The sequence below is a fragment of the Arvicola amphibius genome, chromosome 14, assembly GCF_903992535.2.
Source record: "Arvicola amphibius chromosome 14, mArvAmp1.2, whole genome shotgun sequence".
Taxonomy (NCBI): Eukaryota; Metazoa; Chordata; class Mammalia; order Rodentia; family Cricetidae; genus Arvicola; species Arvicola amphibius.
In genome coordinates this window covers 27,586,943-27,647,890 of record NC_052060.1, presented here as the reverse complement: position 1 = coordinate 27,647,890, position 60,948 = coordinate 27,586,943, and the positions used below count along the sequence as shown (strand labels likewise).

The 60,948-nt window shown below is 38.0% G+C and overlaps 1 long non-coding RNA gene across 2 annotated transcripts; it reads left to right on the top strand.

Moving 5' to 3' along the window:
- The first annotated feature begins 202 nt into the window (after positions 1 to 202).
- LOC119800943 lies at positions 203 to 50,495 on the top strand. Of its 2 annotated transcripts, XR_005283112.1 has the most exons (4): positions 203 to 1,781; positions 3,300 to 3,391; positions 25,184 to 25,242; positions 49,839 to 50,495. It is a non-coding gene; the product is annotated as an uncharacterized LOC119800943 (long non-coding RNA). The 2 variants fall into 2 exon arrangements; XR_005283111.1 differs by lacking the exon at positions 25,184 to 25,242.
- The last annotated feature ends 10,453 nt before the right edge of the window (positions 50,496 to 60,948 follow it).

Here is a 60,948-nt window from a genome sequence, read left to right as displayed (position 1 = left end):
TGAGCCTAGCTGGTCTGTATGCTTTAGTTTTAGTGAGAGATCCTGCCTTTAAATATAGTAAGGAATAATAAAAGAGATACTTGGCATATTCTCTGGCCTCCATAAGCAGTAGCCTACACAGAGACACAGACACAGATAGACAGACAGACAGACAGACAGACACACACACACACACACACACAGAGAGAGAGAGAGAGAGAGAGAGAGAGAGAGAGAGACTCTTATATTCGAGTCTTTGATACTGTTTACTTATATCAGCTTCCCAACTGTTTTCCTCTTTGTAGTTATGATCTGCATGAAAACAGTAGCCACACCAAAGACTGGATGCCTTTGTTCTTGTGGTACATAAATTGGACTCAATTCTTTTTTTGGGGGGGGTGTTGTTTGTTTTGTTTTGTTTTTTTTCAAGACAGGGTTTCTGTGGCTTTGGAATCTGTCTTGGAACTAGCTCTTGTAGACCAGGCTGACTTCGAACTCACAGAGATCCGCCTGCCTCTGCCTCCTGAGTGCTGGTGTGCACCACCACTGCTTGGCATTAGTTCTTAACTCTATAACTTACACTATTAGAAATTTGTTACTTGAGAATAAAAGTTTACTAAAGATGTTCATCTCTGACTCCTGATTGCTAGCCAAATGAAGTTAAAGTCGTCATATACTAGTGACTAGTGCTCAAAGACTGTTTCCTCTGCATATGGTACCCTTGTTAAAGAAGGGATAATATCTCAAGTTAATAAGAAATAAACTGACCGTTTTTCCATGGTAAGAAGTGAGTATCAGTACTATTTGTAAATGTATCCAATAAAGAAATGATACTTTATTTGTTTAATGTATCTCAAGGAGCCATACATCAAGGGGAGCCCTAAACCTTTAAAGATGGCTGCTTCAGAGAGGACATAACCCTAAGGATACACTTCTACTGTAACACTGACAAGACTCTACTCCCACAGACAAAACACTTCCAAAGCAGATGACAAAAGCTCCTGTCTCTGCTTCTGTAGCTCAAACATATTCCATCCTCTCTCAGGTATCCTTTCAAAGTTCACAGTTTTTTTCCCCAGCAGAGAACACTTTTATTTTCCACTTCAGCTATTAATTAGTATTATCTTCCCATGATGTTGCTAGCTAACTCTCCTATCTGCTCCAAGAAATGATATAATTATATACATTTAGCTGTTGAAATATGATGGCTTTGATGACTAGAAAGAGATTCACTTTGCTTTGAAGGGTGGCCATTGGCAAGTTTCTCAAAAGCCATTGGATGGCTCTACAGCATCTGCTTTTGGGCAGAACTAATGCAGATTATGAAGAAAAACAAAAATGATTTTAATCAAGAGAGAAGATGAGAGTAGAGGGTGGGGCAGGGACTATGATGCATCATGTACATCTATGAACGTTTCAAAGGCTAAAAAGTATCTCCATTTTAGAGGGGATAAATTAGAGATACAGGGAACCTAAAGAATTTTGATGAGGCATCTCCTACACCTGTGGCACTTCCCTGGAGTAAGTTCACTGGTCAGCCACAAATCCTGGGCCCCCAGGGTTCTTCCAATGCTGTATAAAAGATGTCTGGAGAAGCTGACTTGAACTCCTAGGCTAGAAAAACAAGCAAAGTTTTATTTACAAAATGGCTACTGTGTTTGCTCCTTTCACTTTCGCCAGTCTGAAGCAAGAGTGATTTATGAGGCTGCAGATAAAAGCGAAGCACTTTCAGGTATTATTTGGAGACTTGTAAAATGTGAGATCATGAAAATATGGATTATGTGGGACTGAAGAGGTGCTTGGTGAGTAAACTCCTCTTACTGTATTTATGGTGAACCTTTCTCTTTCCTGAGATTTTTTTTTATAAGAAAAGGAAGCTCTCTTGTGATTGCTACTGCCAGAGACAGATTGTAACTCTATTCGGCTTTTCTTTAGAGGCAGCTTTGCTCAAGTACTCACTACCCAAGCAGTGGACCAACCAAAATTTTATAAATATAAATATATTTCCTTAGTAGAAACATGAAATGTAATTTGGAGGTTAAGAAACTCAGTTCCTTCTAACAGGGTGATTTCTACTAAAATAATTGTATTGCAAATGTCTTAGTAAATGGATCTGGGTGGTAGGGGCATCATGCTGAAATAGAAAAAATAAAGACACATATAATTAGAAAATGATTAATTTATGCCTTTCCAGTAGGCATTAAGTCAAAGTAATGGTTACAAAGTATAAGTTTGAAACTTCAAATTAAGAAAAATTACCAAATGAACATATCAAAATGGATGGAGAAAAGTACGCAATGCCTCAATCCTACACAAAGAACTATAGGTAAATAAGGAAAGCTGGGTATGGAAGAGGTGCTCTTCCCCAGAAAAGAGTACACAAATTTGTCGTCCAGTGCCAACAAGTCAGTTCTGAGACAAATATACAAATAATATTATGGGGACTGAACAATTATATTTTAGAATGCTTTTGCGTGTATATATGTGTATGCAATAGTAATTAGTGAAAAAGAGGCCATGAATTTGGAAGAGAGTGGGGAGAGGAAAATGTAGTTAAATTATAAATTAAAAACTAAGAAAAAAATCAATACATTTGCAGAATAGATAAAAAATTTAAATAGGAGACTTACAAAAAACCAAAAATCCATCCAGGTGATAACATTATTTAGCATTAAAAATTGCAAATAGAAACTAGTTCTTAAGTATTATATTGTCTAAATTAAACACACAGATACACACCCTTGACAATGCTGAATCTTGGTAGAAATAGAAGGCAATACATGTACTTTGGAGGGTAGCATGGTAGCATCATAATTTCTTACAAAGCTACAATATGATCCATCAATTATATCTCTATATATTTACTGATTTGAAGGCTTAAACCCATAACAAACACATGTATTAATATGAATAGTTTTTTATGTTTACTAAAGTGGAAAGTCATCACCAATATATTCTTTAATAGGAATAATAATAATAATGATAGGTAGGCTTGGAAAAGAAATGCGACATCAAGCAAAGAGAACATAAAAATGAACCTTAGATACATTCTGCTTAACAACAAATTATCAGCCGAAAAAGGCTACACACTGTGTGGTTTCTGCTGTGTCGCTTTCTAGGAAGACAAAGCTGTAGCCTATAAATTGCTTGAGGTTTTCAGGAGTTTAAGAGGAAGAGATTAGAAAGGCGAATCGCAGATGGATTTTAAGGGAGGTGATCCTCTTTTAGGTGTTGTGTTGGAGAATATAGGGTATGGTTAATTTTCAAAACCCAAGATTTTATAGCATAAAGAACAGGAAGAAAAGCAGTCTTGTTTTTAGTCTTAAATGCAGGTGCTGGACAGCTGAATCATGAACAAGGAAAGCAAAGTCAGCTGCCTTTAATGGATGTGCTGTTGTTTTCCTGATGTTGGGTAAGTGCAGAAATACATACTTGATAGTGGAAGTGTACAGTCCACCCTAAAGCCCTACAATAGTCATTCTTGTATAAAAATCCATTGAGATTTTTGGACTTTGGGTTTTAGATTGTTTTAACAACAAAATGGACATAGCCTATATATCAAGGGGAATCAAATCTGATTGGTTTGCATGATTTACTGGAATGAGAACAGCCTTTTTCCCTTTAGCTGTGTGGTTTCCAAGCATGCCAAATGTGAAGATCTTCACAACTTTTCTGAGATGAACATACTGCAGACTATGCATGTTGGTTTAAAGTAAAAATTTTTCTCATGAAGGTGTTCTTTTCTCCTGTCTAGTTTGAAAATTTCTAATTATAGTTTATTTCATTGACATTGGGCATAATTATCAATACAAATTTTGCATTTCATTTTATTTATAGTATTGGCTTTTAGGCAGTTATTTTTTTTTTCTAAGAATTACAGCACATGTACTTAACTTGTCACAGTATGTCCAAAGCACAATGTTGAGTTAATCAAAAACAGAAACATCTTACGAAGTTTACTTTTGTTCTTATCTATTGGGTTGCAGTTATTATATATTTTATTTCTACTGTGCATCACAGCAGTACAAAATCAAACATTATTTTTCTAAAGAATAACTTTCCTCTTCCCGAATTTAGGATTAAATACTTTGAAGTCTTTAAAATTTTAATCCACATGATTATCACGTTTTTACACTTCTAACTTTTCTTGTAGACATAGATTTCTAAATTGTGTATTTTCTCTTCCATCTAAAGCACTTTTAAAAAGCAATTTATGGACTGGATATGCGGAGAGACTGTCTCTTGGCTTTTTTTTTGTAAACTTCTCTCACACATATTTTTAGATTATTTTCACAGGATATAGAGATATGATTTACTTGCAAGAATTTAAAAATACTGGGACTATCTTCTAGGATTTATTATCTGGCGAGAAGCACCTATTAGATGTTATTATCCTCATACACAATGTTTGTCTTTAGTGACTGCTTCTGAGATTTCTCTTCAGCTGTGCTTTTCATCTGTAGACAATGATGCATCATCTCGACAGTTTCCTTTGAAATTCTCGAGTTTGGGTTCACTGGTTTTCTCACATTTATACATGTGTATCTTTCACCATATTTGGGAGTACTTTGGTAATAATGTCTTAAAATGTGTTTTCTGTTGCCTTTTTGCTTTGCTTTTTCCCCTCTCCTTCTTAACTCCAATTACAAGTATTTGTACCAATCATCGTCTTCCTACTGGTTTCTGAAGTTCAGTTCACCACTACTTTTTAAAATCTTTCCTACCAGGTGTTCCAGACCCAGTATTTGTAATAATTTGCATTAATTTGCTTTTAAAAAATTGGTGATTATTTCTATGATGTCCGCTCAAATGTTTCATCTGTTCAGTGATAGTTTTAGATAATCCTATTTGCAATTTAAAAACTTTTGTAATTTTAAATTGTGTGTGTGTGTGTGTGTGTGTGTGTGCGTGTGTCTAAGTGTATGTGCCTAGAATGCCAAAACGGGCCTGAGTTTTGGCTCTCCTGGAGCTAGTGTCACAGGAGGCTGTGAGAAGCCTGATATTGGTGCCCCAAACCATACATAGGTCCTCAGCATGAACATTACATGCTCTTGACCTCTGAGCCATCTCTCCAATACCTCTACTTTCAAGTTTCATTTGATTCCTTCTCTCAGTTTTTGTTTTTTTAATACTTATTTTTTCTTTTAAGAACCTATACATATTTCTGATATTTGCTTGTTATTGTTTATGAGTTTCAATATTTCAGAAATTACTTGGATATTCTTATTCAGTGTATTTCTCTCCATCTCTTGGTATTAGGGACTTCCTGCGCACTTGTATATTTAGTGAGATTTAGACATATGGTGGCCGTTGTGAATGAGGTATTGAGAGGGCTCTTTAAATTACACTATTTTCCTGTAGATTGTGTATAGTTTTGAGCAGCAGGTAGTTGTGCTTCTTTCTGGTATTTTGATCTTGCCAAGCTGAATTTGCTGCTCTGTTATGATGACTGTTTCTTTGGCTTAGTCATGCTAATGTCTTTATGTTGGGCTCTAATTTTGATCCCAAGGCCACAGGCTTATACAGAATGTCTGAGCTCAGTGAGATGTTCTTACCCTGGCTTGGCCTAAAATATATATTTTCTAAGTGCTGCATAATTTCCAAATCTCAATTTATATATTAACCTCATGGCATCCATTTTGCTAGGATTTGTATTTCCTGTATAAAACCTCAGCGAAGGGCTCATCTGGTCCTTAGTTACTAATGAAAAACCTCAATCAGACTTCTGATGGCAACCATAACTCTCACCTGTGTAGATTTCATTTTTATAATGTTCCTCCCTGAAAATTCCAGTGATTTCAGTAGCCCTTAAGTATAATGTCTGATGGCTTCAGCATGACCAATCTCTACACACTCCTGCAATGGTTTTAATTTCATTACAGTACAGTAGTAGTCACGGTATTATTGGTGATTTTTCCATTGGCTGCTTTGATAATATGGAACAGAAGATTCCACGAGGCGCAACACTTCAAAACAAAACTGACATTGTTCAAATAAAACTTTTGTTTTGATTTCTTGCTTTTGTTTAACAAAATGTTTCTCTCTCTCTCTCTTTCTATTTGTGTGTGTGTGTGTGTGTATGTGTGTGTGATGTGCATTCATGTGCATGTGAGTATGCACCAAAGCCACAAAATTACACAGAATTCTCTGGTTCTAGAGTTACCGGTGGCTAAGAGTGACCGTATCTGGATATTGAGAATAAAAGAAGTCCTCCTCAAAAGCACCAAACATCCTCAACGTTATTGCCTGCCAGTCCCTGCTTTCTAGATTTATTATCTAGCAATGGTCTTGTTAATTCTAATGCTGTATACCCTTCCTTTGTTGAGACTACCCTGGGTCAGAAGACTGTGTGGAGACATGACTTATAAATGTCCCTCCAACCACATTTAACTCTTAAATACTTTATGTAATTTAGTTATTCCTTAGGCCTCTATTCCTACCTCTGAAGCCAACAGTGGAAATTAATTATTGATGATAATGTGTTGTTTAATGGCGACCAGTGTCTAGTCTCAACTAACAATGTCAGACCTCAAGATCGAACATTGACCTTGTCAGTGCCAACTGGCTGTAACAGTTCATGCTGTTTGACAGTTAGCAATGAAATACTTTTAAAATCTTTTAGGTTTATGCAACTATAAATTCATACATATAGGAAAGTCTATTCTATGGAACCAAACTCAGGTTTTAACCTTTTGTTTCTCATCAATTAAAGGGCAACAAAATGGGATGAGCAAATAAACACTGTGCTAAATCTTCACAGGAAATTTAGATGTCAAAGACGGTAGATGAAAAAAGTCTTTAAAGTAAACTATTGTCACAAATGTCTAATATCACAGAAAAATGTTTTTCATTATCTTTCCCCCCTTTAAATGATGGGAAACATCGCAATGACAGAGCGTGCATTCATTAGAATTTAAAAATATAGGAAGTTGCCAACACTAATGCTTCTTTTATTTCTTCTTCTTTCTGGATATTCTTTTCAATAGTTAGTCCCTGCAAAGTACATCAAATGAAAAAGCCCAGGAAGAGCATGCAAGTATTCATTAGATACCTGGAGGAGTAAATACAAAGGAACATTTTCAATGAATACAGATTAGGAAATGTTACTTTTGTTTTCTTTGCTTCGCTATGAGAAACCCACACCACTGAACAAATTTTAAATGTTATTTATCTTTGTGCATCAGCTCCAAACCAAAAATTAAAAAGCCACATATATCCAATATGATTGACGGATATTAACAGTAATGATGGGTTTACTTCAATTTTCAACTTCGCTCTAAAGGATACATCCTTTTCTTTATGCCTTCTGGGACATAGCACTCCATTTTAAACAGCAACTGTGCAAATAATTTCAGTGGAGAAAGATAGATTCTGTGCTTTTATTGTACGTGGTGTGGTTCCTTTATTCATAAGCAAAACCTCTGTTAGCATTTTCATGCATAGCATCAGCTGACATTCTCTATCTTCTTCCTTCCCTATCCCTCATGTTTTGTTGAACTTTCTAATTATTTCAGAAGAAAGCAATCCCCAACTATGTTTTCAATTGGAAAGTGTAAGGATATAACTTTAAAAAAAAATCTCTCTCTCTCTCTTCTGCTCTCATTTGTGTGTGTGTGTGTGTGTGTGTGTGTTATGTGAATGTTGGTGAGTGTGGGCAAACATTTGTCATTATGAATACATGAGGTCAGAGGGTAACCTCATGTGTTGGTTCTCATTTTCATTTTCTACTCTTTTTGAGACAGAATCCCTGGTTGTTTGCTCTACCTTAAGCTAGGCTAGCAGACTCAAGAAGATTTGAGAGCTTTTGTGAATTCTCCTGTCTATGATTGTCACCTTGTGGTAGAAGTAGAATAATAGCTAATGTACTACCATGCCCAGTTTTACATGGGTGCTGGGAATCCCAGCTAAGGTTCTCATTCTTATACATCATGCACTTTACCTACTGAGCAGCTCAAAATTTGCAGTCAAAATCCATAAACTTAGCTGGCCCTAGGTCGTTTGTATAGTTTTGAATTTCAGTTTTCTATCTCTGAGGGTGGTGTAAGGAGTCAGGTAGATGAGGGACACATACATATCATCCATCAGAGACTGTGACGCAGGATGACATCGTCAGAGGTGGTGGGGTTTTCTCATGAACACCTACAGCCTTTCTGAATCTCTTCACCATCACGATGCTGTACTTTTAGTGAGAACATAGGTAATTTGATTTATGTGATGCATGTCTCTTAAAGTTTTTAGGTCTGATCTTGTTTGTGTTATATGACAGCCGTTTGTTATGTGATATAAAAAGTAGTCATTAATATATGAAAAGCTGTCTTTTCAATTTTGATACAGAAGCAGTATTTGACATCCCAATTTTGAGTCACTAATATTTTTTTTTAAAAATATGTTTACTATAGCAAAGTTGACATCTATTCTACTGTATTTAATAACACTGTGTTGAATAAAAAACTGAGGATATTGAAATTTTTACAAGCCAAAGAAACCAAGTCATAATTTCCAAATAGAAAATTTTACAGTCATTGATTTACATGGTTATAAACAAGAAAGCAAAAAAATCATGTGTTTGACTCATCAAAGTAAACTAAAATTCTGATAGTATCTTCTATACTATTGTTGCCTGCATATTACAATGAATTCCTCTAATGTCAAAAAAGGGAAAGGTAACAAGAGTTCACATGCTACCTTTCCTAAGTAGCTTCCACTCGCCCTTTGGGTTTGCAAGGCAACTAAAAGCAGGATGAAGTTCTGACACCTCTGCCTTCATTCAGTGGCTTCTTCCCGTGACTCAGACTCCTGCTTGACTTGAACAAAGGCCTGGGATTCACTCAAGGAGTTCCGTGTAAAGCCAGGGGTATCCAATTTGACCATCCCAATTTATGCTAAGGGTACAGATGTAAGAGTTGTTTTCCTAAATCGTCAGTCACTTTACATTCCAGGACCAGGGCAGGCTGGCAGGACAGGTTACTCACAAATGAAGGTAATAATCTATTATTATTATTATTATTATTATTATTATTATTATTTTATTATTATTATATCTTGGAGTGGAAGAAATTATCTTGTGTAACCCATATCTTCTCATTACATAATAAGGACTGCACTGAGTCATCTTGCAGAACCAGAATTAAGACCGTGGCCAGCTAGACCACCCCTTGACCCAAATATCTCAGAAACTGTTGCTTCCTTGCCTGTTTTCTCATGAACATAAAACCAAAACTCCTATCAATACCCTGAAGATGAAACTGGCATTGTTGGTCCCCTTTTGTGGTCACTTTCCCAACATGCTACATTGATGAAATATCCTATCCTTTTTTTCACTATTATCATATCCTTAATTAGAATTCTATGTTTGGCTAAGCTTTAACTGTTGACTGTTCCAGAAATCAGGGCTTTGATAGTAAAAGCTTTTTAACAATATTGCTAATAAAACTGATCTCTGGGATTATTATAAGCAACCATTTAAAAGACATAATCACTGTGTTTCTTTTATTTTTGAGATTATAATAAAATTGTGTCATTTCTTCATTTCAGTTTTTCCCTCCAAACCCTCCCATATTCTTCTACTTTTTAAATTGTTTTAACATGCATATTTGTACATGTACACACATATTTCCAAATATAACCTGCTCAGTATATATAATGCTACTTGTATGTATTTTTTAGAGAAGACCATTTAGTATTGGATAATCAATTGGTGTGCTCTTCCCTGTAGAAGACAATTTCTCCCTGTCTCTGCATCTTTGTAGTTCCTTGTATTTCTTTGTGCAGGGTTTAAGCTTTGTGGGCTTTTCCCCATAGACTTTGTCATGTCTATCAAAATGCAGGGTTGTGGATACCAGTAGATTCATCTACAAAGCACTCCCACACTTAAAGTTCAGAGAACATTGTCAAAAAGGAAACAGAAGGATTGTAAAAACTAGAGAATCAGGGACCTCACTGTGGAAGTTTGTCTCCTAGTGATGTCAGAAAATATACCCATAAAATTTTACCCACATGAGTTCCCAAACATGAGCTGAAGAAGAACAATAACATTAAACTACCAAGGCATGTCATTCATATCTCATATGAGACTTGACTTCATACAGGAGTGAAGAAGTCTACATGCAGATCCACAGATATCAACTTCCATATGTAAAAAAGCAAGCAAGTAATGGTTACACTCAGCAACATGTAGTCATGTATGGAAAAACTGGGTGTTGTAACTCCAAGACTGGTTAATCTTTATCCTGCCCAATAGGTAATATCCCAGTTATTGAGGTCATCTTATAAAACACAATGCATCACTCTTCTTTGTTCTTTATTCTCATCTATAACTCTATCCTTCATATATAGTTAAATAGTTGATGTTGTTTCAATATAAGGAATCTATTGAAAACACGAGAGTTAGAATCCATCTACCTATCATACCACCTGTATAAACACGGACTTTTGGACTTTGACTGCTGTCTCATTTCTCTGCTGGCACAAGAGACGCATATTTTAGAACACAAGATTTCTTTTTTTCAGAAAGAGTTCATACTTAAAAACAAGCTTTAACAAAGCATAATGACCCAGCTCTGAAATACGATATTTCTTTGGCAGGAAAAACTTTATTTCTTAATGATCAAATCCCAAACAGCCTGTGATGATATAAAATTCAGTGAAAGGAAATCAGTAGAACTTAGAGCTTGAAACAAAGATAATTGTGTGCCTTATTGTGTATTGCATTTGAAATACTAATGCAGGTATGCTGGACTGTAAAGATTCCTCCCTTAAAGAACAAGAATTTTGCAGCCTTCATCTCCCATTTTCCCATCCCCGTAGACTTCTTGCCATAGCTTGATTAGGTGCAATAAATTCTACAGCTGTGTTCCATGGCTTTAACTGCAAATGATTAATTTAAGCTGGGGACTCCAATTTCCTTTCAAAGGGTTCTTTCATTTAGAACAACTGTTTAGAACTCGCTTCTTTGATTGTTCTCCAAATTTCATCAAAAAAGGCATTTTTGAAAACACATAAACATTTTTAAACTTTTCACCTGGTATCTTACACCAAACAGGGCATTTTTTTTTATATGTGGAACCTACAATGGTTATACATCCATATGAATACACACATCCATCTCTGTGTGCATGTAAATAGCAAAGATCAGTGATCAGTCCACAATATAGAACAGAATATGATCAAAACTTCACAGAAAAAAGAAAAAAAAACATTATTCCTGGAAATGTAAACAAATACATAAATAAATATAACTATAAAGATGGCATTTCATTTTTCTTCTACCTTGAGTCAAATATGATATTTATGCCATGACCTTTATCATTATTTTACCTTTTAAAAATATCAGAACAGCACAGCTCAGCCTGTTTGGGCTCTGGGGACCTGGAATTGAGTGCACCCAGGCCGGTGGGAGGTCCCCTCCTTCATTTGACTGCCCGGGGCAAGGTAGGCCTTTGTCTGAGAGCTGCTTGGCCTGCAAGGGGACCTGACAGTCTGCAGGAGGATCCATCATTCTTTGGGGTGAGTGAGGAGTGAGTGCCCGAACCGCGGCAGCTGCCCGGAGAGGGACCACCGACTCTCCACAACTCCCCCTGCCACCAGCACACTTCCTGCTCTTCCTGCAGGGGTTATTCTCCCCGGATACCGCCTCTCTCTCCCTGTCCCTTCCCAGCTTGCACCCAGAATCCCCCACCCCTCCCCCTGCCTCATCCTCCCGTCTTTGGGGCCACAAAATCCCACAGCTCAGCCTGTTTGGGCTCTGGGGACCTGGAATTGAGTGCACCCAGGCCGGTGGGAGGTCCCCTCCTTCATTTGACTGCCCGGAGCAAGGTAGGCCTTTGTGTGAGAGCTGCTTGGCCTGCAAGGGGACCTGACAGTCTGCCAGAGGATCCATCATTCTTTGGGGTGTCCTGCTCCAGTTCTAAGGCCATCCACCCAAAGGGGTCAGACTCTGGCCTCCAGGCAGGTCTGAGGATTCCTGTGGAGGGGTGCGGGCTCCTTCAGATTGTGCTGCCAGGTTCGCTGTGTGGTATTCCATCCCGCCCTGCCCCCACCTTGGCCCTTTTGTCTGGGCTGCGACCCTGGGCTGCCTGGAATCCCTGATCCTGTGCCCTGACATTCCATCTGAACTGGTGAGTGAATGCGGACCCTGGGGCAACCTGCCCTGGAAGAGAGCACAGACCCCCTACCCCCACTTCCCTCTGCAGGCTTGTGTCGGTTTCTCCCTTCCCTGTGTGTCTCCCAAGCTTTCCCTAGTGTTCTCAGGTGTCCTGCTCCTGTTCTAAGGCCATCCACCCAGAGGAGTCAGACCCTGGCCTCCAGGCAGGTCTGAGGATTCCTGCAAGGGAGTGTGGGCTTCTTCAGATTGTGACGCAAAGAATAGGTCCTCCTCTGGCACTGGGGAGATCCAACCAGTTTCAGTCACAGCAATTATTGGTCTAGGACACCAAATACCTCCACGCTCCTTTTGAAAGAAGAGATGGGCAGGCGCCAATGCAGGAGCTCCTCCAACAACATGAAAGGCAACATGACATCACCACAAGCAAGACATCTAGAAACAACAAGAATTGAACACCCTACCCCAGAAGATATAGAAGAAACCGACATTAAACAGTACTTTATGAAAATAATAGAGGACCTTAAACAGGAGGTAAAAAACTGCCATAAAGAAATGGAGATGACAAACAAAAAGGTAGACGAAATAAATAAATCTCTCAAAGATACCCAAGAAAAACAAGAAAAACAAGAAAAAGCAATCAAACAGGTAAGGGAAACAGTACAAGACCTGATAAATGAAATGGAGGTATTGAAGAAAACACAATCTGAGGGACGACTGGAAATGGAAACTCTGAGTAAATGAACAGAAACTTCAGAGACAAGTATTTCCAACCGAATACAAGAGATGGAAGAAAGAATCTCGGACTCTGAAGATACTATAGAGGAAATAAACTCACAGATTAAAGAACTAAACAAATCTAACAAATTCTTAACACAAAACATTCAGGAAATCTGGGACACCATGAAAAGACCAAACCTAAGAATAATTGGGGTAGAAGAAGGAGAAGAATTACAACTCAAAGGCCCAGAAAACATATTCAACAAAATTATAGAAGAAAACTTCCCCAACCTAAAGAAGGATGTTCCTATGAAGGTACAAGAAGCCTACAGAACACCAAATAGACTGGATCAAAAGAAAGCATCCCCACGCCATATAATAATCAAAACACAAAACATACAGAATAAAGAACAGATATTAAGAGCTGCAAAGGAAAAAGGTCAAGTAACATATAAAGGGAAACCTATCAGAATTACACCTGATTTCTCAATGGAAACCATGAAAGCCAGAAGAGCTTGGATAGATGTGCTACAGACACTTAGGGAACATGGATGCAAGCCTAGACTATTATACCCAGCAAAGCTTGCATTCACCATTGATGGAGAAAACAAGATATTCCAGGACAAAAACAGATTTAAACAATACGCAGCCACAAATCCAGCCTTGCAGAAAGTAATAGAAGGAAAATCACAAACCAAGGAGTCCAACAACGCCGACAATAACTCAGGCATCTAGCGACCCTTCACCAGCACAACTAGAAGAAGGGAAACACACAAACTCTACTACTAAAAATGACTGAAGTTAACAACCACTGGTCATTAATATCACTTAATATCAATGGACTCAATTCACCTATAAAAAGGCACAGGCTAAGAGACTGGATACGAAAAAAAAATCCAACATTTTGCTGTTTACAAGAAACACACCTCAACCACAAAGACAGACATCTACTCAGAGTAAAGGGTTGGGAAAAGGTTTATCAAGCAAATGGCCCTAAGAAACAAGCGGGTGTGGCCATACTAATTTCCAACAAAGTTGACTTCAAACTAAAATCAATCAGAAGAGATGGAAAGGGACACTTTATACTCATAACAGGAAAAATCCATCAGAATGAAGTCTCAATCCTGAATATCTATGCCCCTAATATAAAAGCTCCCACTTATGTAAAAGAAACACTTCTAGAACTCAAAGCAGCCATCAAACCACACACACTAATAGTTGGAGACTTCAACACTCCTCTCTCACCAATGGACAGGTCAATCAGACAGAAACCTAACAGAGAATTGAAAGACTTAATGGAGGTAATGAACCAAATGGACTTAACAGACATCTATAGAACATTCCACCCAAATAGGAAAGAATATACCTTCTTCTCTGCGGCTCATGGAACCTTTTCGAAAATTGACCATATACTTGGTAACAAAGCAAACTTCCACAGTTACAAAAAAATATTAGTAACCACCTGTGTCTTATCGGATCACCATGGATTAAAATTAGAATTCAACAACAATGCTACCCCCAGAAAACCCACAAACTCATGGAAACTGAACAGTCAACTACTGACCCACACCTGGGTCAAGGAAGAAATAAAGAAAGAAATTAAAGTCTTTCTTGAATTTAATGAAAACAAAGACACAACATACTCAAACCTATGGGACACAATGAAAGCAGTGATAAGAGGAAAGTTCATAGCACTAGGTGCCCACTTAAAGAAAACTCATTGGTGACTTAACAGCACACCTGAAAGCTCTGGAAAAAAAAGAAGCAGACTCACCTAGGAGAAGTAGAAGACTGGAAATAATCAAATTGAGGGCAGAAATCAACAAAATAGAAACACAGAAAACAATCCAAAGAATCAATGAAACAAGAAGCTGGTTCTTGGAGAAAATCAACAAGATTGACAAACCCTTAGCCAAACTAATCAAACGGCAGAGGGAGAACACGCAAATTAACAAGATCAGAAATGAAAAGGGGGACATAACCACAGACACAGAGGAAATTCAGAAAATCATTAGATCTTACTACAAAAGCCTGTATGCCACAAAATTGGAAAATGTAAAAGAAATGGACAGTTTTTTAGATAAATACCATATACCAAAGTTAAACCAGGACCAGGTAAATGCTCTAAATCGTCCTGTTAGTCGCGAAGAATTAGAAACTGTTATCAGAAACCTCCCTACCAAAAAGAGCCCAGGACCAGATGGTTTCAATGCGGAATTCTACCAGAACTTCCAAGAAGACCTAATACCTATACTCCTTAAGGTATTTCATAATATAGAAACACAAGAGTCACTGCCAAATTCCTTCTATGAAGCTACAGTTACCCTGATACCTAAACCACACAAAGACTCAACCAAGAAAGAGAATTACAGGCCAATCTCACTCATGAACATTGACGCAAAAATTCTCAATAAAATACTGGCAAACCGAATCCAAGAACACATTAGAAAAATTATCCATTACGATCAAGTAGGCTTCATCCCAGAGATGCAGGGCTGGTTCAACATACGAAAATCTATTAATGTAATCCATCATATAAACAAACTGAAGGAAAAAAACCATATGGTCATCTCATTAGATGCTGAAAAAGCATTTGACAAAATTCAGCACCCTTTTATGATAAAGGTCTTGGAGAGATTAGGGATACAAGGGTCATTCCTAAATATAATAAACGCTATTTACAGCAAGCCGACAGCTAACATCAAATTAAACGGAGAGAAACTCAAGGCTATCCCACTAAATTCAGGAACACGACAAGGCTGTCCACTCTCTCCTTATCTCTTCAATATAGTGCTTGAAGTTCTAGCAATAGCAATAAGACAACATAAGGGAATCAAGGGGATTCAATTTGGAAAGGAAGAAGTTAAACTTTCATTATTTGCAGATGATATGATAGTATACATAAGCGACCCCAAAAACTCCACCAAAGAACTCCTACAGCTGATAAACTCCTTCAGTAACGTGGCAGGATACAAGATCAACTCCAAAAAATCAGTCGCCCTCCTATACACAAAGGATAAGGAAGCAGAGAGGGAAATCAGAGAAGTATCACCTTTCACAATAGCCACAAATAGCATAAGATATCTGGGAGTATCGCTAACCAAGGAAGTGAAGGATTTATTTGACAAGAACTTTAAGTCTTTGAAGAAAGAAATTGAAGAGGATACCAGAAAATGGAAGGATCTCCCCTGCTCGTGGATTGGGAGGATCAACATAGTAAAAATGGCAATTCTACCAAAAGCAATCTATAGATTCAATGCAATCCCAATCAAGGTCCCATTAAAATTCTTCACAGAGATTGAGAGGACAATAATCAACTTTATATGGAAAAACAAGAAACCCAGGATAGCCAAAAAAATCTTATACAATAAAGGTACTTCTGGAGGCATTACCATCCCTGACTTCAAACTCTATTACAAAGCTACAGTATTGAAAACGGCTTGGTATTGGCATAAAAACAGAGAAGTTGACCAATGGAATCGTATAGAAGACCCGGATCTTAAACCAAACCTATGAACACCTGATTTTTGATAAAGGAGCCAAAAGTACACAATGGAAGAAAGAGGGCATCTTCAACAAATGGTGCTGGCATAACTGGATGTCAACCTGTAGAAGAATGAAAGTAGATCCATATCTATCACCATGCACAAAACTCAAGTCCAAATGGATTAAAGACCTCAATATTAATTTGAACACATTGAGCTTGATAGAGGAGAAAGTAGGAAGTACTCTACAACAAATGGGCACAGGGAACCGTTTCCTATGCATAACCCCAGCTGCACAGACTTTAAGGGCAACATTGAATAAATGGGACCTCCTGAAGTTGAGCAGCTTCTGTAAAGCAAAGGACATTGTCACTAAGACACAAAGGCAGCCTACTGACTGGGAAAAGATCTTCACCAACCCTGCAACTGACAAAGGTCTGATCTCTAAAATATATAAGGAACTCAAGAGACTAGACGGTAAAATGCCAATTAACCCAATTAAAAAATGGGGCGCTGAACTGAACAGAGAATTCTCAACAGAAGAAGTTCGAATGGCCAAAAGACACTTAAGGTCATGCTCAACCTCCCTAGCTATCAGGGAAATGCAAATCAAAACAACTTTGAGATATCATCTTACACCTGTCAGATTGGCTAGAATCCAAAACACCAATAATAACCTTTGCTGGAGAGGTTGTGGGGTAAGGGGCACACTCATCCATTGCTGGTGGGAATGCAAACTTGTGCAACCACTTTGGAAAGCAGTGTGGCGGTTTCTCAGGAAATTCGGGATCAACCTACCCCAGGACCCAGCAATTCCACTATTGGGAATCTACCCAAGAGATGCCCAATCATACAACAAAAGCATATGCTCATCTATGTTCATAGCAGCATTATTTGTAATAGCCAAATCCTGGAGACAGCCTAGATGCCCTTCAGTGGAAGAATGGATGAAGAAACTGTGGAATATATACATACTAGAATACTACTCAGCGGTAAAAAACAATGACATCTTGAATTTTGCAGGCAAATGGATGGAAATAGAAAACACTATTCTGAGTGAGGTAACCCAGACCCATAAAGATGAACATGGGATGTACTCACTCATATTCGGTTTCTAGCCATAATTAAAGGACATCGAGCCTATAAGTTTGGGATCCTTGAGAAGATAATAAGAAGGTGAACTCCCAAAAAAGATATAGTAATCCTCCTGGATATTGGAAGTAGACACGATCACCAGGCAAAATTGGGAACTTGAGGGTTGGGCAAGACTGGGCCAAGGGAAGATGGGGAGAGAAAAGTGTGAAGGGGAGAGCGGGGGGAGCTCGGAGGAATGGGGTGCTTGGGATATAGGAAGGGTGGATATGAGAGCAGGGAAGCATATATCTTAATTTAAGGAGCTACCTGAGGGTTGTCAAGAGACTTGACCCTAGAGGGGTTCCCAGGTTTCCAGGGAGACGCCCCCAGTTAGTTCCTTGGGCAGCTGAGGAGAGGGAGCCTGAAAAGGCCAGTTCCTATAGCCATACTGATGAATTTCTTGCATATCACCATAGAACCTCCACCTGACGATAGATGAAGAAAATGACAGAGCCCCACATTGGAGCACCGGACTGAGCTCCCAAGGTCCTGATGAGGAGCAGAAGGAGAGAGAACATGAGAAAGAAAGTCAGGACCGTGAGGGAACCTCCAGCTGGCGACAGATGGGGAAGGTGACTGAGCCCCACATTGGAGCACTGGACTGAGCTCCCAAGGTCCCGATGAGGAGCAGAAGGAGCGAGAACATGAGGGAGAAAGTCAGGAACGAGAGGGGTGCGTTCACTCATGGAAACGGTGGGACAGAACTAATGGGAGATCACCAACTCCAGTTGGAATGGGACTGATGGATCATGCGACCAAACCCGTCTCTCTGAGTGTGGCCAACAGTGGGGGCTGACTGAGAAGCAAAGGACAATGGCTCTGGGCTCTGATTGTTCTTCATGGACGGGCTCTGTGGGAGCCTTCTCAGCTTGGTCGATCACCTTCCTGGACCTGGGGGGAGTTGGGAGGACCTTGGTCTTAGCATAGAGTGGGGAACCCTGATGGCTCCTTGGCCTTGAGAGGGAGGGAGGGGAGGTATGGGTGGAGGGGAGGGGAGGGAAGGGGGAGAAGGAGGGGAGGGAGGGGGGAGGAGGAGGGAAGGAGATGGAAATTTTTAAATATAAAAAAAATAAACCATGAGAAAAAAAAATATCAGAACAGTAAAGCATCATTTGAGTTTGCTTTTTTGGTGTTGCTCTGCCAAATTGTTCACCCAAATTAAAACAGTAGTGGAAAGTGGTAGAAAAGAAGGGTCTTGAATTCCCCCCAGAATCTACACAGTAAGAGAAAGCAACTGCAAGTTGTCCCCTGACCTCCTGCACACACTTCAGTATCTGGAAACACATATCCATGCACACACACACACACACACACACACACACACACACACACACATGCACATACACACATGCACACACACAATTAAATGCAACAAAACCTTTTAAAAAAGCAAAAACAAAAACTAGCACATAACTTGATAGCCTCACAGAGCAGGCTGGCGCCCAAGGATGTGGAGGTAAGCAGCCATTTGATTTGATCATGCAGAGAAAGATTGACTGTGTCACACAGATCTACACTTGCCATCACTAAAAGCCCAATTTTAATTAGGGAGTCACACATTGCTGTTCCCGACTATGTGCAAGCATCATAAAGGTAAATACCAGTGAAATGAAAGCTGGGCATAGCCAATCTCTTTCTGCAAGTATTTTACATATCTATAAAATTTTCAGTCTGTTGGAATTCCCTGAGGGTAATGGAGTATCCGCAAGCATACACTTCACAGCTGTGTACAGCCTGTGGGGAGCACATTACATGCACACGTCTGAAGCTGGATCACTTGAGCTTCTGTGCTTGTTCTGTCTCTTGCTACTTGGTATTCTTCCTCTGCACCTATAAAATGACACGAGGGTCCTTGCAACATGCACCTATCTTGAAATATTTTCTGATGACAATCTCACCATGGCCCACAGTGAAAAGGGATTAGGATAATATCAGTTAGGCTTTCTGGTCATGAGGCCTGGGACACATTTTAAAAGAATGTACCCAGAATAGGAAGTTCTCACTCAAAAAGAAATTTTTTCTTTGTCATTAGAAAAGAGGAGAGGGAAATGAAACTTCTTTGTCTAAAAATTATCTTAGAAATGCAGTCTTTTCTTATACTCTCAGTAGAAATAAAACAAACAAACAAACAAACAAAAAGGTGGCCTGGTGTGACATTCTGTCACTGAAATTACAGAGAACAGAAAGCTTGATCCACAGTATAAATTTAAAGACACTGAGCTGACACCCATCATGTATGTTAGTTTACGAGATTGCTCTAAAAGAGTTGCTTTGCAAATGATGCCCTTTGACATCATTGTCTAAAGTACTTGTTAAAATTGTACACTTCAGACTTGTAAGATGGCTAGAAAGGGAATAGCTCTTGCCACCAAGTTTGATGATGGAAAGAGAGAAGCAACTCATCAGGAGATGCCCTCTGCCCTCAATATAAGCTCCATAGTATGCTTGCCTCCCCCACCCCCAGTAAAGAAATAGATGCAAAACAAAAATAATACACAGTCACCCTAAACCTCTAGAATCAAAACTCTAATGTGGATTAGAGAGCACTATATTCTATACACATTCTGCTGAGAAATAATGCATTTCTGTGAGGGAATAACCCCAAGGCCAACTTTAAGAACCTCTGTTTGGTTTCTGTTTTTATTTGATTGATTTTTTTCACTCGTGTGTAGTACGCCTCTGTGTGTGCATTTTTTTTTTTTTTTTTGCACAGGTGTGGCTGCACTTATCCACCCACACATGGAGGCCCATGACTGCTGGCAGAAATCATCCTCAATAGCTCATCCACATTATTCATTGAAGCCAGGTCTCTCTTTCTAATCTAGGGTTGTCTAATAAAGCTTTACTCAGTAGCCAGATTAGTTCAAGGATCTCCTGTCTCTTCCTTCCAAGGCTGGGGTCCTAGGTGAGATGCCACACCTACCTGGCATTTACTAGCATTGCTGCAGACCCCATGTCTTATCTCCATGCATTTTTGGCAAGTGCTTTAACTTCTGAACCATCTTCGTAGGACCAATTTTCCAAAAACAATTTGGAAATAAATTAGTAAGACCAATGACTCCCAATATGTAGATGTTATTATGTCTTACTTATATACAGATTGTGGACATTGCCCAGCATACCTAGAACTTTAAAAATCTATTTAAATAAATAAATAAATTTTACTATAAATCAAATAATTTCTTTCCTTCATCGCTGTTATCAACTCCTGGTATCTAAGAATTCTGCATTATATCTACAACACAAAAGATATTTTTATTTCAACCATGGGATATCAATCAACAGAAATGGTTTAGACCACTCCATTTCTATATGTTATTCATTTACTTGGAAAGTACTTATTGTAAAATATAACACATCCTATTTGACTTAACAAAACTCAACATCTTGCCAACTTTACTTCAGATGTCTTTAGTAACAAAATATCCCAGAAAATCCCACTCTGAATCGTCTATACAACCCCGTCTCCCTTTTAATCCCAGAGCAATAATATATGTGCAGCCCTTATTGGTGATGTCTACTGTCACCTTGTGGGAATTTCCACAACACTCTGCGTTCCCCTCTCTGTGTCCAAAAGAATTGTTTGGGGTGGTATAGTCTTTCAGTTGCTTATTTTTCTTGCTGTCATAGTCTTCAGGATTTACCTATATTAGGAGACATAATGTTAGTTGACCCATTTTAACCTCAGTAATGTTTTATTGTATGAGTACATGTATTCATGAATGTGTGAGAAAGTTTTTTTTTTCTTACACACAATCTTTGGAATTCTTGGCTCGCACATTTAGTCGAACTGCAATTTTGATTTTCAGATGTCTTGTGTCAGTTATAAAGGTGTTAAGATGCAGCTCCCTCTAAATTTTGTTTAACTCGTGATTGGTGGGGTAGCACTTATTTCCGTGCGCAGCGGCCTTGTTTCCATTCCCCCGTGAACTCTCACTTATTCCCTTCATGCCTTCTCCTCCCTTGTGCTATGGGATGTCTCGGTGTTGACCTGTCCCTGTGAATGTCATTTGGATGCAAAGCTTTTGTTTGTTTCTAGGATTCGCACAAACTTTGTCTTACTGTGGAGCATGTCCTTTAACTTCTTCAAAACACAGTTTTAAAGCCGGGCGGTGGTGGCGCACGCCTTTAATCCCAGCACTCGGGAGGCAGAGGCAGGCGGATCTCTGTGAGTTCGAGACCAGCCTGGTCTACAAGAGCTAGTTCCAGGACAGGCTCCAAAGTCACAGAGAAACCCTGTCTCGAAAAACCAAAAAAAAAAAAAAAAGAAACAGTTTTAATTTAGTCTTTTACAACTTCATACATGTATATGAAGTATCCTGTTCATATTCGCCCTTTATTAACCTCTTCTTCACTCCTACTCCCTCTGAGCTCCACTTTCTTCCCAACAAATCCTCTCCTGCATTCATATATATATTTTTTTGTTTTTAATGATACCTTCCTTGAGTTTAATTAGGGATAGTTATACGCATGGGCTTGAGTGTAAAGTTATTTACTAAAACACGTGCAAATTACTAGAAGAAAAATGACTATCCATTCCCCTGCATTTATCTTTCTGAGCCTGAATTGTATCAGTGTATTTTCCATCCATTTTTATGCAAGTCACACTATTTTTTTTTACAGTGGAATAAAAGTCCATAATGATATTCTTCTATACTCTCTTGTTTTAGCTTTCAACTTAATAACACTAGACTATTTCATACTTTTTTTTTTTTTTGCTCAAAAAGCCTAAGCCATTCTGGACAAACTGTGAGCTTAAATACTTTAAAGTAAAACAAAACAAGAAAACTGTAACAATGACTAAGAAATGGGATTCAGCCGAAATGTCTGCCAACTGACAAATGAATAGTGAAAATATGGTACTTATACATAATGGAAGTTTATTCAGCTATAAAGAAACTCAAAATCATCTTGTCTTCTCCTTTCCCGTACAGGGGTGCATAAGCACTTTACAACCAAATCCAGATAATGTGTTTTGGAGACCAATACCACAAAAATGATCTTGACCTTGTGTGTTTCTCTGGATTTTACATCAGGAGATATGTGCCATCGATGCCCCATTATTATAATGTCCTATTTCTAAATATCTACTTTCTTGATCAGTCATTGATAGTACTACAATTAAAATATCACTATTAAAATAGCCTTCCCAGTTTCTTTCTGTCATTCTATCAGTTGTTGGCGTTAACATTTTCAGGCTATATTCTTACAAAGTGATAATTACAACTTCTGAGCGGACTACTTTTTCAGCTGTATTATGTCATTTGTTGCTATGGATTTTTCCCCTTTTGCTTTAAATTCTATTTTCCTCTTGTAAATATGCCAATTATAGTTAACATTTAATTTCTCTACATTCACTTCTTTTTAAAACTTCTATGCAGATTTTTTCTTCAATTTGTGTTTTGCTATTTTAATCTTTCGATATAAAATATATCCACGCTTATTGCAAATATTAATATATTTGGATAATTCTTTCATCTTTGCTTGATTTCCTTTGTTATTTATAAATGATAAAATTTATTTTTCCTGCTCTTTCATAGGATTTGTGTTCAGTTTCCATTTTTTAACAAGAAGGTACATCCTTGTTTTAATGTGCATAATTACATGAAAATATTTCAACAAATTCTTTATGTATGCATTATTTCTCTCTTCTTTTCATGTACACTATAAAGATCACAGCAAAATTTCATATACCTCAGAATTTCATATCTGATTTCACATACACACATATGTATATAGATTATGACTGCTCTGAGCAATGGTTTTGTTAAAAACAAATAATTCCTTTTTTTTTTTTTGGTTTTTCGAGACAGGGTTTCTCTGTAGCTTTGGAGCCTGTCCTGGAACTAGCTCTTGTAGACCAGGCTGGTAATAATTCCATTTTATCATCAATAGTTAATTATTATTGAAACATGATTTAATTCATCTGTTTACATTTTTTTCTTCTACTATCTGAGGACACAGTTTTCTTTGGTTATGTACAGCCCTTAACAGTTGCAACTTGATGTGATTCAACCAACTGAGGGGTTGAATATTGATTTCATTCTAATGTTGCCTTGGTGGGTCTGGGGTGAGCCACCCCTTCCATCTAAGCACAACCTTGATTTTTGTACCCTCTTATATCATGTTGACTTCCTAAGAAAGCTACAGTAGGAAAAACCTTGGGAAATGTCACCACAGCAGCCTTTGTATATGAAATTGTAACATCCATTCTTTTCTCTGAATTCTGAAAAGCCTTTCTTCTACCTGTTTTAAAAACTTGCAGCTAGGAGTTGTTGATGAGTCAATACTCTGATAATAATGCTACTTTTCAAACTATTGCTTCTGTCAAAGCACAATCGTCTGATTAGTCCTCATTTTGTTTATAACCCTCCTGTGATAACTTTTGAGAGCATTTCTATATCCCTAATCTTCTCATAGCTCATATTATAGCATTCACATATGTTGTTTTAATTTTTCCTGCTGGAATCCTGTGAATTTGAAAACTGTTTCTTATCTATTTTAAATTTGGGAAAAATATCTCACTTAATCGTTAAAAACATGAGTTCCTTCAAAAATTATTTATTACACTTTAAGGATTTATTTTTTGTTTTTATTTTCATTTTCTCATCAGCTGAGAGTTTCATGTTTATATACAGTATTTTTGAATTGTTAAAATATATTTGTTTTGTGTATATAGGTGTTTTGCCTGCATGGTCTGTGGACCATGTACCTGCAGTGTCTACAATAGCCAGAAGAGGGCATGAGATCCCTCTAGGCCTGGAAATACACAGATGGTTGTGAGTCACCATGAAGGTGCTGGGAATTGAACCTCAGTCCTTGAGAGAACAGCCAGTATGCTTAACTATGGAGACTTTTCTCCAACCCCTATGTAATGTGCTTTCATTAAGTCCACCCCCATTTCCTTCCTACCAGTCCCTCCTGTATTACGACAAGTGATATCCCCTTCCACTTTCTTGTGTTTTCCCTATTTTGCTTTTCTTTTTTTTTCTTTAACGCACACAGTCCACTTAGTTCTGCTAGTACTTGTATGGATGAAGGGCTACCTACTGAAACATAGATACCAACCTTTAAAAAAACTATTTCCCTTCTCCCTAAAGCAATAAACAGCCAATAGAACTCCAAATAGTGTTGAGACATCCTGACTACCCTGTTCTGAGATTTTATTCAGTTTGTTCTTCTGTTAGTCTTGTAGTTACAGATGCTGTCAATTTATGTGTCCAACTGCTCTTTTATGTCAAAAATGCACTGCTTTTCTGTAGTCATCTACTGCCTTTGGCTTTCACAATCTTGGTGCCCACTATTTTTCAATGATATATTGAGCCTTGAAAGGAGGACATGAGATATAGATATCTCACTCGAAACTAAGCATTTCACAATCTTTTATTCTCATAACATGGGCCATTTGTGAACATCTATGTTAATAACTGTCTACTATAAGAAGTTTCTTCCCTAATGAAGGCTTAAAGATGCATTTATCTATGGGTATAACAAAACTTGCGAGCAATCATCTGAATATCATCCCCATTTGGCAGACTAATAGTAGTCGCTTTTACCCTAGAGCCTCCCTGTGATCTCTCTAGTCATATGTTTTTGGTCTCATTAACGGTGTCAGCCATAGGTTCTATCTTGTGGAATGGATCTGAAAACCAATCAGAAAGTGATTGGTTCCTCTTATAACATTTGTGCGTCATGACAAGCTGGTCATATTGCACCTCAAAGAATTAACAGTTGATTAAGACTGATGAACCCTTTTCCTCCCCAGGAGAATACATAGCATGTTCCAATATGATGAAATCCAGCCAGTAGAGATGAAGTTACCATGTAAGTATCAGCTTGCAAGTGTTCTCAGAAGAGGATCTTATCACCAAACGGGAGAATCTTCTTTCTTCCATGGTTCTTAATTTATCCTTTTGTTTTATTTAGTAGTATACTTTATCTTACTGAGTCTTCATCTTGTGTTCAGGCTAGCTTTTCTCCTTTGGTCCTGTTCTAAATGGTAATGCTTTATATCTCAAAGTTCATTTTGCCTATAGCTGTCATCTATTATTTATGGTTTCAATTTTTATGGTTACTGTTATCTGTGGTCAAGTAAGGTCCAAGAATACTAGCTGAGAAATTCTAAAAGAACAAAATTCATTCACTTGAAATAAATGTCCTTCTGAGTAACAAGGTATGATCTCATGATGCCCTGCGTGGTACTTCCTTTGCTACAACTAAAGTGTTTCCCTGGAAGTCGCGGCATATGTGCTGACTTCTCACCAGTAGCTGTCCCAGTTATCAAACTGACTGTTGCAGGGCTTCAGTGCTTAAGCCCAGGCATCACTCATTTCACTTAATAAGGACACCAGGGTGATAGAATGGTACCCTGACCACTTCACTATATGCACTGTTAAGAACACTTTTTTTTAAACAACACTGTTTGGTTTATTAGCTCAGGATTCTTATTAAGTAATGCTTACATCTTAAATGATAATAGTCCTGTTGCGGAACTACAAGTCTGAGATTGGTACAGGGAAGGACCTGTCTTCCTCCTTTCAAGACCTTAGTATGCATCACTCCATTAGAGGGATGCAGCTTTGGGTATGATGTGCATCAGGGAAGGAAAGATAGGTGGCTCTGGTGTTTGATCACCTCACTTAACTCAGGATCAAACTATCAAAACCAGGGTGGTCCTCAGACACTGAGATCAATTCTTGTTTCCAAGGGCAGACTATTTCTCCCTACGTACATTGCAGGCTAAGATAGTCTCTTATTGCCTATACCTTCACCTTATAGTTTAGCACTCCTGTTTGCCACAACTGTTTCTCTATGCTTTTCCTCTCTTGGGGGGTATAGAAGGTCAAATTCAGGCAAGAACACTTTGTTTTATTATTAGTTATTATTAGTGATTTTACTGGCCAGATTTGGAAATTCAACTTTTTCATAGGTGTGAGTACAGGAGAGGACACAGGAAAATCAGGACTTATTACTGCCTGTGGTTTCGAATATTTGCTAGGTTCTTGGAAGAAATATTCTTTGAATGAAGTGAAGAAGACTAATATATTCATTTTTGTGTGATAATTCAATTCTAAGTTGTCCACCAATGACCCAGTACTGTAGAAGGAATGGTGGGCTGCGTTCCTGCCCGGCTCCTGCACGGCTAGCTTAGCCCCAGAATAATTACACGGGAACTGTATTCTTTTAAACACTGCCTGGCCCATTAGTTTCAGCCTCTTATTGGCTAATTCTCATATCTTGCTTTAACCCATATTTAGTAATCTGTGTAGCACCACGAGGTGGTGTCTTACCGGGAAGGATCTTAGCCTGCGTCCATCTCGGAGAGGAGAGCTATGGCGTCTGCCTGAGGCTTCTGCCTGACTCTGTTTTCTTTCTCCCACAATTCTGTTCTGTCTACTCCACCCACCTATGTTCTGACCTATCAGGCCAAGCAGTTTTCTTTATTAATTAACCAGTGAGAGTAACACATAGACAGATGACCCTCCTCCATCACAGTACTTTATACAAATATATTTTTCTGACTTGAGGGAGGACTTTTAACTGTCTTTAAATCTACAAATGACAAAGTTGATGGACTATTATCCCCACAATTACAGCTCCTTACAAGGCAATGGTGAAGAGACTGAAGAAATAATCACAGCCCAGAACTCCTTGACTTGTGGGTAATCCAAGGGGAATTAGTCTTGACTATTCTAGCTAGCCAAACCATGAAAATTTGGACTCAATGAGAGTGAGACAACAGTGAGATATGTGCTCTGATTTTGCAGAGAAAAATAGTCATGGTTTCTACAGACAAAGCAAAATGATTTTTGCTACTAGCTAGTAAAGCTTTGGAACATCAGATGATATCACAACCTGCCCAAGACTATGATTGCAACCTAGGGAATTCTTAGCAGGGGACACATATTAAAAAGTCAGTGTCTTTTTGGGCACCAACATTTTAAGAAACAAAATGTATGTTGTGTTTAGCCAGTAAGTTCGGGCAAACATAACTTGAAAATTAATAATGCAATTATTAATTCTTATTCTACCATTTCCCTTTTAAATTTTATAGTTTCTTATTCCTTTTACCAAAATTGTGCTTGCATTTATTTCCTTAATTATTTTGTTTCTATTAATTTAAAAAAACTTATAAATTCATATTTTTATTTCATTTTTTCTACATTAGATTTTTATCTTATTTTGATAACTAATTAGCCCCTCTCTAGGAACTCCATTTAATTTTTACTTATATAAGTTTGGAGTATAGGCTTACTTAAATAGAAAACTGTCCTTTTAAATTTTTTGAAATTATAATTACATCATTTCTCCTCTATTCTGCTCTCTAAATCCTCCCTTGTATCTTTCCTTTCTCTTCAAATCTATAGCCTCCTCCTCTTTAATTGCTCTCTCTCTCTCTCTCTCTCTCTCTCTCTCTCTCTCTCTCTCTCACACACACACACACACACACACACACACTCCTAAGTATATGAACACAACTGTTCAGACCATTTAATGTCTACCCACTTTTATTTCAGATCTCATTCCAACAATCCTGCCTTGACCAGCCTCCCCATGGGGCTGCCATGTGACAAGGAAATCTTTTGTCACCTATACTGTGGTGTTCAACATTGACACCAGCTGATGCATTTGCTTCAGGTCTGTCCTGAGAATATTTCTGTCTCTCACTTCCTTAGAGAACTCATACATCAAATATCTAACCCAAGAAATAGACCTTCTTTTATTGTTTCTTTTATAATAAGGAATCTTTGTACTATCTAGCTATAGATTTCAACCAGACACCACTTCTTAGTTTCATTTTTTAAAGCAGGTAGCTCTTGGTTCTTTCTCTTGAAGTTTTCCAGGTTGAGTTAATTGATTATCTCTCCTATACTTAAGAGGTTCTTAGCTTCTAACTAATAGAACCAGTGTTTCCAATTTTAAGTATTAAGTCACCAAAAATTCGATCTCACCATCCATTCTGTAGCTTGACACAACACACGAGCTGCTCTCTGTTTGCTCCATGAATCAGTAGAGTGGTGTAAAAAATGCAATCAGAGATCCAGACAGCTTGGAATCAAACACACATTCATCTAAACAGCTGTGAGACTTTGGTGAGTGACTGGAGTTATTTGCCTAGCTTCTCAGTTTGAAGAATGTTAGGTAATAATACTCACTCACGGGACAGTAAGAGGTTAAAGACGTCAATATTTGTATGGATTTGTGTCTGCTTTAGAAAGCACCCAATAGCTGTGGCCTGTTAGTCCCTAAAGATTTTAGTTCCTAGATCATCCTCTGGCTCTCTCTATAGGACAATTGTACTCTCAGTAACCTCTTCTTCAATGTAATTGTCTTGAACATAGCTTAGACATTGTCTCACTTATGCCTTGGACATCATTATAATAGTTGGATTTTTTTCTAAAATCCCCTTTTCAATGATTCCATTCTTTGACTAAAAATCTCCCATTTTCCTCTATGGCTATTTCATTGACAGTAATTCTCCAGTCTCAGCCTAAACCCATAATCATTGAGCTTACCATATGTTGCTTCTCAACCTTTTCAAATTCTTACTTTAACTTTTATGCAGTCTGAGTGTCATAATGAATCTGTAGATTACTTCTTTTATATATACCCATTATTTGCTGTGATCTTCTTGCTTGGTTGTGCATACTTACCAATACCCTAGTCAGAGCTAAACCCATTTCCCTCAGTACTAACCTCCTTTTTCTTGATTTTATTGAGTTCTACATTTTTCTCTGCTCCATTCACTTCCTCTCCCCTCCCCCATCAACTATTTCCCATAGCTCCCATGCTCCCAATTTACTCAGGAGATCTTGTCTTTTTCTATTTACCAAGTAGATTAGATCCATATATGTCTCTCTTAGGGTCCTCAATGTTGTCTAGGTTCTCTGGGATTATGATTTGTAGGCTGGTTTTCTTTGCTTTCTGTTTAAAAACCACTTATGAGAGAGTACATATGATAATTGTCCTTCTGCGTCTTGGTTATCTCACTCAATATGATGTTTTATGGATCCAACCATTTGCCTGCAAATTTCAAGATGTCATTATTTCTTTTGTTATGTAGTATTCCATTGTGTAAATGTATCACATTTTCCTTATCCATTCTTCAGACGAGGGGCATTTAGGTTGTTTCCAGGTTCTGGCTTTGACAAACAATGCTGCTATGAGCATAGTTGAGCACACGTCCTTGTGGTATGATTGAGCATCCTTTGTAACTAGCTTCTTTTATGTAAGGTGGATGAGAACTAGTTGAACATATCCTACTGGGCTGACTTATCATTCATCCACAAATTTCATGAAACACAACATCAAATGGACCTAATGTTTTATTCTTTTTAAATGAATTTCTGTAACTTTTCCAAATAACTTATATCTATTCTCAAAAAGACAATTTCACATCCTCTTCACTCATCCTAAAGCCCCACTTTTGCCTATATCTCAGGTGATGATTTTCACTAGCAAAATTATTAAGAAGTGGGGGTATACTAGTTCCTTGACAACCTTCGTTCACCTACTTTGCATGTGCATGCATATATTCTTTCTTCTCTCTTTCCATTGGGTATGAGCTAACCATTTCCCCATGAAGCAAAGCCCCCATTCTTACCTGTTGTGCACTCTTATTTCCTATCATTGATGTTAATTTTCTTTCCCCTACTACCTTCTCAGTCTTTCTCTGTTGATATAGTGTTCTTCAGCTCCCAACATGCTCTTTCCTCTCAGTTAAACTTGAAAAAAATTTTCCTGGCCTTAAATTTGCCTCCATATCATTTCCTCAAACACTTTGCTCGTTTCCTAATTGTGGAAACTTATCTCTATCATTCACTAGTCTCTCAAGTTACTGCAACTGATAATTGTGACTTACATTTAATGTTCTTTAAAAACATAATTCTAAATTTTATCTACACATTGACAATTCCCAAGATTAAAATTGTATTATGTCTAGATAGTAAACAGAGGCATCATAAATTAGTATATTTTCAGCCATTCTATTCTTCTACTCCATTGTCTTCTTCAGTAGTCCCCAACCACTAGCATCACTATAGCTATTTGGGATTAAATACATTCTCTGGAGTATTACTTCATTCAGCCATACTGTGAATCCAATGTCTAAAAAGTACTCATTCTGCTTTTTAAATATATCTTCAGTCCAAACACATTTGACTACCCCACTTATTTTTTTTTATCACTATTCATTTCATTGTTTTCTGGATTTCAAAATCTGTAATATCTTCTCACGACTTCTGTTACATCTTCTTCCCAGATTAATTTCCATCAAGTCTCAATACAGCAGCCCAATGCTGTGGTAAAGTCTACTGGCAAAATAGCTAAGTTGTGGTGAATTTTCAAATGAAGTAGAACTAAAATACTAGATAAAAGTAACATAGAAGATAGAGATAAATGATAGTAATTAAAGTATTCCACATTTGTTCTACTAGATAGCAACTAATTAAAGCCATGTATTGCATTTGGTGAGTTACTGGGGGAGGGGTTTTCTATGCCATGAAGCAATATTCAGTGAAGCTAATTCCCTGGTATAAATTTTCAATAAAGCTGATGAAAGTGCTATATGCTAATTAGTCTTAAAATGGAAAGAACATTTTTAAACTTAATTAACACTACGTTGTTTTCTGTTCAGTGTTGACAGAGACCAAGTTGTATAGGGAACTTCCTTTATGAATGCTACACTTAGTATACATGCTAAGAGTGGCCTTTCACATTGTGAACTCATAGGTTCCTCTGAAGGAGTCTAATGATGATGAAATTTTATTCAAATAAGAAAACACCATCAGCAAAGTAAGATTTAGAATGGTCTGACTCAAAGGAAAAGAGTATTCTCTTAAATGTATAAATCTTTCCATGATGTTATAAACATAGGTCATCTTGGTCATGCAATATGTTGCTACTAGTATCATTGCTATCTATGTTGAAGATAGAGACAACGTGTAGGACCTGTATACACATTTCCAGTGGAGAGGAATGTTTCTGTTCTGTTTGACTTTCCACGCTCTCTGCCTCACTGTCATGTGCGGGTCATTCTCAATTTCATTCCCATTCCTATGTTATTAAGTGGGTCATCAAGATTGAGTAAGATAGGGTATAAAACATACCTGCTGGCCGGGCAGTGGTGGTGCATGCCTTTAATCCCAGCACTCGGGAGGCAGAGGCAGGCAGATCTCTGTGAGTTCGAGGCCAGCCTGGTCTACAAGAGCTAGTTCCAGAACAGGCTCTAAAAATGCTGCAGAGAAACCCTGTCTCAAAAAACCAAAAAAAGAAAAAAGAAAAAAGAAATACCTGCTGGTCAAGAAGAAAGACTCAGGGAATACCCGAACTCTTCTGTGCCCCCTTGATCTATTTGCATCTTCCACTAAACCTGACTTCCCTTGGTTGTATAGGCAGAATTAGAAGTATACAGCATCCACGAAAAGCAAGGATAGAGATCTTGATTTTCTCCAACTGGAATATGGGAATCTACACAGTCTAGAACAGCAGTTGAGATTTCAGTTCCATGGGCTTTTGTTTGTTCTTTTGTTTCTTAGCTGCTCATTTGAGATTTCATTCCTTTAAAACTATAACTAGAAAGAATTAAAACTTGTGAAAGTATCATATGTTTACAGAAATCTCATCCTTCTATGGTATACTCCTTTGTTTTACATTTATTTACTGTGTGTTTATACATGTGTACAGCTTGGTGCACCTGTGATTGATAGGTAACAGTTTGTGGGAGTCAATATTTTCCTTCCACCATGTAGATCCCAGGCATAGGATTCAGGTCATCGGGCTTAGCAGAAAATACCTTTACTCAGTGAGACACCTCATGTACTCTTATAGTACATCTTAAGAGGACAATCATACTAATGGAATGTTCCTAGACCAGAATCTCCAATAAAAAATTGGCTTCTTTTCATTTTTCTTTTTCAATTTTCAGTTATTAAAAGTGGTATAATGACAACCCCCCAAAACCCTTTCATTTTGTTCCAGAAGTTTGATCTTGTTAACTTTTGACAGGCTGCAAATTGCTTAGATCACGTTCTCCCATTCCTTATTAGTAGGACTGACAGAAGAGCTGAAGCCAGACTGTGTTCTTGATGCTAATATGGACACATGGATGCCAATGCTTAACATGTACTTCTCTGTTAAACTTTAAATAATCATGCCACTTATAGTTTCATAAGCAGTTCCACCCTTTATGCACTCAACTAACCACACAAAGAATGGATTCCACAAGAATGGTGGGCATTTGCAAGGCAAAAACATCTCAAAAACAATTATTGGAATGGTTGTAGATGCATGGAAGATTACTCATCTGTGGTTGAGTCTTGGCATATTGTTTGAAGGTATGTGTACTTTCACCACAAATCCCCTAAGAATGAGGAGGTCAGGGCATGGCATTCTTAAAAGCTTTCATTGGTTAATTTGTAGTGACTAGACTTGCAAATATTTTGTTTCCTCAAGTAGCAAGAAAAGAAATCCAATTTCCATAATCTCAATTTGTTTGTTATCTAAAACACAGAAATGCGTCTGTGTTTCTGCGTGGTTTCTTACATAGATTAAAGTAAAAGCAGTAGGAGTCACAAAGTATAGATTGTCATGGAATGAACAAATAGAGCCGTGAATACTGGGCAAGAACTCTTGGCAGCTCTTCCCTGAAAGCTGTGGAGAACCTGCTGCGTAGGGCCCCAAGGCATTCTGACAGTGAAAAAGCATGCTGATAAATAATGTTTTAAAACATTTAATTAATAACTAAGGCTACAGTATGGATCTTTCCTTACTCAGACAAGAGAAGGTTGTTTTTTTTTTAATTTATTCTTTAGTTACTTCCCCAAGAGGTAAAACACAGAAAATATTGAGAAATGCTAATTAATATTTTTGACTGTTTAAACTTTGTAAGCATCACAAGATGAATTATGGGATAATAAAATGGCAGGGCATTAAATGATATTTCTCATAATAAAAACAACAATAGCATACCATTGTGGGAAAAGATAATAGAATGTTTAAAAGCATAAGGTCAAGAGTCACATACATAAGAGTTTATAGTTTTTACTTTTTAAACATGTTCCAGAACCACTGTTCAGACAAATAAGAGGACCTGGTATCTAGTAAAAAAAAAAAAGCCACTTGTTTGTTCCGGCTGCTCTCAGCTTGTTCATCCTGGCTGCCCAGAACTGAAATAATCACAAAGAAACTGTATTAATTAAATCACTGCTTGGCCCATTAGCTCTAGCTTCTTATTGGCTAACTCTTATATATTAATTTAATCTATTTTATTAATATGTGTATCACCAAGTGGCTTTGGCTTACCAGCTGAAGTTTTGGCATCTGTCTCTGACAGGGCTACATGGCTTCTCTCTTGACTCCTTCTTCTTTCTCCCAGCATTCAGTTTAGTTTTCCCCACCTACCTAACTTTTGCCCTGATATAGGTCCAAAGCAGTTTCTTTATTCATTAATGGTAATCACAGCATACAGAGGGAAATCCCACATCACCTCCCCTTTTCTGTTTAAATAATAAAAGAGGTATCAAGCAAGAATCATAGTTACAATATTTATATCTACTTTATCTTTTATTATAACTGAGAAAACTATAACTATAAATTCTTCAACTCCATCAAAGATTTCAGAAGGATACAATATTACCCAAGTAAACAGGAAGTACATTGTCAGGAACTTCTAACACCCTAAAAATGACAGTGACATATCGCTGCCTACACAGTCACCCAAAGTTGTTCTGTACCATTGGGGCATCCATCTGCAGCTTATTGGTCCATAGTATATGTGTGTGTGTGTGTGTGTGTGTGTATACACACACATACACAAAATGCCTTAGTGTTGCAAACATTAAGTACTGGATCTCTCTTAGCTATTAGTTATGAACTGTGGGATATTCTGCAGCTTCCTGTCTTGATGAAAAGTAGAACATGCAATGAATTCCTACAAGGAATGCTTTATGCTGAGAAACATGAGATAAATTAACCCTAAGGAAAAAAAGTTAGAGAGCCTTTGAGAGCTGAGGTTTATAGAACTGACAGAAGCTTCTTCGTTTCCATCCCCTTTTATAGTTTTCTCACTGACCTCTTTGGGATTCTTCCCCAAAGCAGAAAAGCAGTCATCTGTAAGTCTTACTGGTACCAAAATTGTGCCTGTGAAACCTACTGTGGGGTTGCTCTTATGATATGTTTCTGGATAGATTAGTGTAGACTTGGTAATCTCATGAAACTTCCTCAAGGAACCTCTTTCTGATCACTATAGTCTTGATAGACAGCCCCGGTATTCCTGCATCACACAATGCTTCTGTCTTACCTTCACACACTGAAACAATTGCTGATTTCTTGCTTAGCTTTTCTTCCCTGTCCACGTGCTCTGAAGTGACATGCATTGTATGTCCAGGGTCCAGCATGATGCCATGAATATCATAGGTACTAAATAATCTCCAAATAATAAAGCAAATGTTTTACTTGTATAAGCATCTGTCTTGCAATGCCAGCGTTCTTCAGATGGCTGTATAGTCTCCCTCAGTATATCTAAAAGCTTAGAGTAGAAAGTTGTTCACAGTAGTAACAGTAAAAGGAATAAGTGGCTCCCATCTACCATTGCCTCTTTTTTCCTGTGCATTCAAACCACACCTTGCTATTTGTTCAAGAGTAAAAGGAAGATACATAAGCATGAGCCTTGTTTATATACTGTGTTTAATGGATAAATTTGCTGGATTGTGTGGTGTCCTTCAGAAATCACTGTTAGTGTGAGAAGAGATGGTGAGAAAGCTATTAGAGTATTCAGACAGCTCATAAACTTGGGGTCCAGCTGGCAAGTATAGTTGTACTCAGCAGGGTACTTCCACACTGCTATTCTAACATAACCAAAATCTGAACATGTTTGACATCTGATTTCCCCCTTACATGTCCCTTGTTAGTGCACTGAGTTTTGATAAAGGATTTCTAGATCCAAAGATCATTTGACTCTAAGACCTAGATCAAAACTCTTCCGTGTGTAAACAATAGGCAACGGAAAGGCTCACGCTATTTTGTACTCACTTGTCTCTAGCGTTTTTCTAACCACTAGCAACAAGTTTTGTTTTGTTTTTGTTATTTTAATTTGAGGTTCAGCTACATATCTGAACACACCCTCCCCATCTTTTCTATCTTCCCAATTATCAGTCTTCAAAACCACTTTCCCTTCCTCTTTAATCTTTTTACTGATTTGGCACTAGCAGAGCCGCCTGGTACCAGCTAGGGTTTCACTCTCCTTCAATAGCCTTGCATTGTGATTGGAAGGCTAATTTGCTTAGGACTTGTGCAATCAGGAGCTTTTTCTCAAAACAGAAGCAGCAAGCTGCTTCACACCAACGTATACTTGGCCTCTCTCCTGTCAATCCATATGTAGCAGATGCAGATAGAATCTGTTGGTTGGCAGAAGAAGTTCTGTGCACATGGCTCCTATTTTTAAGCCTCTGTTGGTTCCCAAGTGCAGAGAATGTGGCTTGGTATGGATGGACTCTGAATCCCCTTTTTAAAAAGAGGAAAGAAAAGAAACCTAGACTCAAAAATCCATGCAGGCAGATTAAAATTAGCTTCTTGCTGCCAATGTGTGTGTGTGTGTGTGTGTGTGTGTGTGTGTGTGTGTGTGTGCATGTGTGTGTGTGCATGCACACGTGTGTTATGCATATTGACCAGAAAAACATGAATAATTCAACAGTCTCCAGCCTAGCCACTAAGGTCTCAGCACTCTGAATAGAATTGCAATGACTCCTATAAATCATATGAGTCGTGAAAGGGCCAATGTTTTTATTGGCAGATTTTCTCTTCACTCTCCACCTTTAGAAATAATATTATTACAGATGCACAGATACATGAATTAATGGCTCCTTAATTTTAAATAATTGATGCTAAAGGCCATCAGGGAAGATTGCTGTAATATGTCATTTTATAGGGAATAAAGGCCCAAAGAGAATTTGGAAAAACATATTGTGTTCTGTCTTTAATGATAAAAGTACATTGACTGATTTGGCTTTAATCAAAACAATAAATAAGTTACATATGGGATACTTCAGATTACTTTCCAGACAGAAAGAACCAAGTGATTTTTTTTAATTTTAATAATTATTTAATAGGAAATGTTACTTTTGTGATTACCTTTAAAATTATAAAACATACTTCAAATTTCTGGCCAAAAATAATTATTATTTAAAGTTTGTTTTTATTAACTTGCCTTATTCTATCTGAACCTACACTTTATTTTTCCTTAATCATTAGGCCATACCTCACCTTTCTAATAGCATGCCCACTGTATAACTTTACCTCCTGGTAGTCTGTAATACCTGACTACATTTAGGAAGACCAAAAGTAAGCTTGACCTTGCTAAGGATATAATGATGTAGAAGGATACTTTTTGGATAAAGGATGCAAGGATGTCTAGAAGAGATGTAATTGAGGAGGAGTTTTTACCATCATGGCTCTAGCTACTCAGATTATTTTCAGTATTCTCCAAGCCTGATATAAGTACTGCCATTAATCGCAGACAATGCCAGTTCTAGTTTATGATTTATTTTTATTTTTTATTTGTGTGTATGTTTCTTTGTGTGTGCATGTGTACTTGCGTACAGGTGCCCAGTGAGGCCAGAAGAGGGCGTCAGAGAGCCTGAGGCTGAAGCTAAAGCTTTGGTGAACTTGCTCTATGTGGTCGTTGGGAAACAATCTCTGGATGGTTGCAGGATCAGTATGCACCCTTAACTGCTGAGTCATCTCTCTGTTGCTTGTCTCCCATCTTGATTTACAGTTTGTATCTCAATTTAGAAAATTCTCACCCGATACTTGTCACTAGTACATCCATCTGTCAATCACTAGGTCCTCCCTAAGCTCCCTGGCATCCATATGACTTTTATCATCTGGGATGTGGAGCAAGGCTTCTTAAAATATGGTTAGCTTATAAATCAGATTAATGGACTTTGACCAATTCCTTTTAATGAAATAGAAAATATTAGTAGGCACATCTATGGAAAATTAATGGACAGGGCTAACTTTCTGAAACGTTTGTTTTAATTATAGTTGTGTCTCAATGTTACTAAGCCAAGATTCAAATATATTTATTATTAGAGGCTCTAATCAAAACATTTGAAAAGTTCTCATTTACCTTCCACCCATAAAATCAAAGTGATTACTTTACCCATCTTACTAAAGAATGGTTAACAATCCAGTTTAATTTTCCTAGCAAAGTAGGTAGATGAACAAGTGGGTTACTGACTTGACATTTATCACTCAAAACAAATGACTCTTCAAAAGTGAAGTTTATTCATATCACCTCCTATTTCTGTTAAAGAGGGGTAGTGGTGACAGATGTACTTCTCAGCTCATGAATATTTACTACCGCCAGATCAACATGCTGAGGTAATCAATGGTCAACCCCATATCCCTATAGATCCAACCCAGTTCTTTTACTGACAATTCAGGGTAGAATTTTAAAAGCACAGATGTTTGAGTTCCATCATTCTACCTCAGGAACACAGTAAATTGTTTCCTTAAATGACAATAACCAGAACCCAGCTCTCAGCCGTCTTTCACATCTATCTCAAGTACTTACACAAACCACATTCTTTTTGCTTTCTTAACATGACTCACCTTGCTGGATTTGAAACAGTTTTTGATATCCATCACTAAACATTGTGTCTAACCTGCTTCTGTGAACTGACCCTGAGCCCTTGCTTCAGGACAGAACTTTTTATTCAATTTTGGTCTCTCTGGAATTCTGTTGTCAGTTCTACCAACCAAGTGAGTTGGATCTTCTCTGTACAACAGTCCAGAATGAGAAAAAAGACAGGAATATGTCCTTTACTCATCATGAAGTTAACACTGGATCTTGCTTCCCTTCATCTCACTAAATGCACACAGATAGATGTTTCAGAAGAAAATAGAAATAGATTGTGTGCAGGAATGGGATATAGGATGGTAATAACCTATGAGTTTGTAATGTTTTCTTTCTTAACGTGGAATTATTTTCTCTATGTTTTTCCTTCCTCTCATTTTACTCCCCAAATAATTTAAAGCAAACTGTTGTAAGCTAGGTTTCTAGAGCATTGGCTATGGAACTGAGGGTTGAGGAACAGGTTGATGTATTAAAAAAACTTTCTATAAAAATAATCACTAAGGGAGCCAAGAGAATTGGGTGGAAAAGGGGAGAGGAAACACTCTATGGGCTGTCATTTGCATCTATCCTAGAGTATCAGACACACATCAGAATAAGGGGATCTGCTCCCTGTCAGGTGATTCTGTGTCTCTTGTTCTCTCTATTAAGAAATTGACTGACCAGAGAAAAACTGAAGAGAGGTAGGGTTGACTTCTAGCTGCTTTGGTTCTCCTTGGACCCAAGGTCAACTCTTACTGTTACCAGAGGTATGGAGTGAAAAGCACTAGGATATGTAACATCTCATCTTTTAAGAAACTGGGGCCAAGCAGCATGTGTATTGAGTAACAAGGAGTCTACCTGAGTCTCTAGTCTGAAGATTGACATGACTTTCCAAAATCATAGAATCGTCACTAGAGCTTTATTTTAAACCGAAAGGATCATATTTTTCCATTTCTGATATCAGAATTAGAACAGTGTTGTTCTAGATTCTGATAGAATAAGGCACAGTGGTACAAAGTGTTCTAAAAGTACCTAATTGTACTGAGTGCTTCTTATATCTTAGACGCTGTGTTAAGAGGAGAGTATATGTTATTTCTCTTAATCTCATTTAATTGTCTCATCCATTCTCTGATAGCATTAGTATGCAGTTGAGACAGGCAGTCTGACTTCTGAGTCAATGTCTTCCTCCAAACGGGAGCTACCATAGGTTCTGCCAAATTGGAAAGATAAAACTGGGATCGCTCATTCCAATTGCTGTAAATAAAATTTCCACCCCACACAAGTAGAAACAAGCAACTACAAAAACCACCTTAATAGAAGGATAACTCCAAGGCTTTTCTCATTAAATTGGATTCTAAGATTCATAGTCTATGAGTCCATATATTGGTGTTCCAGATTGGGGAAATTTGGAAATTTTCAGACAGTAATTACTATTATCTCGAGATTCTTTATGGAAACCCAGTTTTCTATCCAGGCTTCAGAGATCCTAAGTCCTACAAAATTTATTGTGTGTCTTCAATATTGAATTAAAATAAAAAGCTAGGGTGGGCCAGTTCATGCCTATAATCCTAGTAATTGTTACACTGAAGCAGGAAAGGGTTTAGGAGTTTTAGGCATTTCTGGGCTACATAGTGGCTTTCGGTTCATGCTGGATTAAAGAACAACACCCTGTCTTAAAAACTCTAAAACCAAAATGAAAGTAAAACAACAACACCAAGCAAGCAAAACCAAAACAAACCATGAAAGGGAGAATCCAAGAAGGCTTGGAAGTGTAAAATTGAGCTGAACATGAGCAAAGCACATCGTATGTGTGCATAAACTTCTCAAAATATCTACCTACCTATTTATCTGTCCATCTGTCTATCATCTATCTATCCACCTGTGTATATATTCTTACCTAGTCATATGCTTTCTTTTAAAGAATAAAACATTTTCTGGTCCCTTAAAACTTAATTCAAATGTGGTCATCAATTATCTGGACTGAAAAACAGCCTTCATGGAAATTCTAGAGACTTAAGAAATGTAATAAAAGTTTGTCAAACATAGGATCTCAGACTTTGAATGTGTACTACATGTAACTCTTATTCTATGTGTGTGGGGGGTATTTATATACATATGCATGTAGATATGTCTTTCACAATGCCAAAAGAGCCAAACTTAAAACAATACTGATCCACAGAACAATACAAGACCCACACATTTCTTAATTTATACTCGATGATTATTTATCTCTGTATTTGATATATATCTACTACTTAAATTTATATGGAGTCCAAATCTTTTGGTGTCTTTGATACCAATTATATTTGGATATTGAAAAGTCAGTTTCACCTCTTTCCCTTTTTCTTTAAATTTTCACCTTTCAGCGCATGCACACCTGTTACACACACACACACACACACACACACACACACACACACACCCCAAAATTCAACCAACTTTTTTTCTAGTGTGTAGTTCATGGTATCTACTAATCTGACATAGAAAAATATTTTTTTCTTAGGAGTCAAAGAAATTACCTCTTAGGAATAAGACCTAGAAGTTCATGGAGGTGTTTTGTTGCTTGTGGCCTTTTTTTTTTTTTGCAATCCACAGTATGCATGCGTGCTCTTTCCCCCTTCACTCTGCAGTTGTTTCTTGTACCGTATGATACTCTATGGTACTGCAACAATAACTACACACTGACTGTGCCCCTGTTACTGCTGCTTTATACAACCATCTCCTGCAGAGTTTCTTACCTGGTTTACTTCCATCAGCAGCAATTTGTGAGCCTCTGATGCTTTGATGTTTATATTAAACTGTGAGTCTGTGTCAAAGAAGCTGTGAATTCATTACCAGAAGGCTGCGATTCGTCCCTAGAACTCGGTTTTAGCTACCTGGTTTTCCCTTCATCATTAGTTTCTGATTTTTCTTAAATTTAGATTTGAGTTAGAGTAACTGTTTTATGTGCTATTTTCCTAAGTGCCTTTTAAGAGCAGAAGAAACTATATGCTTTAACAAAAATATGTGTAGATGTAATTATTCATCTTCCCATTAAAAAACGTTTCCTAAGCGTTTTGCACCTGTGTAAAGAACTGTCTCATTTTTCATTTTAGCAATTCTCCCTTCTGAGTAATGGGCTCAGGTTTTAGTTAAACACTGACAGCATTTTCCTACCAGTCCTCGTTACTAACCCACCCAGTGATATCAGCATGGTGGAATAGGTGATTGCATCCTTTTGTGTCAGTGAATCTGTTAAAGTCATATGATCTTCGTCTTTCTAAGCCCCCCAAGTGCTCATCGAGAAATAATATAAACGTCCTTCAGACACTGAGCTCTTTCTCTGTCAGGAAACCTATTAAAGTCATATGATCTTTGTCTTTCTAAGCCTCGGTTTCCCCAAGTGCTCTTGGAAAAATAATATAAAAGTCCTTTTGTGCTGTGTAGACTAATGATAAAAATGATTGGACTAATGTTCGGGAAGTATTTCACAATTCTCTTAAGAAGCCATTACACAAGTAGCAAGTACTATTATTATTTTGCTATTTCAGCCTCCTTATTTTTCATCTCTCAAAGTCATTTGGGTCATTTACTATGAAATTTTCTGATTCCTTGACAATTTTTAATGGCCCTTTGAGGGCTGCCTAATCCCCTTGCTGATGATCCATCTGCTGGCACAGTTCGTGCTTTGCACAACATTAATATTCAGGATTAAGAAAAATAGTTGTAGCTATTTTGTGTCTCGCTGAAATTGCTTATCTTCTGGAGGAGAAATTTATGATCTTGCCTTTTGAATTGGATTTGTGTAGTTTGCGCAGACGACTTCCTTTGTGGAGAGGAGGGTATGGAGCTTCTCAATGCACATTGTTAAGGAAAGTTCTGGAAGGAAATATGAGGATCATGCATTCTCTGAAATCACTGTCATGCTTTTTCCTGCAGCATGAGAGGATTGATGTTCTCTTGACTACAATCACAAATTAGCAATGCCAGTTCTGGTAGTATGGAGTACAAGCTTCATATTTCTCTCTCTCTCTGTCTCCCAATCTGTCTCTGTCTCTCTGTCTCTGTCTTTCTCTCTGTCTCTCTTTGTCTCTCTCTCTCTGTCGCTGTCTCTCTCTGTGTCTCTCTCTGTCTGTCTCTCTCTGTCTGTCTCTCACTCTGTCTTTCTCTCTGTCTCTGTCTGTCTCTCTCTCGCTCTGTGTGTGTGTGTGTGTGTGTGTGTTGTTAAATTCACATTTTCACAGTACTTGAATCTAAGAAATAAAATAGGGTAGCATAATTTCTGACTTTTATTTAATCTCCTGAGCTTCTGCATAAAGGAGATATGATCACAGGTGACTTTTTCTATAGACTTGTATCATTATAAAAAAATCCTAGAGGGTCAAGAAAGGTTAAAAAATGTAACTAAGGGAATACTACTAACTAATTTCAAAATAATATAAGTAAAATAGTTTAAAACTTTTAACTTGGCTTTAGAAACCAGTAAACATAAAATGATATACTGTTAATTTTAAAAGTGTCCAATTTTAACTTTGAAATTTGATCCCTCTGGCTCCAACAGTCCCTTCTCCTCCTTTTTTGTTGGATTTGTGAGCTGCAGGATTCATAACCTCTGCCTAATGTTTGGCTGTGGGTCGTTATCTGTTTCTATCAGTTGCTGGATGAAGCCTTTCTGATGACAATTGTGTTATGCACCAATCTATGTTGTAGAATATCATTAGTCATCATTACATTGACTTTTTCTCCCTCCAGGTGTGTATGCTTCTATCCTAGGTCTTTGGTCATCCAACCTGTGAATCGTAGTGCTCCACACAATAGGCTTTCTCTTATGGTATGGGTTATGGGTTAGATCAGTCACTGTTTGACCGCTTCCTCAATCTCTTTGTCACATTTACTGCAACGCATCTCATAGGCAGGACAGACTGTAGGTTGAAGGTTATATGGCTGGGTTGGTTTCACACTCCCTCTACAGGAAATGTTGCCTGGTCACAGGAAATGGCCAGTTCAGGCTACATATCACTATTGCTAGAGGTCTTGAGTGGCATCATCCTTACAGCTAATCTAGGCTCACAGAAGCTCACAGAAACTGAACCAACCAACAACCAGGGAGCCTGCATAGGACTGACTTAGTCACTCTTTATGTATGTTATAGTTGTGTAGCTTACTTTTCTTGTTGGACTCCTAACAGTGGGGGCAGGGGCTGTCTCTTGATTCTTTTATTGGTTTTTCAGGTCCCATTCCTCATACCGGGCAGCTTTGCGAAGATTTAATGCATGGAAAGGTGTTCAGTCTTGCTGCAATTTGATAACCTATGTTTTTCCTGAACAAAAAAGGAGGAAGAATGATTTGGGGGTGGAAACAGAGGTGTCGTGTGGGAAGGACTGGGAGGAGAAAAGGGAAGGGAAACTTTGACTTTGTTGCAAAATTAATTAATTAGTGTAAAAATGAACATTGAATAGAATTAAGCTAGTTCCCTTGTCTTGGTAGTTTCATGAAATATTTTTTTTTCATGCTTGAAGATATCAAGTGGTTCTGGTTTTCCAAATTCTGGAGCTGGTGAGATTGCACAGCAGATAAAGGGCATTTGCCACTAAACCTTACCATCTATGTTAGATCCCAATATTCCCATGGTGGAATGAGAGAACTGATTCCTACAAGTTTTTGTCTGATCATCACATACATAGCATGGTGTGTACACACCCACCCACATAATAAATAAATGATACATGTATTTTAGTGGTTACTTGTATCTACTTCTTATTTAATTAAAGTGAAGTTCTTGAACATTACCCTGCCATCATTATGCTGAGTTTACACTGCTAAACATTTCAAAATGGATATATTATTTTCTTTTCCATTCCTGTCATTCATGTTCTCTCCTCTTTCTCTCAGCTCTCTTTTTCCCTATTATTTTCTTTAGTACAAAATTTTATCTACAAAATATGGAAGCTCTAGAATAGTCACTGCCTATTTATCTATGACAACACTAGTCAAAGATTCTCACCACAAAATGGACTGATCATCTGGCATAGTGGACATTTTATAATCCTAGTGCTTGGGATGCAGAGGCAGGCAGATCTCTGTGAGTTCAAGGCCAGCTTGGTCTACCTTACTGTTACACAGAGAAGCTCTGTCTGGAGAAAACAAACAACAAAAGAGGATTGAGCATGTATCTAACTCTCCAGAGTTATCTTTCATTTATATTCTTAAGAAGTTGCCATCAAAACATAACTTTAAAATACCACAAATTCTACATAAACCCTAAAAGGAGGGTTTTTTTTAACATTTATAACCTAGTTTTATTTATAAGCATAATACAGGAAAAAGTTATATGTGGGTCTGTTACTCATTTCTATTTTAAAAAATCTCTATTAAAATTGTTGTTCCATTTCCCTGGCATTAAGACTACATTCTTTCTCGTTTCTTCTCCAGTTCTGTATTTGTCCTCTTTCCTCAAAAAAAGTTAACTGTTTCCACAAGGTCATTCATGTCTCTCACCTGGCAATGCATTTATAATCTCTATGAAATAACTTTCTGAGGTCTCGATGGATTTTTAATTAGTTTTTACTCCCTCCATGATATCTGATACTATCCTAAGTAGAAATTTCAACCTATTTTGAAGTTTATATATTCTTAAGCAGCCACACATTTTAATGAGACAGATATCATTAAAGTCCCGGTGAAACAGGGGGAAAGGGACATTGGTATGGTCACTATGGGAAATCTAATTGTGGGATGGACATTTGACAATCACAGTGAGATGTCTTTCACTTTTTAGGTGTGACCATGAAACTTCATCATAGTTGATAAACATCCATTTCTCTATAGATACATGATAATTCCTGAGAGAAATGAACGGAGACTTGGGTTTACAGACCCTCAGTCAAGACAGAAACAGCTGATGGAACAGAGCAAGGTCTTGGTGGTTATCGAGTTTTTTCTCTTGTATGTGTTTCAAAATATATACTATCAAATGATTTAAATAAGGAAAGGATGTGCATCTTGGAAAGACTTCAAAAATAAGGATAATGTCTTTTAAACCCAGGACAGTTTGTATCACAGGCTGCATAAATATACATTTATTTATACCAATTAATTAACATAACAAATTTTATAAAAAGTTGTTGTGGTGTGGTTTTGAGACAGGGTCTCAGAGATACCAGGCTGGCTCCTGACTGGCTATGTAACTCAGGTTGACTTTGAATCTTCCTGTCTCTTTTCTGATTACTTACATTCCGGATGCATACCTCTCAACTAGCGTCATTTCTGTTGCTCTGATAAAGTAACCTCACAGAAAGCAACTCTAGGAAGGAAGGGTTCCCTATAGCTTACCATTTAAGACTATAGTTCCATCACAGCCAAGAAGGTAAAGCAGCCAGGAGACTCAAGCAGCTACTTACATCATATCTACCATTACAAGTAGAGAGAAGCAAATGCATACGTGCTTAGTATTCAGCTAATCTTTATTACTCACATACACTCCAGGACCTCAAAACAGAGTGGTGGGACTCAACTTACGGTTTCTTCTTCCCACATCAACCAAGGGAATCAACACAGCCACCCACATACGTGCCCTCATGCAAAACCAAGCAATCAATCACTCAACTGGTCTTTTCCCCATGTGATTCTAGGTCATGTCAAGTTGATAGCTGAAATTAGCCACCGCAACCACCATATTCACTGTTATGTGATCTTGGGGAACATACCCAGTGCTTCTTGCATAGGGGGCTATACTGACTGAACAACATCACCAGCACAGAATTTTTATCGATCATAAAGCAATAATTCTCAAAGTGAACAATACCCATTTCTTTTAGATCATTTCTCATGCTCTTTTTAAAATATATATTTCAAATTCATTCTCTTCTCATACATTATGCCCCAACCTCGACCTGCCTTCCTTTCACTTCTCCCAGCCTCCTGTATGACTTCTATTCTCCTCTAGATCCATTACTCCTCTTTCCCTTTAGAAATGAGAAGACCTCCTAGGTTGCTAGGGCTAGCAACCGAAAAGGACATAACAAGTCCAATAGGAGTAGGCACAAATTCTCATATCAAGGCTGTATGAGGTAACATAGTTGGAGGAAAATGGTACTGATCCTTGGCAAAAGAGACCATTTATGCTCTTAATCTAGGAACCCTTATCTTCCTATATTGTATTGCATATGTACTTTGTCTAAAATGACATCTGAGTTTTTATGACTAAGGCATGGTACAAAGTACCCTAGCATCTATTGAACTCAACTGGACTCCTCCCATTTCCTCTGCCCCCCTGTGCTTCTCAGAAACTACCTCTTCTTGGCTTCCCACTGAATAAGAAGAGCCTTGGGGCAAAGACAGAATCCTATCCCTTAATCTTTGGGATGTCATTTATCACAGAGTTTCACATATATTAAAAACTAGTTTCAAATGGATGAGTAAGTGAAAAAAGTACATAAGTCTGTGTAATGTCCTAGTTGAGAAGTCTCACCACTAAGATGTTCTAATTGAAAAATATGCTCTGTCATTTCTATCTTTCCTTTCATGGTGACTATATGCTTTTGACACTCTCGGAGTACTACAGTTTGGCCGACTCAGGTGTCTAGGAAGTTAAGGTTTTGAATGCTCTGAAATTCATGGCACTTTCCCCCTTAAAACTCAACAGCTTTGCTTGATTAGTTTAAGGTCTTTCCACAGTTCCTATTCTGCAGCCGTCTTCTTCCTGATAGACTACCAGCCAAAGCTTCCCTCCCTGACAGACTTACTTCCCTGTGGACTTTCCCAGACTCATTTTCTGCTTACTGTTTTTTGAAGCACAATATTAGAAAGGAACAGAGGGTGAACTTCATACTACATTTCCGTGTTTTTGCTATCCATGTTGTGTATATATATAAGACACCCTTCCCTGAAGCTGAGCCTGCTACCTGGAGAGCAATTTTTATAGAATCTCTTTGCTGAGTCAAAGATATGAAACCACTGCCTCTTCAGAGACCATTTCAATTTCTGTAGAATTCCTACAGGGGAAAACAGTGGGGAGGTCTTCAAACCTGTGGGAAAATTCGGAAAGCTGTCAGTTTTCCAGCCCTCTTGACTTCTTTCTGCTTTCCCTGAATGCAATGCGTATGTACATAAGAAGAAGGCTTGCAGCCCCTGGGGAAACAACGGGGGACATTCATGAGTTTTCTTTCCAGTTAGATGAGCAAAAATCTGCTTACCGGAGATGCACAGTTCCTTTCACATAAATTAACTGAGAACCCAGAATATTTCTAGAATTTGAGAATACCTCAAAACAATCCTTTCCTCAATTGGTATTTCAAAGAGTGCTACAACTTTGAAGAACCTTTTCCATTCGTAGGGCAAGGGAATTAGCATAATGGTTGCTCTAGGGAAATGTTAGAGCCTGGACAGTTGAATAAATAGTTATAGGGGGTATTTAGAAACCTCCAAGCAAGTTTTTCTTGCATCTTTGGCTTTCTTTTGGTGTGATCTAGGATTGTGTTTAATTAGAAATGAAGAGATTTGGAGATATTCAGAAAAGCTGAAGAGGTGTACTAAGGAACAGGCTCCAGACACCATGAGGATAAGTGAGGATGATAACCTGAAAAGGAAATACTACCTGTACTCTCTACAGTGAGAAGGCCAAATGGGCAGCATTAATTTGTCCCCAGGACAAATGCCAGTCCTGTAGGTTAAGCATGTATTACTCCATTTCAGAAATCACTGACTATTCCTCTTTTCTCTAAAGCTAGAATATCAGCAGGTGACTGAGGAAACACTTGAAACAACAAATGCCATTTTCTCAAAGTAATATACTTTCAGAACTCATAGGGGACAAAAAGTATTCAAGGTAGTGAAGATCAACACCTTGGCACAAAGACAGGAAAGAGAGGGACAGGGAAGACACACAGTGACACCATTCTTGTGAAGAACAGAGAGACTTTGATATCTTAGCAAGTTCCAAATGAACTCTGACATATACACTGCCCTAGAAATAGAGAAAAATGAAATTTTGATTTGTTTTAGCAAGCAGCATATATAAAGTACAAATCCATCTTCGCTTGAGAGAAAGAAGCAAGATAATTTGGAACTTGTATGCTGCTTCTCTGAAAGCATAGTCTGGGAAGTTGGGATGTGTGCTCCCCTGGTTGATTCGCATAGAACTCTTTCTTTTATGTGCACAGCACCAACAAACCAGAGGATGTCTTCATGTTTGAAGTAACAGTAATAGACACAAGGATTTTCTATAACATTTTTGTTTGTTTTTTATTTTTGTTTTACAACTTTTTGTTTTTGCGCCAATTCCTTTAATGTTGTGGTGACTTTTTTTCTCCTCATGACAAACTGAGTAGAAGAAGGAATGTGAAATAAAGTATAATATAAGAAAAGGAAACCAAAATTATGGAGAGCTGATTAGCAAAGACTATAAATATATAAAGACTATATATAAGACTTTATATATATATGTGTGTGTGTATGCAAGTATATAGATATAATTAATAATTTCTAATACCTATTAATTTTTTTTGACCTTTAAAACTCATTTGATTGTGTTGAAAGTTGTTCTTAAGTTAACACACTGACATTCATATCTAATTGATAAATTGGAGGTTGGACAGATATTGTGTTTTGTGTTGCATTAGGAAAATTGACAGGTGGTATTTCAGATTGGATTTTACCTGTAGAACAGAAACCGATATTGCACAGGGATATTAGATATAGAAGTAATGCTACTGTATTTATATGACTGGCATTCTTCAGGTGTTAGGTCAACTGGTTCATGCCTAAGATTGTGTTCTGTAGATTCTGAACTATATAGGTTATGTAAAAACGCTAAGGCAACAGGATTACTACCATCTCTCTCTTGTCTGGATGAGAAGAATATTGATCCAGATCAATAAAATTCAAATAATAGTTCATGAAAAGTAAAAGAACTGGTTAAAATCGTGGACCACTCGTTGCTTAGACCTAGCTCAAAGGTGGCATATAACATTTCTACCAAAGTTATTGTCACAGTTATCAAAAGTCACTTGCACCTTAAAGTTGGAGAGGACCAAGTTAGAAATTACTTCCTTTTGGCAACTCTATATACTCATCTTACCACATGAACTTTCATAATTGTCTATTACCTGCAAACTAGGGTTTTCAGATTAGAATATATGCAGCTTATATGATAAAGAGAAGAAAATGAACAATACACTAAAATACATGCACTAGAAAATCCATTTATACTAAAAGCTAAAAAACTGAAGAATAAAATTATGATTTGATTTAAATTAGAAACATCCATTTTAATTATCATTTGTATTATTTTTAACTGAAATTAGGCATGTCTTCTTACACTCAGTGAATGAATTTGTAATCATGTCAGTTTTATGCAATATCAGGGCACTCATGAAATCATATAAACATTTTTCAAAGGTATTTTTTATATTAAACAGAATCTTCAGGGTCCTGCTATATTCTGTGCAAATATAAAGAGATGTATGGAGCTTCAGAGAGATTTCCACAAAAGGCAGGGGCTTGCATGTATCTGTGTGCATTTTTAAATGTATGCACCTTGTTGTACTCTGTCTGCTTGATACTCTAAACTAATTCTGCAAATGACATCTCAAAGACTGGAGGAGTCTTCCGTGCTCACACACACAATGCGACGGCTTCAGACACTTTTCATTGTGAAGTGAAGGTACAGGCTGCACAGCTCCAAATGCTTCTTGTATTAAGATGAAAGCATTTTTCTAGAAGAGCATCATAATATGTTTGGGATCATTTTTCTTGTTTACTTGTGTTAGTCTTTGTTTCTCAGCATCTTTAACTGTAAGCTCATCCCATTATGCTTTAAATACTGCAGGTATCCGAGGAGGAAATGAAGATGGCTTGTGCTCACTGCTGCATGGAGTCCAGTAAAGGTTAACGAACTTCTGTGGAAAAAAAAATGGAAGATTCCATTTAAACCCAGGCCAGTGAAGAATATAACAGTTTTTGTAAAATCCGCTATAACTGTACAGAGACCTTTTCAACTTGAACCTTATATTTTTGTACCTAAATAGGAAAAGCTACAAAAAATGTGGTTCTTCATTTTGAAATGAATTTGCTTAACATCCATCCACGCTATTTTCTTCATCATCTGTTACAGAGAGTGAAGAGGTTGACATTCAGTGGTCCATAAAGAAAACCAAATAGCTCTCTATGGGTGTTGAATAAAGGCCACAAGATCACTCAGGATGAAACGTTCTCAGGCCTGAAACAAAGAAGAGCCTCCAAGAAACCGACCTTGATAGTATATAATAAACCATGTGTTAAACTGGAGGACTGTCAAAAAAGTAATGTTGTATCATGGAAATCACGATTTGTTTTACCAAAACTTGTAACACATATCTCTGAATGTCTTTGAAGTTCTTTAGTGAAACCATAATGATTTACCTACTTAAAAGATGGGCATATATTGGGTTAGCATTTTAAACAAGATTTTAAACCCATGCCTGAATTAAATTCTTTTAGATTAGAATGTGTTTGACAGCTTTATTTTGTTTAAAAACTGCCAACTTGTGCTCCTTGGGATAAATCTTCCATATTGAATTTTCCACATAGAAGCACCGGGCAACTGGAGAAGGAAGAATCTTTTCTGGAGAAAAATTCATGAATTTTCAAAACATGTGAATGATGTGATGATTAACACTTTTCTCTGTGGTAGAGACAGGATCAGAGAGTCAGGAGAAGCAAGCAGAGCACGGGATTTGGCAGTGGCGGGGTGTTACGGATGAGTTTGGACATGTTTCATTGCAAAAAGAACAAAGAAATCAAATTGGAGTTAGGAAGAGAAATAGAAATAGAAAAGTGGTTTTGTTAGTTTCAGAAGACACTTGGTACCGTAAAGTCTACAAGAAAGGAAGAGGTAAAAAAAAAGAAAGGTTGATGTAAGAACATTTGAGCCATAGGAATCGCTTCTCATGTGTGGACTAGATAGGAAACAGCAGCAATATGAGGGAGGTAATTCAGAATGCTGGCACTTATGCTGACAGTCTCAGCATTAAATCATCTTTACGAACATGGGGAAGGTGGAACTGTGGAATGGCTGTAGTTAAGTATGTTGGTGCCTTGGGATGAGTAGATGAGAGCCTTTTCCCATTGCTACTTTTCCCAGAAAACAGATGAGGGTAACCCATAGATGGGTGCCCAGCATAGTTGAGTGAATTGGATGTTACTAAGAAAGCAAGTTGTCTGTGAGTTGGGAAGTATGAGTGGTGCCAAGGGTCAAGGCTGGATGAGATGGCAGAAGTTACCATGAACAAGGAGATAAGATAAATTTGAGGCAAGGAGCTGCGAAAAGAAATGGGAAGAGATATGGATATTTTCAGAGTCAAACACAGGAGACAAAGAGTCCTTTTTAATCAATTTACTGCAAACTTTGCAAAGTAGGTTGTGTGAGGGTCATTCTGTCTACAACAGTTCTATGGCTGAGAAGATAGTAACATATGACACTTTCTGTCTATCAGAGCTGTGGTCTCACAGGCTGAGAACAACACAAAGAAACCTGATTATTCTATGTCCCACAAAAAGATTCTGATCCACCTCATCAGGATACTGAGAGCTTGAGGAGATGGTTCAGATGCTTTAACCTCCCTCACACACACCCCCCCCCACAACTTCTAGCCCCTGTATTAGAAATGTTTGTTGAAGAAAAGAATTTCATGGGAGATTTTAGAGTGCTCTAATGTTTCTCCTTCTTCATCATGTAAACAGCCTTCTTCGGATCCGAAGGAGCTGTGTCCCTCCTCCTTCATAGCAAAGGGAAAAAAAAAAGGCTCTCCTAGGAGTTAAATGCACTTCCCAATACTCAAGGATGCAAGACTGGGTAGATAGTTCTTGGAAGAAATTTGACCCAAAGGAACTTTAAAGAGATCAGCAAAGTCTTCCAGATCATAGCAAAATGACCTGAGCAGGGGAACCAAGCAAGTAACCAAGCAACAGACACAAGATCTCATAGGCTGGACAAGTGGTGGATTGATATGTTAATTTAGGAGAGCAAGTGTGAATGGCAGACTAAGTCATAGACACTGCCGCACCTGAGCAACGCCGGCTTTTCCCTAAGGGTCTACAGAAGGCTTATTATTCAGGCCAATCCTGACTTCTTCACTAACCATGTCTGCCTTTCTTTATTTTCTCACCCCTTCTTCTAAGGTTAGCCCATAGTGGACTGAAACTATTGGACTCCTTGAAGCAGGGGAGGAAAACACATCATTTTCCCACTCCACCACAGGCTTTTATGCTTGAGAGAGGATTTAGTGGCATGTGAAGTGAGTGTGACAGGGAAACGGAAAAAAAACTTGGATATAAGTTTCTTACTAGATTACTACATTAAACATGAATTCCTATTTTAATCCCCCTCAGTAAGTCCAAGAATGGAAGTTGTCAGAAGAGTTACAGAGCCTACCTGAGGCTTCACCCAGAAGCAAAAAAGTTGCCGATCCCCAAGGCGGGTTTGAATAATGAAGAAAGGAAATCATGTAATGAGTAACCTCCCAAGTGGTTTGTTTTCAATGTCATGTACTCATCCTTGTGAGGACTGAGGACTTGATATATATTGTAAGGTATTGCCAGATGACCTCTGAGCATCTGAGTCCTGTCATTCTGAGTAGTTAGGAACTACTAAGATACTTTCTGCAAGTTAATGACTTTATAGTACATCCTAATTGGCTCCGAAGGGGAGAGGGTGATATTTACTAGAGCATGAGAGACTATTTTAGATAAGTTAATTCTCCTGTGGTTTAGCTTTTAAAATTGAATAAGAATGAATATGTTGATGTATGAGGTAGAGTGTGATTATCTGATACATGTCTTCAATGTCTAGCAATTGAATTAGACTTATTATCATTAACATCTCCTTAAACAACTGCCATTCCTTTGTGATAGGAGCCCATAAAGCCTTCTGCAGTGGTGACCAAATTTTGAAGATCAAGCAAGAAAAATAAACACAAGGAAAGATATTTATTTTCAAAAGGAATTATGAGTTTTAAGCTTCAAATTAAAAGAATTAGTCCATAAGAATTTGAAATCAGTACAGTCCATCTTACTAGTTTTGATTGAGGTCTAAGAAACACATGGCTTGAGAAGGCCCCACCTCTGGTTTGAATGTGTTCCTAGTCCCAGTCCGTTTTCCCCTCTCTCTTCTTTCCTGATCTCGGAAAGTACCAAGCTGTGTTACAAGTCCTGGATTCCACTCCCAAAGCCCCAAGCTATTGCATTATTCGACTAATAACTCAAATCATTCTCCTCAATTTCTTCTTCTCAGGTATCTCATCTCAGGTTAGATTAGATTAGAAACATAGCAATATACACATTGTATACAATTTTATAATGGTATAAATACATCACTGTTAATAGTGTAACAAGTCTTCTTTGCTTTACTGATATTAGGGACAATGTCTTTTTCAAGTTTTATTACTAGGATCTCGCCCCAAAACAACTCTCTATAAACATTCTGAGTAGTTGCACTTCAAGTTCATAACCTTAATATCAAGAAGGTGATCCTAAGACAATCTATTCCATCCTCCCATGTTCCTTGAAGATCCATCCTTTCCTGTTTCTTCTTAAATATTCAAATTCAACTCCACCCTTTTTGGTTTTTGAATGTTTCCACAGCCATTTTTCTCCTTTCTCATCACTGGGAAAATTCCCCTGTGGGGTGATTCCTTTCTCAAATAAGAGGCTGGTGGACTTCAAATCACAATCAACAACAGTTATGCTGTGTTTTTCCAATGTGATCTTGCTTAGAATATAAATTTAGATCTTCTATATTTTGAGTATGGGGAGTACGGGGAGTATGGGAGTTTTGGAAATCTCAGAGTTCTGGATACTCAACCAACTTCTTGTTATCCTCTATGAAAGCCAACCCGAATTAGAGATATTTTTGGAAATAATTCTGCCTTTTGTTGCTTCATTTTCTCTACTTTCTAGGTCAATCAATTTTTCATGGATGGGAATACTTAAAACACTAAGAATCCCCAGGGCACAGATGCTTGGAGAGGGCTACATTCGCCATTGCTGTCTTTCAGACTGGAATTCAGTTTCTCTTACTTCTCTCTTTTAAAAGTAGACTCCTGTAGAGTTCCTCATTTTTACAAGTCGTTTCCCTTCTCATCTGGTACCACCTCTCAGTTCTTCAGTTCCTTACATCTAGTTCTATCCTCCAATTCAGTGACCATCAGCCTTTACATCTTTCCCTGAGCCATCGTATGCTGTGCTCCAAATTTTTCCTCTTGTACCCTAACAAGTCCCTCTTCCTTATTTCTTTTCATGCTCACTCAAAGACATTCTCATCATCTTTCCAGTCCCAAGACTTCATATTCAGCTTTGAATTATGCATTTTTTGATGCTACATACCCGAGGTTGCTACCCTGGTTCAATTCCTCCCTGTGCCTTGCTAGGACTAGTGTGATAGAAATTGAGAGAGTCTAGCTTACTGGAACTTACCATCACATCCTGCAGACAGACAGACCTTTTTAAGAAACCTCTCTACTTCACTACTCCCAAGCCTTAAATGACTTACCTTTACCAAATGAATTTTTAACTCTCTTAGACTGTTCAGATGGCTCCGAGGGTAAAATGCAAGCATAAGGACTGAGGGTAGATAGCCTCTACCCTTTCAAGTGCCAAACTGGTAGCAGATAACTCATCTTTCTAACATACACAGGATGCCTGGAGCAAAGTGGCAAACCAGAATACATAAACTATTGATCTCCAAGTTCTCATAAGGAGATCTCATGAGATCTCATGAGAGAGATCATGGATGAAAAATTTTATTGATCTTGTGCCTCTATACTAGTGTGCTGGCACATGCAAACACACACACACACACACACACACACACACATCACCACCACCACCACCAACAACAACAACAACAACATCAATAACAATAACATACAGAAAGAAAAATAACAATAATAAAATCCCCATATTTTGTTTGTGAACATTTCTGGCCCTCTGAACTATACTGTGATGGTTAATTTTAATAGTCAACTTGAAACCTCTGCAATCTCCTCGTAAAAGAATCTCAATGGGGGACTTTCTAGATGAGATTAGCCTGTATGCATGTCTATGGAGGATTATCTAGATTACACCAATGAAAGTAGGATTATCTGACCACCCTGGGTGGCACCATTCAGGCAATTCTGAACTGTATATCAGTAGAGAAAACTAGCTGAGCTCATGCCTGTATGCACACATTCTATCTCCACTCTGGCCCATGGATGTGATATGCCCTGCCCCTTGAAGGTCTTGCTACTGTGAATTCTCTTCTACAATGAACTGCAGCTGTGAACTGAAATGAGCCCCCTTTTCTCTAGGTTGCATTGTGGCAGAGTATCTAAACATGGCAGCAGGACAGAAAATGAGAACATATACTTAAAAAACATTTTTTAAGATTCTTTGAGAATCTCTTTTTTATTTATTTATTTGTTGTGTGTTGGCATTTTGCCCTGTGTGTATGTTCTTTTAAATATTTATTTATTTGTTTATTTTATGTGTATTGGTGTTTTGCCTGTATGCATGTCTATGTGAGGGTGTTATATTTTGGAGTTACAGACAGGTATGAGCTGCCATGTCGGTGCTAGGAATTGATCCCAGCTCCTTTAGAAGAGCAGTCAGTGCTCTTAACCACTGAGCTATTCATGCATTGAATTTTGATCATATTCACCCATCTCCCAGAAATCCATCCCCCATTCTATACCCATCCAACTTTGTGTATTCACTATTTTTAATTCACTGAATCAAATTAATACTGAATACATACCTTTAGGTAAGAGTGTTAGACCTACCAGGGATAAAAATAACAATATAAAGAAATCTAATTCTTCTCCTGGCAGCTATCAATTTCCAGCAGTTCCTCAGCTAAGGGTGGAACTTCACACCCACCTTCAACCTCTATGCCAGGGATTTTATCTGACTTTCAGGGTTTCGTTTACACTGTCACATGTTCAACTGTCCTATTGTGCCCGGAAAACACTATTTCCTTGTAGACTCTACTGTCTCTGGCTCTTACAATTTTTCTACCCACTTCTTCCACTTGACCCTTGAGTCTTGGGAGAAGGAATCCAGTAACAGATATCTCATTTAGGCTGAGCACACTGAAGTCATTTATTCCAGATCCTCGGAAAGTTGGGTTGTTCCATGCTAATTACCATCTTCTGTAAAAAGAAGCTTTTCCGGTGAAGCTTGAGAGATGAACTAATCAACAGGTATAACAAGTCATCACAACTCTGTTTAATACTGTGTCCCATTTACAGAATAATAGTAGCAGGTTCTCTCCCAGGGCCTACGATGTGTGTAACCACAGCTTGGTGGGCCTTGATAGGTTAGGTAGGTTCCCTTTTGTGATGTGGATCTTAAATCTAATTAGAAAATGGTTTACCCTCAAGCTATTTACTTCATTATTGCACCTGTGGGCATGTCTTACCAGGCAGGTCATTATTATACCGCACAGGGTTCATAGACAGACAAGATTTTTTTGGTAAGTAGATGGGACTGGAAAAAATCACTTTGAATGAGGTAACTCAGATCCAGAAAGTCAAACACTGAATAGTTGATCTTATTTGTGCATTTTAGCTTTGGATCTATAAATATGTGTGCTTTGGAGCACTCATTTGGAATACCTACAGAGTTATAAAAAATTAGTAAAGACCCATAAATTCAACTTGTGATTCTTGCCTCCATCTGAAATCTATGTTCAACAGAATCCTAGAATCATTTTGATACCTTAGCCAACAGTACCTGATACTGAGAGTTGCTCTATTTTCTGTTTGTGTCTCTCCTCACCAAAATGTTAAACACCAAGCCCTTTCCTGTCTTCTTGCAGTTGAGCTAAAGATAGCAGTGACAAAGGATGCTTTCAAATACACAATAAAAATTTTTAAATGGTGTAGATTTTAAAAATAAAATTAAATGAAATCATATGAATTCATTTCTATTGTCTCTTAGAGGCATAAACCTAATGAGATGATTTTAAAAAGAAGAAGAAAGAAAGAAAAGCAATGTTGCAGGAATGTTTTATCAAAAGGTCAATAAATATGGAAACAAAGATAGGATTTTAGGGACATGATTATTCATTTTAGGGTGGATTTGTGTTTGCTTGTTTGTTTGTATAAATGAAAAGTTCTGGCTTAAAATAAGTACCCAAGTTCTCTTGCCACTGTAGAGATCCACGCAGCCATCCACAAAGCATGCATCCATTGTTCAGTGATAGAGCTGTTTCGCAACAGTTCTCCCAGGCAGAACAGAGCAGCAATTAATAATAAGATCTCACTTCACACATGCTACAATGCTCAGCATTTAGAAGGGGGTGGAGGCATTTATTTTCTTTAATCTCAGCTCTTAAGAGGCTTACAGTTAAGATAAATGCATTGAAGGAGGCAAGCATATCCATACATGTATCAACAAGAAGTCTAAATGATAGGATGCAGAGTGTGGGGGAAGAGAAGCACAAAGCATTCGAAAGTGTTCCCTTGCTATTCTGTATTTTGATGCCACTTTGAATTGATTTGTAGAACGGATAAAAGATGAGTGGGACTGGAAATGCTGGAAAGAGAATAAGATGTAAATGTGTTTAGTGGGAGGGCTCCTATCTTGAACTGCTTTTTTGTGTTCTTGTACCTCCAGCATATAAGAGGGGTGATCAATAGGTGTTTTATAATGCTGCTAATTCTCTTTGCAAATCCACTCAAAATAACATTTCCTCATACAACAAACCCATCATTCATTAAAGTCCACTCACTCTGATTCCTGTTTCTATTTCGTGAATCTCTCTGTGTTCTCTTTCTCTCTCTCTCTCTCTCTCTCTCTCTCTCTCTCTCTCTCTCTCTCTCTCTCTCTCTCTCTCTCTCTCTCTCTGTCTCTCTTTCTCTCTCTCTCTGTTTCTCCTTTCCTCTCAGGCTTGGTTTCTTTTTCTCTCCTTTCAGGAGAGAATCATCTGCTTCTTGTATTTCTATGGTGAGCAATTGAGCCAATTGTATTCAGTTGTTGAAGTTCTGTGCTCTTCCTGATGTCGTGGCATCTCCTTCCTTTCTTCTTCCCACTCTCCTCATCTTCCTTGTTCTTCTCTTTTGAAAGCCTCATTCATACCTCCAATCAACAATAAGGTTCATAAAGTCCAGTTCAGAGTCCAGAAACCAAGATTGTCCCAGCATCCTAGGGTCTTACCAACAAAATACAAGATTTGAAATGGTCAGGATTTTTAAGCCTGCTTCAAGGCCTAGTGGATTCTCTCTCTCTCTCTCTCTCTCTCTCTCTCTCTCTCTCTCTCTCTCTCTCTCTCTCTCTCTCTCTCTCTCTCTCTCTCTCTCTCCCTCTCTCTCTCCCCACCCACCCATCTATCTATCTATCTATCTATCTATCTATCTATCTATCTATCTATCTATCTATCTATCTATACTCACAGACACATACATACAGCTATCTACCTTCAATACTGGCTTGTGCTGTAATTTAAACACTGAAGGCCTATCTCTACTTATGTTAGCCATTTTTATCATCGTGTCAAATGAAACAAAATCCATTGGCTCTCGTAAATAACAATAACATTAATCTTTGTCAGGGCTAGGTTGAGGCTCCAACTCAGAGTTTTCTGACGGATTTCTGACAACTGGTAGGCACAAGGCCTAAGAGCAAAGTATCCACAGAGAGGTCACTGCAGGAAGTCTTCAGCATGGCAGCTGCTGGCTGCTGTAAAAGGAAGCAACAACCAGCCAAAGTAAAATTCCTGGCTGGAGGAAAAATAAGGGGCCAGCAACCTGAACACACAGAATCTTTCCTTAACTCAAAAAGTCCAGAGACTTGGAGCACCGTGATCTTCTGACAGCATTGAATTGGTTTAGCATTATATTCCTCCCACCATCAGGTTAGATAGTTCTCTGATTTATTTTAAACATAAAAGAATAAAAAACAATGACAATAAACATACACACACAAAAATATCCAAACCTTCCCACATTCATCCAGCCTGGATCCCTATCAATTCCTGCAAGTTGGAAATGCAGACTGAGAGTTTACAGCAGCAGGAACACTCCAGAGTCCGTTTTCAGCAGGCATGTTGGCTCACACAACAGAGAGAGAGGACTCACTGCTAACAGACTTGCTGGAGGCTCCCTACAACAGAGGTTCTGCCTCTGACAGGGAGCTCACGCCAACTGGCCACTGAGAGTCACTAACTTTTGTCGGCAGAAAGAATTTTTCCTGCTTCAGTCTCCAAGATTGTTCTTGATCTCCTGCGCTGAAGAAGGGAATTCTTCCCTGCAACTACCATCTGATTCCAAGATCTGCTTTTCTAGACACCTATGTCTCCAACCTTCGAGAACTGTTGGAGACAAGACACTTTTCTTCCTGCTCCTCTGACCCACAAATCTGTTCTGCAAGGGACAGCTCTGATTTGGCACCCTAAAGCTCTCCTACAGCCTCCAAGCTGGGCTTTTACTGCTCTGGGCTTGCATCCTACTGCTACTGAGAGTTCAAACCTATTTAGGTTCCTTGTGACAACCTGTTTCAAATGCATTCATCCCACTTAATGGCTTTTATTCACTAAATTGCTGTGTACTTCCAATTTGTGATATGTGTTGTCTGCCTATAACTTTCATGGGAGAGGCTGCATCAAGAATACGATTGGAAGCAGAAGGTCTACGTTTAGACACTTCACTTGTACTGTGTTGGTTTGGCTAGTGTGATAGTTCCTTCAATAAATATCCTCTACAAATAAGGTGTCCGCATTTCATCACATGATTCACACACATTCATTATATTCTTGCAGGAGTGACTGCTATGGGAAGAATTGTCCCCTTGCTCATCTCTGAGCTCATGGCTTAAAACACTGACTCGCATGGGATCAATGAGACAGTATTTAGAATATGCTAGCAGGGCTCACTGGGGTCTTCCAATTGCAAGGGCATCAGTGTCCTACTCCACACACAGAAAAATTAAAAGGTAGAGAGAATCCTCACCAGAACCTCACAATGCCCTTAGAACCATGGGAAAAGTACTTCTGGTCCTTCAGTCACCAGTCCTCATCCATTATAGCAGCATGACCCGAGTAATTGCTTTCCTCAGAGATTGTATTACATTGCTCCTGTTCTTAATAACTCAGCTATTGCCTGACTGACCTATCTGCTTGACATGGACTAAGGTTGGCAGTGCAGTCCCTGCACTTTGTAGACATGGTATATGCCATCATCTCTGGCCATCAGTGCTCTGCTCACACTAACGTTTCTACCACCCCCAAGTCACGCTTGCTTTGTACCTACTCCGGATCTTGCACATTACATATTGTTCCATTGACATTCTTGTGTATTTAATTTTAAGAATCAGTAAAGATCAGCTACTGCCTCCTCAAGGACACACAATAGATGTCAAAGCAGTTAACAGCTGGTGGGAGTCACACAGTCACTTTCTGTTGCTACACCTACCTGCTCTGTTTGTCTGTGAGGACACCCAGCTTTCTTTCTCTGTTGTCCTTCCAACTCAGAGAAAACCCATCAACTGTCCTTTCTTGAACTTCTCTGTGTCTCTAACTCTGAGAAAAGTTCCTGATATATGTGAATTATCCAATAAATATTTATAAAGGTCATCATGTACCGAAGGAGTGAACGAATGAAGAAAAAGCAAGGGAAGAAGAAGAAGAAAAACAAGAATGAGGAAAGAAGACAAGAGGGAGAATGTTTTTAGCTTGTCATCTCAAGTCTATGACCTACACATCAATTGATTTCCCCCCTTCCCTTTTTTCTGCATAGATTCAAACAAGTTTGCCCTCTAAATCAACAGAGAAAAGTATCCTCACCACAGAGAATGGTTAAAAATTCATATTCCCAGTCTCTTTCTCTGCATTCCTGAATTTGGGTGGCAGTTGACAACATGATCTTTCACCTTTACTGTCTAAAAGTAAAGCATGACCTCCTCAAACAAACACCAAATCAGATTCT